Source organism: Cetorhinus maximus, chromosome 2 (genome assembly GCF_964194155.1).
Source record: "Cetorhinus maximus chromosome 2, sCetMax3.hap1.1, whole genome shotgun sequence".
Classification (NCBI taxonomy): domain Eukaryota; kingdom Metazoa; phylum Chordata; class Chondrichthyes; order Lamniformes; family Cetorhinidae; genus Cetorhinus; species Cetorhinus maximus.
This window is the reverse complement of record NC_135880.1, coordinates 172,509,962-172,582,050: the sequence shown is the minus strand read 5'-3', so window position 1 is coordinate 172,582,050 and position 72,089 is coordinate 172,509,962.

The window sequence follows — 72,089 nt, the reverse complement described above, 5'->3', positions numbered from 1 at the left end:
AACAGATACCACTTAGAGATATTAGAACAGGTAAATGAAAGCATGGGCAAAGAGGTAGGTTTTAAGGAGAGTCTTGAAAGAAGAAAGGGATGGATAGGTTTAGGGAGAGAATTCCAGAGCTTAGAGCCCAAGTTGCTGAAGGCATGGCTACCCATGAGCGATTTAAAATTGAGGATGTGGGTAAGGCCAAAATTGGAGGAGCAGAGATATCGCATAGGGCTGTAGGGGTCAAGGAGGTTACAGAGATAGCGGTGGAATGAGGGATTTGAAAATAGAAGTGTTGCCAAACCAACCAATGTAGATCAGTGAGCACAGGGATGATAGGTGACTTGGTGTGATTTAGGACATGGACAGCAGAGATTCGGATGAGTTGACGTTTACAGTAGGTGCAAGGTGGGAAGCCAGCAAGGAGAGCATTGGAATAGTTACATCTGGAGTGCACAAAGGCATGGGTGAGGGATTCAGCAGCAAAAGAACTTATACAGGGGCTGAGATGAGTTTTGTTCTGGAGTTGAAAGTAGACAGCCTTGGTGATGGAGAGGATATGGGGGTCAAGATCGCTCAGGATCGAACAGAAGATATAACTCTGAAGCAATGGCCGAGAAATTCCCCATAACTGCTACCAGTCCATCGGCATTACTTTGCAGTGTGGTTAAAAGCCTGGTTTGGTGTGTGAATGGAGGTGGTATTGGACTGGAGGTGGGGTGGGAGAGAAATAGGCTTCTGGCTAAGTAACCAGCAGTAGAAGAGCATAAGTCGCTCTGAGGAACTTTCCAGCAATTTAAAAAAAAACTAATGTTCTGTTTAAAATCCATATTTAGACGTTATCAAAAGTTTGCGAAAGTTACAGAAAAATTGTAAGGTGTGAACTTGGTCTCTGCTAAATTGCTTTTATACTGGTCTTGGAAGTCAGTACACCAGTGTCATAGCCACAGTGTCCACAGCACAGGGCCACACACTGCTGGTGGCAACTCCAGTATAAATTTACCAATTGTTTGAAATGCAGCTGCTGATTTCCCTCCAAGTGACCCCGGAATACAATAACAACCATTTTACACTGAGTTGCACTGAATATAAAACACAGAGGGCCCACAGGTACATGCAAGCAGGCATTTATGCTCCACACCAGCCTCCTCTTATCCAACTTCATGTAACCCAATCAATATATCCTTCTCTTCCTTTTCTGTATGTGTTCATCCAGCTTTCCTTCAACTACACCTTGTGATTGCAAGTTCTACATTCCAACCACCCTCTGCGTAAAGAAGTTGCTTGTAAATTTTTCTTTGAAATTATTAGTGTTTCCTGTGATCTTTTATGCTGGCTCAAGATTCAATTTGCCCGTATCAGGTCTCACTCTTAAAAAAAAATGACCATTCCCTCTGGGGCAAATTTCCTGGGGCAGAATTTTGCCCTTGCCTGGTGGGCTCGGTGGGGGCGGGTGGGGGCGGTCAGGAAGCTGACCCAAATGCACATAACATAGCGTAAGAAGACGCTGGGCGCTCATCCTGTGTCATCACTCACACATGCAATATTGAGGTCTGTGGGCGCGCGTAGGAGTTGGAGCAGCTACAATTAAAGGGCCATTTAATGTCATTAAAAAGCCTATTGACCGCGATTTTATATTGCCCGTGCGATTTTTAGCTCATCGCACGGGCAAAACAGATGGGTGGAATTGAAGTTTTAATCACTTCCTCATCCAAGGGTGGTATGAAATCTCCATTAGGGTATAAAATAAAAATAAATATCTGGGTACAGCATTTTTATGAGGTATGCTTTCAGGTGCTTGATTGTGCTGCATGGGCATTTTTTTGCAGCTTTTTTGGGCTTTCTTTTATTATTTGGAGGTCTGCAGCTCCCTGAAGCAGCTGTCCGGGAGCTCATTGGAAATGTTCGCCAGCACCCGTGTTGAGGTCGTTGCCTGCCCTCTTCTCGCTCCCCCCCCACCGGCAGTGCTGAGCCTTTCTCAGGGTGTTTCTCATGCTGGCTGGCCTTTAATTGGCCAACCAGTGTGAAATTACGGTCGGGGGTCGATTGTGATTTGGAGCCCGTTTCCCTTCCACTCCCGGGCCCCCGACAAGCAAAAAATTCAGTCCTGTGGGTTATTTTATTGAGAAGAGGAACTTGAGAACATTTATACAAAGACATCAGAGCTGCAAAGCTGTGCGTGTCCAAAAGCAAAAACAAAACTAAAACGGGATCACTTGACACACTTCCTTTCTAGTGATGTCATGCTCCTATCCCTTAAAGGAATATTACAATGCTTAATTGCATATTTAGTTGTGGGTGCATTTTAATAGGTTTTTATATTTAAAAATGTGCTAAGCTAATGACTAATATATATATATATATCTGTTATAACTCTTTCTGTGATTTTTAAATTGGGTCACTCACAGGCAGGGGACTGGACACTCCAATGAAAAATGTTTTTTTGGTGATAAACTCACCTTCAGCTGTATTAATAAAACTGGACCAGATTACCATTCTTAAATATATCAAGGAATATTTATTAATGGAAAGAAAAGAACCTTTTACATTCCATTGCATTTCCTGTCTGCTCTGGTTCATGGAAGATTTTACATTTGTGATTAGACAAATGAATTTTAGTGAAAATTGAAACTGTAAGCTAAATAGCGCGAACTCAAGTGCATGTTGGGCTCAATTTTTCGATGGTGTCCAAAATGGAAACTCTGCCCCAAGATAATAGGTTCCTCAATACTTGTGGGAAAACATTAACTTTTAACCAAAGCAGTGTTGTCCCAGATTATCTCAATTTAGCCAGTGGAGCAAATACTATGGACCTGAAAAACTGATTTGCATATGCCATGTCAATGGTGTTGTGTGACAAGTGATAGTGTTTACTTTAAAACAAGTAACATAGTTTAAAGAAAACAAAGAAAGCTATAGCATTCCTAATAGACAGATAATGGTAATGCAAATATCCAGGCACTCTGAGAAAGTGCCATGGGATATAAAACAAAATTGATCATTTCACATATCATTTCACGTGTACTCTCTTACTCGATTTCCCCACTCCCAAGACGTGTTTAACCACCTGAATAGTTTCACTCCATTTGGAAGACCATTCTGCTGAATTATTAACAAATCAGCCAATGACCTGTTTCACCACTACATTACCCATGAAAATCATGAGAACACATCTTTAGAGGGCAATTGTCTCACTTCTACTCCGTTCTCATCAGCCCCCACCCCACACTTTTTGTAATTTACATTTGCAATCTATTGTTGGCTCCCGTGCTCCTGTAAATTAACCTCAATCCAACTGCCTCTCGCTTGTTAGAAAAGCTATGCCAGATGAAGTTTTGTTCGAGATTCATTTTGTGGGTAAAAGAGTTTCACCAGAAATTTGCTGAAGTAATTACACACTAAATTAAAACCATAATTCCTACAGAAGAGATATAGGGAATGCTCTCCTGGCTAGTTTCTCACCTTGCATCTGCGGTGAATGTAGCTCACCTGAAACGCTGTTGTCTGCATCCTAACACACGCCATTCACTCATCACCCCTGTGTTTGCTGGTCTACCTTGGCTCCCAGTCTGGCAACACCTCAATTTTAAATTCTCATCCTTAGGCAGGATGTACATATTGCCAGGATTCCTGCCCCCTGCCCCCACTAGGCGAAGGTGGGCCTGGCCCTGCTCTGGTGGGTTGCCCCACAGCCATTTATCACTTAGAAGGGTGTTAATTGGCCCAGGGGAAGACTTCTGCCTTCAGCAGATAGCTGGCAGTAATTTGGTTCCAGCAGTGCTACTAGGAGCGGTGGCCACTGCTGGGACTGCACCTAGTCCCTGATGAAAATCGCTGCTGGAGACAGAAAGAGGGGGGGGGATATTTGATGGGGGGCATTTGGCGGGGCCAGCCTACGAGGCCTGGGTGTAGAGTGGGGGCTGGGTTGCACACGACGGGTAGCAGGGTCGTGGTGGAAGGGAAACCAAGGCGTTGGGACGGAATCTCCCAATGGGCCTAGGGGACTTGTAATACAGAAAGCACCACACCCACCCCCCCCATCTTTTCTGCCAATACCCTGAGGACTGAGACCTGGGGACTTCAAACTAGACTCCCTCCTCTGCCCGCCACATGGAAAATTGCAACGGGGCAGGAAAAAACCCTTCAGTGGCCGTTAATTGGCTGTTTAAATGCTTCAGTTGGTCCAAGGGTGGGTGGGCTGCCCAACATTTCCTGTCACGTATAAAATTGCAATGGGTTTGAGTGTGGGCGTTTAGGTGCCAGGAAATGCGCCCATGGCATTCTGCCCAATTTTATGCTTCATGCACACCTGTTAACCTGCCCCCAGGGGAGTGTAAAATTCTGCCACTTGTGTTCAAATCCCTCCAAGGCCTTTCCCCTCCCCTATCTCTGTCACCTCCTCCAAACTTACAATCCTTTGAGATCTCTTCAATGCTCAAATTCTGGCTTCTTGCATACCCCCAATTATCTTTTTGCTCCATCGTTGGCAGCCATGTCTTCTGCTATTGAGGCCCAAATCGCTGGACTTTACACCATAAACTTCTCTGTCCCTTTGCACCTCTCTCACCTCCTTTTTAATTTGTTTCTTAAAACCAATCTCTTTGATCAAGCTTTTCTTCACCTGGCCTAATATCTCCTTATGTGCCTCAGTATCAAAATGTTCCCCTGTGAAGCAACTCGGGCGGTTTTAGTACGTATAAGGAGCTATATAAGTGCAAGTTGATGCTGTATCTTTTACAGAGCATATAATTGCGGACGATTATCACGAGTCAGGTAGAAATTGAGTATTCGCTGCCTGGCGGCTTAATTTAGCAACTGTAACACCAGATCTCCCACAATTGCTGTGTGCATTGTCTATTAGCATCAGTTTCCTATAAGTGGAGACTGTACACCTAGACTTGCCATTCCCTAGAGTGAAGACGATAGCTTCCAGTTTACCTCCAGTGTACCTCTCTCACACAAGCACTGCATTCCAGTTCAATGTTAGTTTAATCCCTTCCCTGTCGCTGACAGTTGAAGGTGTTTTGACTTCCAATGCAAAGCTAGGTTAATATTTTCCAGGCTGCCCACTGATCTACAGGGAGTTCTATTGCAATTCTATTTGCAGGTTTGATAATGGTCATAAGATTAGCATCACTGATTTAGTCACTTAGTTGCGTTAAAGTCCAATAATTATACAAATTACAGGCATCATAAAATGCCATTCTAATCATACATTTACCTGTAACCAAGCTATCAAGGCAGAGCTTGCTAATTACCAGTGATAATCATTTTTTAAAAAATTCTTATAATAATCCACAAAGGGAAAATGATTTTAATATAATGGTTAATTTATGAAATAATCTGAAAAGCTAATTATTTGAGCGTGGGAATCATTTGGTTCCTTGTATAATTCAAAAATTCAGTTCCTTGGCACATTCCTGGAGAAAGTAGTCTAAGCCAATTGTCAGACCTTTCAAGAGCAGCCAAAGGAATGTATATTGTCTTGCCTTACCCTTTACAGGGAAACAATTTGAGCGTGCTTGAGAGGGAAAAAACGGTCCAGGTGTTATGGTGCACAGGTCACTGAAGCTGGTCCACAGCCAATGTAGAGAAGCCATAAGCAAACAGGGTAGTGAGTTGTATTAATAGTATAACTTCTTCTTCGGCAGCCCCTCAGGATGTCTTGCTTCCACTCTGGTTCGATGGGTTCTCAGATAGCTGATAAGTCCAATGTGCAATTTGCATACTCTGCCACATGCAGTTCAGATGGTGCCTGAAGGGTTGGGTTGCTGAGTTATTTGGAGGTTTGTGTAGTCCCTCCAACACCTCAACTTCACCTCGCAAGTTCCCAATGAAATCTCTTGATGTGTTCTCGGTGCCTTTGCGAATAAACCTTTTCCATTTTGAAGCCAGGGACTCCCAAAAGTCGGTGGGGATGTTTGACCTCTTCAGAGATGCTTTGATGACATTCTTAAAGCATTTCCACTGTCCCCTTGTGAGTCTTCTGCCGTGACAGAGTTCTGGAGTGGAAGAATTGCTTCAGGAGTCTGGTGTCAGGCACATGAATGACATGTCCCGCCCAATGGAGCTGGTTTTAAGTGATTAGTGCCTCGATGCTGGGCAAGTTGGCTTGGAAGAGGACACTGCTATTGAACTGCCATTCTTGCCACTGGATTTTGAGGATTTTAGTATAAAGTCATTCTGTTATTATACAGATCCTTCATTTCACTACATCTGGAGTGCTGCGCTCAATTTTACTCACCTTATGCAGTAAAGTGACACAGTGCAATAAGCTCAGAGGAGAGCTACCAAAAAATCCCTAGTTTAAAGAAGCTTAGCTACTTGGATGAGATCTCAGCCTGTGGAGCCAGGTAGACTTCGAGGTGACTTGATAGAGGTCTAAAAGAATCAAAAATGTTGAATTGTGTGTCTGATGTTACAGATCACTTAGAAGTCCAAGTTTCTTTGGTAACCTTCAATTTTTACATGTGTGTTGTAGTGATAATAGAGGCTTCAAGATTCTTTCCATCACATGGCAACCATGAATCTCTTCCACTCTTACGCCAATGGCAGCTGGTGTGTTGGAAGGGTTTGTAGGTTGATACTCAACCTGTTTGGCCGTGTTATGAAAGCACCTAGAAACATAAGCCAGAATTTTGCGTTCCGAAGTCCAGCGTGTACCCGACCTGAACAGGCGTAAGAACTTGCGAGATGACATCAGGCAAACCTCCTAACGTCATCGCGCACTCACAAGATACTTTGCTTGGCGGGCATGCGCAAAAGTCAAAAGTGCACCCGCCAACAATAGGCAATTGAGCCTATTAATGACCCAATTGTCTGCAACTTTTTGTGGCCCGTCCACTTTATGGTTGGCACACGGGCCAATCGGCCAGCCAGGCTTTACATTTTTGATGAAGCCTCATCCAAGGGTGGAACAAAATCTCCGTTCGGATATAAAATAAAAAGAAACATCTGGGGGCAGTGTTTTTATGAGGTATGCTCTCAGTTTGTGCTGTTGGACATTTTTGCAGCAGTTTTGTGCTTTCTTTTAATAATTGGAGGTCTGCAGCTCCCTGAGGCAGCTGTCTGCCTTCAGGGAGCTCAGTGGAAGCGCTCACCCACATCTTGTAGATGACACACACTGCTGCCATGATGTGTCAGTGGTGCTGGGAGTGGATGTCGAAGGTGCTGAGGGGGGTGGCAATCAAGTGGGCTGCTTTGTCCTCGATGGTGCCGAGCTTCTTGAGTGTTGTGGGAGCTGCACTCATCCAGGCAAGTGGAGATTGTTCCATCACACACCTGACTAATGCCTTGTAGATGGTGGACAGGCTTCAGGGAGTCAGGAGGTGAGTTATGCTCTGCAAAATTCTCAGTCCCTGACCTGCTCTTGTAGCCACAGTATTTATATAGCTGGCCCAGTTCAGTTTCTGGTCAATGGTAACCCCCAGGATGTTGATAATGAGGGAATCATCGATGGTAATACCATTGAATGTCAAGGGGAGGTGGTTGGATTCTCTCTTGTTGGAGATGGTCATTGCCTGGCATTTGTGTGGCACAAATGCTACTTGTCACTTATCAGCCCAAGCCTGAATATTGTCCACATATTCTTGACGCCATTCCTACCTCAGCTCACCAGCTACTGAAACCGTCATTCACACATATTTTTTTACCTCTAGACTTCACTATTTCAACACTCGCCTGGTCAGCATCCCCTATCCTACTCCCCACAACTGAGCTCACGCAAAATCCCTGCTGCCTGTATCCTAATTTGCACCAAGTCTCATTCATCCTTTATCCCCTGTGCCCTCTGATCTACATTGGCTCCCAGTTCAGCAAAGCTGAATTTAAATATTCCTGCATTTATTTTCAAATCCCTTTTATCTCCTCACCCCTTCTACCTCTAACTTTCTCAAGCCCTGCAATTCTTTGATATCTCTGCGCTTCTCCAATTCTGACCTCTTGCACATTCCCAATTTAATCACTCCACTATTGGCAGCCTTGCTTTCAGCTGCCTGGGCCCCTATTCTGGAATTTCCTCCCTGTGTCTCCCTCTCTCTCTCCTCCTTGAAGGCAACTTCATTTAACCCATCTCTCTGACCAAGCTTTTAATCATCAGTCCTGTAGTAATTGAAGATGTAGCCTCTCTTGTTGTCTTTCAGGGGTCACGTGATGTTCTTGGGGGCTCCGAGCAATGAGTCCTAAGCATAGGTAATCCAGGGGGCGGGGCTTCCTGATAAGAGTTCTGTTCAACCATGTAGCATCTAATAAACTCTCTGTAATAAAGTTTATCTGTTTCTTGTGGAATCCTGTCTGGCCCATTACAAGCCCTCTTCTTTAGATTGTTCAGTGTCAAAATTGGTTTGATAATTCTCCTGTAAATTACTTTGGGATGTTTTAGTTTGTTAAAGGCAATATATAAATGCAAGTTGTTGCTGTTGATATTAAGTATAACAACAGGACAGACCCTATGCTCCCTAAATATCTCAAAGGTGTTATACTTCAATTTTTCAAGGGTTGGGGGGATTTCTGCAAGAGGAATGAGTAAAATGCCAGAGAAAATAGTGCACCTGAATTGAAGATGGCCATTTATGCCATTTTTCTGGGAGCTCTGCTAACCTTCCATTAACGTCATGGCAGGAAAATGGAAGATTCCTGTGGAAACTACAGGACCAGATGTTCTTTTAAATAAGATATTGTAATTTCAGGAGCAAAACAGGCACATGCAGTAATTAGGGAAGGATTTTGTGTTTTGTGTTGGGACCCTGATGTCAGGATCAAATGAAATCTTATGAAACTCTCTCTGTGTTGGGAACTGCCACTCAACAGTGATTTTGCCATAATTGGGCAATTGGTGGCCAGAGGGTTGGCTCACTGTCCAATTAATGATAATGGGCAGGTTCTTAAAGCTGCTGGGCCAATAGGAGACCCTCCAGCACTGGAGGAACTGCAGCCTGCCATTGCAGGTAAAGGACAGAGAGAGCACCTCCATCTTGAGGCATCCCCCCTCAGCAACTTAAAAATCCTTTAAAAATGGTCAGAATAGTAGGTCCACCGCCCCACAGGGCAGCCTGTCACTGAAGCTGTGGCCAGATTAGGGGGGTGGGGGGAAGGGCGGCAGTAGCGGGGGTGAAATTAAAGTCTGCTCCCCTCTCCACCCCCAGTCTACTGCCAGGAGGGTGCCTCCAAGCAGTTGCCATGCTGCCAACTACACAGGGGACTTGCAGACCGACTGGAAAATTACCTTTCTGCCTTTGATCAATGGCCTTTTATTTAGTTTAATAAGCAACCCGTTGCTTGTAGGCAGGTTGCCATCCTACCACCACTCACACTACGGCAAAATGGTTCAGGGCGGCTGGTATTGTAAAGTGACACGCCAGCTGGCAACGCAAAAGCACATGCCCTCTCACCTCCATTCTCACTCCCATTTCAGAGCAAAAATCCTGCCCAAAGAACGTAGGTGTTTAAAGATTATTTCTGCCATGGCAAATGGAAGGATTATACCGTATTAATAAAAGCTTTTCACCAAAAAGGGATTGATTTAACGGGCCATTGAAGCTACATTTCACGCTTTCATTTGTCTAACTAATTCATTTGAACCTGCTTTAAAAATGCTATTTTGCTACTGTGCCCTTGTTCCTCACTGCTGAACTTCCAAAGCTGAACAAACAATAATAATTGCATTTTAAATAATGAAGTTCATCTGCTAATATTACCACCAATAGGGGCTAGGTTGGAGAGAGAATTCCTCGCACACGTATGCTGATCCCCAATACCCTTGGAGGCTGGTAAGTCAACCCACACCAATGGTCACAAAAGCGTGAAATAAGTTTTCATGGTAAAAAAATGAAAATTACAAAATCTGCAATAGAATTCAGTTTAATAAAACTGGAACACGGAAAGAAAAAAAATCTAGAGGTACAGAATTGAAAAGCAATGAAGATAAGTTAAACTTGTATTGAATATTGGTTAGACTATATTTGGAGCACTGAGAGCAATTCTCGTCTCCATATTATAAAAAGGATATAGAGGCATTAGATGCAAGTGGGATTTACCAGAATGATACCAAAACTGAGAGGTTATACCCCTCAGGAGAGACTAGGGAAGATCCCTATTCTCTAGAAAAGTGAAGACCAAGGTGTGACCTGATTGATGTCTTCAAGGTTATCAAAGCGTTTGATTGGGAAGAAGTAGAGATGTTTTTACTTAAGGGTGAAACCAGAATTGGGGATCATAACTATAAGAGTCGCTAATAAATCCAATAGGGAGTTCAGGAAAATCTTCTTGACATGTAGAGCAGTCAGAATATGGAGCTCACTACCACAAGGAGTGGCTGAGGCGAATAGTATTAAAGGGAAGCTACATAAGTGCATGAGGGAGAAAGGAATAGAAGGATTTGCTGAAGGGTATGCTGGTGGAGGCACTGGACTAGTAGTCCTGAGACCCAGGCTAATACTCTGGGAACCTGGATTCGAATCCCACCACGGCAGATGGTGGGATTTGAATTCAATAATAACCTGTACGTTAGTATAACGGTGACCATGAAACGATTATTGGGAAAAATCCATCTGGTTCACTAATATGTAGCCTACATGTGACAGCAATGTGGTTGACTCTTAAATGCCTTCTGAAATGGCCGAGCAAGCCACTCAGTTGTATCAAACTGCTTAAAAAAGCCTGAAAAGAATGAAACTGGACAGATCATTTGGCATCGCCCTAGGCACCAAAAATGACAACAGCAAACTTCAACCTGTCCCCTTACTAACGTCTGGGGGAAAGAGCTGACATAGTGATCCTCACGGAATCATACCTTACAGATAATGAGCCAGACACCACCACCACCATCCCTGGGTATGTCCTGTCCCACCGGCAGGACAGACACGGCAGAGGTGGCAGCACGATGGTATACAGTTGGGAGGGGGTTGTCCTGGGAGTCCTCAACATCGACTCTGGACCCCATGAAGTCTCATGGCATCAGCTCAAACATGGGCAAGGAAACATCCTGTTGATTACCACGTACCTCCCTCCCTCAGCTGATAAATCTGTGCTCCTCCATGTATCAACACCACTTGGAGGAAGCACTGAGGGTGGCAAAGGTGCAGAATGTACTCTGGGTGGAGGACTTCAATGGAGTGGCTCAGTAGCACAAGCACAGAGCGAGCTGGCTGAATCATAAAGGGGCATAGCTGCTAGACAGGGTCTGCTGCAGGAGGGAACCAATAAGAGGGAAAAACACACTTGACTTCATTCTCACCAACACGCTTGGTGCAGGTGCATCTGTCTATGATGGGATTGGCAGGAGTGAACACTGCACAAGTCCTTGTGGAGATGAAGTCCCATCTTCACTTTGAGGATACCCTCCAACGTATTGTGTGGCTCTACCATGGTGCGAAACGGGATAGATTTCAAACAGATTGAGCAACTCAGGACTGGGCAACCATGAGGCGCTGTGGGCCATCAGCAGCAGCAGAATTGTATTCAACACAACCTGTAATCTCATATCCCCCGCTCTACCACTACCAACAAGCCAGGGGATCAATCCTGATTCAATGAAGAGTGCAGGAGAGCATGCCAGAAGCAGTACCAGGCAAACCTAAAATAGGGTATCAACTTGAGTGCAATTGATATGGCTGAAGTATTTGTAACAATCTTTGGCCAGAAGTGCTGAGTGGATAACCCATTTCAACCTCCGCTGGAGGTTCCCAGCATCACGGATGCCAGTCTTCAGCCAATTCAATTCACTCTACGTGATATCACGAAATGGCTGAAGGCACTGGATACTGCAAAGGCTATGGGCTGTGACAATATTCTGGCAATAGTATTGAAAACTTGTGCTCCAGAGCTTGCCGTGCCCCTAGTCAAGCTGTTTCAGTAGAGCTACAACACTGGCATCTATACAGCAATGTGGAAAATTGCCCTGGTACACAAAAAACAGGACAAATCCGACATGGCCAGTTACCGCCCCATCACTCTACTCTTAATCATCAGTAAAGTGATGGAAGGGGTCATCAACAGTGCTATCAAATGGCAGTTTCTTAGCAATAACCTGCTCACTAACTTTCAGTTTGGGTTCCTCCAGGGGCACTCAGCTCCTGACGACATTATAACCTTGGACAAACGTGAACAAAATAACTGAATTCCAGAGGTGAGGTGAGAGTGACCCCTTGACATAAAGGCCGCATTTGACCAAGTGTGGCATCAAGGAGCCCTAGCAAAACTGGAGCCTATGGAAACCAAGGGGAAAACGCTCTGCTGGTTGGATTCATACCTAGCACAAAGGAAGATGGTTGTGATTGTTGGAGGTCAGTCATTTCAGCTCCAGGATATCACTGCAGGAGCTCCTCAGGATAGTGTCCTAGGCTCAAACATCTTCAACTACTTCATCAATGGCCTTCCTTCCATCATTGGGTCAGAAATGTGGATGCTCCTTGATGAATGCACAATGTTCAGCACCATTCGCAACTCCTCAGTTACTGAAGCAGTTCATGTCCAAATGCAGCAAGGCCTGGACAATATCCAGGCTTGGGCTGACAAGTGGCAAGTAACATTTGTATCACACAAGTGCCAGGCAATGATCAACAAGAGAGAATGTAACTATCTCCCCTTGACATTCAATGGCTAAATCCCCCACTATTAACATCCTGGGGGTTAGCATAGACCAGGAAATGAACTGGGCCTGCCATATAAATACTGTGGCTCCAAGAGCAGGTCAGAGACTGGGAATTTTGCACAGCATAACTCACCTCCTGACTCCCCAAAACATGACCACCATCTACAAGGCACAAGTCAGGAGTGTGATGGAATACTCTCCACTTGCCTGGGTGAATGCAGCTCCAACAACACTCAAGAAACTTGACACTGTCCAGGACAAAGCAGCCCACCTGATTAGCACCACATCCACAATTGTTCACTCCCTCCACCACCGACGCACAGTAGCAGCAGTGTGTACCATCTACAAGATGCACTGCAAGAATTCAGCAAGGCTCTTTAGGCAGCACCTTCCAAACCCATGACCTCCACCATCTAGAAGGTCAAGGGCAGCTGACACATAGGAACACCACCACCTGCAATTTACCCTCCAATCCACTCACCATCTTGACTTGGAAATCTATCAATGTTCATTCACTGTTGTTGGGTCAAAATCCTGGAACTCCCTTCCACAGCACTTTGGGTGTACCTATACCACATGGACCGGAGCGGTTCAAGAAGGTAGCTCGCCATCACCTTCTCAAGGGCAATTAGGGATGGGCAATGAATGCTGGCCTAACCAGCGAGGCCCACATCCCATGAATGAATTTTTAAAAAAGATTCAACAAAGAGGGTTGGGAGGAAGCACATGTATAGCACTAACACAGCCTGAATGACTTGCTTCTGCAATGTAAATACTTTGTAAGAAACAAAACATTCTAGCCATACCCCACCTGCTCATTTCTAATCTCTATTCTCCAATTTAGGTATGTCGAAAGACCAAACACTACATGGTCTTTTGAGTGTAGAGCAGGGATGTCAAGCTTCCAACCCACTCAAAAGTATTTTTGGGCCACTTTATATCACGTTTCTGAAGCCTCTGCCAGATGCCTTGGTGCAAGGGTCATGCACACAGCAAGTGATGGTCTCATTGCTGCCATTACACAATGGAAGAAGGTGATTCAGTAGTTCAGTGAATTTGGAACTGAGCAGCCCCAAGCACTTTGCACAGCCGGTGAGCGAGGGCAGTGGCCGTGGCTGGCCAGGAGGTGGGAAGCTGGGTGCCGAGAAGTCGGGTTCTGTTTGTCAAGGTGGCCCATTGACACAATGGTGGCAAGGTGGGAGAGCCACGTGTCTCGAGAGTTTGCTGGTATTGATTCATATAAGCTATGTGACTGCCCTTGAAACGGTTGCAACATCAAAACCAGCTCCTGAGGGAGAGTTTTAGAAGAACTGCATGCTCAAAGCTTGCAGTAAGAGTGTATCCTTCACACTGAATGTGGCCCATGCCAAGTGCCAAGATAGCAGATCACCATATAAAATGGCCTTGAAACCCTTCATGCACTTGACCCCACATTAATAAAATGTTTCACCTAGTTGCGTATTTCAAGAATAGCAAAATTCTGGTGTCATGGCAGCTGTTTTCTTTGCCAGGAGTTGAAGTTCACATGAAGCCTATTTTGTTACTTTTACCGAATTACTCTACCATACTTTATCATTATTATTTGACACCCCCCCATTTATTTCAGTGCATTTCCCGCCTAAATGAGATTGAAGGATTGGTATGCAAATGTGACAGGAGCTGCTAAAGTACATTTGGATATGAATGCCATCATCACAGATGTCAAAGGTTTCAAATGCCAGGTCATCAAAGGAAAACCCTCCAATGAAATCAGTTTTGCCTTGGCCCTACTGACAAGTAACTATAGCAACACTGCCTTCAAATCTTAAACTTTAATGCCTAGTTCACAACCCTCGAGATTTATGTTAAGAATAAAATTTACCCATCAATTATGAGAGAGCAGAATATAACCCTTTTCATCATAAAGCAATCAAACTGATATCCTTGACATACCCAATGACCAGCAGAGGAATTCAAATTTCTGCTCAGACATATTCATTAGGGCCAATGAATCATTCATGCTCTTCTAAAGTGATTGGCACCTCATAATTGTTACCATCATTCTCTATACTCCAGCTCAAATTGGTTTTCAGCACAGGTACTTACACCTTAACTGTTAAGAAGTGTTTTGGGAAAGTATCATTGGTTTAATACTTGAGGATATATTCAACAAACTTGACAGAATCCAAAATTAGGGGGCACTGTGGGACCAATATCAATATGGTTGATTCACATCAAACATTAGTTTATTACAGATTTGAGATGAGAGGTACCTCATGCCCAAGCAGTCATTGGTAATGGATTTCTCTAAGGTTATCATTACAACAAAGGGCTGTTGGTCCAGTGGCAATAGCTCTGTTCGTGATTCCATTTTGAGTGGTTTTTATAACAAGGTTTCATTACATTGATTTAATAACAGTACTGGGTTTTATATAACTAGTCTAAACTGTTACAGCAAATGACAAGGTGACATGCAAATATTACAGTCTGGTCCCCAGGCTCAGAGTGATCACTTTCAGCTCTCTAGGCTGATGTGTGGCTTTGAGATTCCAGCTGAATCTGAGAGTGCTCTGATCCCCAAGAGAGCAACACAGCTCCATTTCTAGTCCTGGAATGACCAGCTCCAGCCTTTCAGGCTGTGCACACGGCTGTGTGTATCTTGTGCATCCTGAAAACAACTACTCTTGAAGTGGAACAGGTTCTATTCTTATGCTGCAATACAACTTTGTCTGTGTCCATGTCCAACATTATATATAAGTATACGTTTACTGAGGCTACATATTTAGGTGTTTACCCAATCTCTTCAACCTTGTTAGGAAATAGAGACAGTTTGAGTAAGTTATATTGGTACTTGTGGGTGTTAGAAATGAGTTTTAGTTTTAAAGTTTAAGTTTGATTTGTATTTCTGTATCTGTGTTAAGAAAGGTCAAATGGAGTTTTAGTTTCACTTTAAAAAGTTGCTTGCATTTCTAATGAGAGTTTACAACTTAAGAAGTTAAGCAAACAAGAGTAGAATAATTGTGCTCTGGGGACCAGAGAGGCAGGTTCCTCCCACAGGCACAGAAAAACTAAAGAAACAGCAGTTTTATGTTCAGTTTGAAGCCAAGACCCCAAAGAGACTGGACACTGGGAGAAGGAGCTGCAGATTTCCCAAAATAACCAAAAGATCTCAAGGCCAAAGGAGTGAGACAGAAACAGGGTACAGTCCCAAGAAGACCTTCCAGCCAAAGGAACCTTTAAGAGGTCCTGTTAAATTAAGTTAAGAATTAGGGGCAGAGAGAAAGGCCCCAAGCTTCAGATGTAAAGAGACAAAAACTGCAGAAAGCAGATTTAAAACGAGAACAGCTTACAAGAGGCAAGAATGTCCAAAGAGACGGCTGAGGGTGTATAACTCTTTGATGTGGGCATGTGAAGCAGTGATACTGTTGACAGCTGAGTTGGTGAGAGAGAGTGCATGGAAGACAGCTTGAATGCATATGGTGACCCAAGGAAGAGAAACATCGGAAGGAGAGTTTGAAACCCTGGAGGTGAACCCTTGTGGAATGTATCTGAGAGAAAGCATCAGTTTGAGAGAAGATTACAAGGTGAGGTCTTGGAGAGTGGAGATTGGAAATCCTCGTGTGAAAGACAGAGTTCAGTGAGACCAATTGGCACATGGTGTGACAAGTGATTGAGGAGAGTTAAGGAGAGATCCATGGCATCTGGTTGAGGTGGCATCTGTCAGTTGGTTTCAGGGTGTGGCGTGTCTGAACACGGGTGCCTATTGGTACATGGACTACCCATTTATTGTGAACATTAGAGTGTAAGGTAGCTTTTGTAACTTATGTTATCCTTACTCATCTGTATATATCTGTAAAGGTATAGTTGTGGGTGAAGGAGTATTGTAATATAGTTCATCTTTTCTTGTTTAATAAATGTTTTATGCTTTTGTTAAAAGTTCATCAGCTGACTCCTGTGACTCTGTTCAGTAACTATTCTCCACATAACTTTTATTTGTTTGTTTAGATATGATCTATCAAGCTGGGTTCCACCCTGGATCAGGCTTGTCTAAGAGTCGTAACAAGCCTCCAACTCTGACAAGCTTCATTTATTATACTGTAATTGTGCAGGCTACTCTTTTTCTTCCATTGTGGTTCATGGTATCTTGGCAACTTGTCTCTCATCAGGGTATGTAAGCCAACAAATTTTTTTCCCTTTTAAATGTATAGTCACTTTTTAACTATAACTGTTTCTTTATTTCTTTTATATTAATGGATGTAGGCTATCTGTGGTTTGGTCCTGTGCATGGAATTTGTCAGGTGGTGGAAGATGAAGCATCAAGGTCAAAGACGAACCCGAGACTAAGGACGGTGTAGTATTGGCATGGAGACGGGACTGATGGTTAATTCAGTCAAGTCAGAACCTTGATAGAATTAGCAAGTTCTGCAAAATGAATTAAACTGCAGAAGTGCTTGCATCAAGGAAAGGATGAAGATTTAAGGCTAAGAAACATATTTCTTTCTCCCATATATTTGGAGATTGATAACAGTGTTAGAGATAACAAAGCAGAGTCAAACTGGCTTTGTTACTTCAAGCGGGTCCTTTAATTCCTGGGAGGGGCCCAGCCAGGTGACATTTGGAGAAGGAACTGTGAACCTACTGATTTGTATTGGAAAGGATAGCGAGGTAACTACAGACCAATTAATGGAGTTAATGACAGTTTTTATCTTATATGGCACAAGGCCAGAGCCAAAAACAGTATAGAGAAAAAGCATGTAAAACACATGATTGCAGCAGTGCTTTGCTGCATTGGTGACTTGGTCAGTCAACACAAGTTGGGCATGGAGGGCTCATCAGCAGATTGACCACTGAGATGGACTCCAACAACCTGTGTTATCTTGAGTATGTACTATTGATAAGTGGTTTAATAAAGGTGTAATGCATTTAGTGGAACAATATCCAAGTTTTTATGTGCCATGGATATTCAGAGTCAAGGCTTTTAGACCAAGCAGAGGGTCTTACAGGTATGAATCAGCCTTTTCTTGATCTGGGTGTTTTTCTTTTTGACCTTTGTTTCCAAATCCCCCCTCATTCATACAAGGGGGCAAGTTTCAAGTTTCCATTTCTTCCACATTTGTTCTAATACAACAAATGTTAAGGGAAAGATTGCTGGGATACCTTGACCACTTATATCATATGAAAATACTCTAGAAAATACCCCTACCAAAGCACTCAGCTTATTATAACTCAGGCTGTAGCTCAAAGTTTGGGTCATTCCCGTTGTACAACCCAAGCGCTTAAGCGGTGTCTCAGACACTCATTGCTGATTTGCCACGGATGCCTCAGAGAAGTTAGAATCATGGAATGATACAACTCAGAAGGAGGCCATTGGGTCCAGCATGCCTGTGCCAGCAAGTAAGTGCAGCAGTAACAAAATGGCTTTGCCATGTCGTTCACCTATATCTGCTCAAACTTCCTTGCCCTCCTGTTGACTGGCTTTCAAAGACCAACCTGGTAATGGGATCATTTTGGCCCATGAAATTTTACTAGCCCATAAGCTGCCTCCATTTTCAGAAAAGAAAACAGCCCTTCATCATTGCTCCCAACCTCAGCACGTTATTTACAAAGCACTGAGAAAGCCACAAGCATATGTAAAGACCTGACTGCTCATTGTGCCTCAGGAATAGTGGTCCCAGATTGCATCATCTGGCCCTGTGAATCTGTCAGAAGCATTTTAAAAATGCTAGGTTTTTGAAACTTCAAATACCACAAACTTCAAATAGAAAGAAGAAGGAACTTGCATTTATATAGTACATTTTGTGACCTTAGCATATCCCAAAGTACATTATAGCCAACAAAGTACTCTTTCAAGTGTAGTCTCTGTTGTAGTATAATGAAACTCAGCAGCCAATTTCACACAAACAACCCCTATTATAAAAATGACCAGATAGCCTGTTTTTCTGATGTTATTGGAGGGCTAAATATTAACCAGGATACCAGGGGTAACTCTCCTGTTCTTCTTTGAAAACATGCTTTGGGGTGGAATCTTGTAAAGGTGACTGGGGTCTCAGCCGGCAGCTGGAGAGCTGGCGAGACTCCCGTGTTTGCCTATTTTCAGGAAGGTTTGCCATATCTTGTGCCAGTCAGGTACCTAGCAAGCCACTGGCATGTCTTCCCCCAGGATCAAGTACCTCCCGGGGACAGAAGGCACATGCATCGAGAGCTGCTGGCCAATCAGAGGCCAGCAACCCTTCTGTACTCAGCAACGCCACCAGGGAGGTGGTGGCTGCTGGTTGTGTGACAGCCACCTGAGGCCTTGGATCGAGGAGGGACCCAGGGGCAGATGAGTGATGGAGGGAAAGGGGTTGCAGGGTGGGGGTCACAGGGGAAGAGGGTGAGGGATTTGGCAGCAAGGGCAAGGGGTGGCTTTAAGCGGACCCCGTTTCCGCCTGTGGAGTCCGTCCATTGGGCAGGGAGTGCCCTTGAACAAGGCACCCTCCCTGAAAGCCTGCAAGCAGACACACAGGTTTGGATTAATACCAGCAGCAGCCAGATGAGGCCCTTAAATGGGCATTAATTGTCCACTTAAGGGCCTCAATTGGCAGCAAAGTCAGGAGTATAGTGTGTGCAGAGCCTGCTCTGAACATGTTGACTTTAAAGCTAGCATACAATGCCATGGAAACATAGGCAGGTGAAATTTCCAGGCCAACATGTTCATCTATATTAATGTCAACAGTTTTAATATCATTACATGCTAACAAAGTGATAATTTAATATTTACACTATACCCAGTGGAATCCTTTGCAGCCTGTCTTTGAGCATCCTACAATGTTCTGGTGCAATCTTTGACAGTTCTCTAACTCTTCACAAAAGCTTTTCCCATGACTTTCACAATTATCCACAATGTTTCATTGACAAGTCCCATTCATTCACAATAATAAATTCAATTGCCAAGCTTCTGGTCCTTTTCGAACAGTGGAGGTTTATCTTTTCCTTGACCATTCTGCCTGGAGCTTAGGAATGTTTGCTGACTTCCTTCCAGATCCACATGGTAGGGTGTGCCATTGTTTATTTTCCTCCGCGATCACCTGCCAAGCTTCTTATTTTTAAAAACAAAAACTACTGTGGATGCTGGAAATCCAAAACAAAAACAGAATTACCTGGAAAAACTCAGCAGGTCTGGCAGCATCGGCGGAGAAGAAAAGAGTTGACGTTTCGAGTCCTCATGACCCTTCAGCAGAAGGTTCTGTTCTGTTTTTCCAGGTAATTCTGTTTAGGTTCTTATTTTTAAGTTCTTTCTTGATTTATTGCACAGACTCCCATCCCAAAGTGATAATCCGGTAATCCTGCAGCTCCTGAGCAATACCGCACGCTTCCCAATATCTGGGCTGTTGCCTGCTCTTTGCCCAGATTTTCCTCCCAACACAGCTGGGCTAATAAAGCCTTTTGTTTGCAAAGCATTTAATGGGAAAGTGTGAAAAGCAATGCTAACAAAGAAGACCGCAAGAAGTCAATGGATTAAAATCAACAAAAATTGTTTGTTAACTCAGTGGGGGTAGACTGTGACATTGAAACATAGCAACTCAGAAATTGGCTTCCCATCACCACCTTATTTTGCATAAATGTCACCAAGGAAAATTGGGAAAATATAAAACTTGTTGTTGATTTGCCATAACTCATTATACGTTTTTGTAGAGGTGTTAGCTGTGGGTAGCACATCTGCCTCTGAGTCAGAAGGTTGTGGGTTCAAGAACCACTCCAGGCTTCAAGTACAGAAATCAAGGCTGACACTTCAATGTAGGACTGAGGGAGTACTTCAATGTAGGACTGAGGGAGTGCTTCAATGCCAGTGGTGGCAACTTTCAGATATGATGATAAGAGGACATTGTAGTGTAGAGCTCTCTCTGTTGCCCTCTTAGTTAAAGAGATGTAATTAAAGTTAGTTCAATACCTGCAGAGCATGTAGTCTTACTTGGTGCTATACATAACAGGGATAAGGTACTGTGGCATTATTTCAAAGAACAGCAGGAGAGTTATCCCCGGTGCCTTGCCCAATGTTTTATCCCTTGATTAATATCACAAACATGATCTGATTGCTATCACATTGCTGATTGTGGGAGCTTGCTATGTACAAGAATTACTGCACTTCAAAAAATACTTCATTGGCTTCAAAACGATTTTGGACGTGCAGTGCTCATGAAAAACACTACATAAATGGATAAAAGCAAAATACTGCGGATGCTGAAAATCCAAAACAAACACAAAAATACCTGGAAAAACTCAGCCGGTCTGACAGCATAAATGGAAGTTTTTTTTTCCCCCTATGCCAAAATCTACCCTTAATGGCTTGCAAACTGAAGAAAATTCACCCAATGTTTTCTAAAGGGATGATGTACAAAACAGTGGACAACAGTTTCCTCTCCATTAATTTTAGTTAAAATAGTGTAAATGTGAATTAAATAGTGGAGACACTTCAGTAGAAAGTGCTAATTAATCACTCGGTGTCTGTTTAGTTCTGCTCTAGTGGTTCCTACTCTAAAATTTAATTCAGAAAATTACAGAGGGAAGTGATGGAGAAAAAAACTGATTTTTTTTTTCTCTTGATAAGACCTGTCAGGTCATTGATGATGAATTGGCTTGGAACTCAACAGCTGCACAATTGAATTGAAAAGTGACTATTTTACTCTCAGTCAAACATGACGTTGAAAGTTTAATAAAGAGAAAGATATCAAACATTATCGATACTGAGGAAAAAAGTGAACAGAAGGAGGCCATTTTCTCCCCAAATGCATTTTGAGTAGTTACTATTGGTGTGTATATCACAGTTAAACAAGGTGAGAACCCATCATAGAATGACACAAATAGGTACAAATGACAGAGAAAGATGTTGTTCGGCAAGTGCCTGGTAGAGATATCCAATTAATCCCTGTCCCCTGCTCTCTGTAATAGCCTGAAATCTTTCCCTTCAAGGGCAGTACCATTCAGAAGCTAGGGAGCATGCCCTATGGTAAAGTCTACCCCAGGCAGCTGCTGTACTGCAATAGTGTCAACTAGCCAGAGATGGCAAAGGAGGAGTGCATGGGGAGCCTCATGTTACAGGAAGGATATGATTAAAGTGTAATAGTTGCGCCAGCCAGATTCACTCATTGGGGTCAGCTGTGTACACCACTTTTACTAATAGCAATGAAGGTCGCTGCCGTCCTCAATTCTTCTGCCACAGGGACCTGCTTGCTATCCATAGGGAACATCACAGATGTCAGCCACCCATTTAGTTGGCTTTTGAACTTCAGACACCTTCTTCCCTGCTCAATGAAAGGATGGCAGACTGCACGATACATTAAAAATGGATGAATTTTAGTTTCATTTTTAATGTAATATTGCAGGGCTACAGGGAAAGAGCAGCGGAACGGGACTAATTGGTTAGCCCTTTCAAAGAGCTGGCACAGGCACAGTGGATCAAATGGGCTTTTACCTGTGCTGTAGTATTCTGTGATTCTTAAGAAAATATGAAGGAATTACATTTATATAGTGCCTTTCATGACCTCGGGACATCCAAGAGCCCTTTACAGCCAATGACGCACTCTAGATGTGTGGTCGCTGCAGTAATGAAGCATTGTGACAGCCAGTTTGCACATAGCAAGATTTCACAAACATTAAACGTGGTAAATGAACACTTCACATGTTTTAAGGTGTGGGGTGAGGAATAAAAATTGGTGAAGATAACAGGGGAGAACTCTCCTGCTCCCACATACAAGACAGCTCTTACTACACAAGATAAGAGTACATGGTGTAGGGGTAACCTATTAGCATGGATAAAGGATTGGTTGGCTAACAGGAAGCAGGGGATACAGGGAAAAATGCGTCTTTTACGGTTTGGCAAGTGACCAGTGGAGAGCCAGAGGGATCAATGCTGGGTCCTCAACTAAGTACAATCTATATCAATGACTTGGATAGCTAAGTTTGCCGATGACCCCAAGATAAGTAGAAAAATAAGTTGTCGGGGGAGCTAGAGAGTCTGCAAAGGGATGTGGATAAGTTAAGTGAATGAACAAAAAATTTGTCAGATGGAACCATAACGTGGGTAAATGTGAACTTGTTCACTTTGGCAGGAAGAATAGAAAAGCAGTATATTACTTAAATGGAAAAAGATTGCAGAACTCGGTGGTACAGGGAAATCTAGACGTCCTGGTACATGAATTACATAAAGTTAGTAAAGCAGGTACAGCAAGTGAATAGGAAGGCAAATGGAATGTTGGCACTTATTGCAGGAGGGATAGAATATAAAGAGTAGGGAAGTTTTACTACAGCTGTACAGGGCCTTGGTGAGACCACATCTGGAGTACTGTGTGCAGTTTTGGTCTCCCTATTTAAAAAAAAGACATAATTGCTTTAGAAGTAGTTCAGAGAAGGTTCACTGGACTCATTCCTGAGATGAAGGTGTTGTCTTATGAAGAAGGTTGAACAGGTTAGGCCTATACCCATTGGGTTTTAGAAGAATGAGAGGCGATCTTACTGAAAGGGGTCAAAATTCTGGAGCTCCCTCCCTAACAGCACTGTGAAAGCACCTACATCACATGGATTTCAGCGGTTCAAGAAGGCAGCTTACCACCACCTTCTCAAGGGCAATTAGGGATGGGCAATAAATGCTGGCCTAGCCAGTGATGCTCACATCAGATGAATGAATAAAACAAAAGAAACATAAGATCCTGAGGAGACCTGATAGGGTGGATAACCAGAGGATATGTCTTCATTTGGAGCAGACTAAAACTAGGGGACATTGTCTAAAATGGGAGACCTCTTATTTTTAAACCAAGATGAGGAGAAATTTTTTCCCCTAAAATCATTAGTGTGTAGAATTCTCTTCGTCCAGTAAGTAGTGAAGGCTGGGTCTTTGAATTTATTCAAGGCAGAGTTAGACAAATGTTTGTTCAGCCAGGGAATCAAGGGTTATGGGGGGCAGGGAGGAAAGTGGAGCTGAGACAACAACCAGATCAACCATGATCTTATTGAATGGTGAAGCAGGCTTGAAAGGCCAAATGATCTACTCCTGCTTCTATGTTCCTAGCTCAAAAATGACCCATTTATGCATACTCTTTGTTTCGTGTTAATTAACCAATCTTCTATGCATGCTAATATGTTACCCCCTATACCTTGAGCTCTTATTTTGTGTAGTGACCTTTTGATGTGGCACCTTGTCAAATGCCTTCTGGAAATCTAAGTACAGTACATCCGCAGGTTCCCCTATATCCACATTGCTTGTTACTTACTCAAATGACTCCAGTAAATAAGTCAAACATGATTTCCCTTTCACAAAACCATGTTGACTCTGCCTGATTCCATTGAGATTTTCTAAGTGCCCCGCTATAACCTCCTTAAGAATAGATTCCAGCAATTTCAATATGACAAATGTTAAGTTAACTAGCCTGTAGTTGCCTGCTTTCTGTCTCCATTCTTTCTCAAATAGAGGAGTCATATTTTCTATTTTCCAACTGGTGGGACTTTTCTGGGTGGTAGAGGTTGTTGGTTGAGAAGGTACTGTTGGAGGGGTCTTGGTGAGCTGCTGCAGTGCATCTTGCAGATGGTACAAACTGTTGCCACTGTGCGTCAGTAGTGGAGGGAATGAATGTTTGTTTAAAGTGGTGGATGGGGGGCCAATTAAGCGGCTGCATTGCTCAGGAAGGTGTCGAACTTCTTGAGTATTGGTGTAGCTGCACTCATCCAGGCAAATGGAGAGTATTTAATCACACTCCTGACTTGTGCCTTGCAGTTGGTGAACAGGCTTTGGGGAGCAGGGAAGTGAGTTGGCCCAGTTCAGTTTCTGGTCAATAGTAACCCCAAGAATGTTGGTGGTGGGTGATTCAGCAATTGTAATGTGATAGAATGTCAAGGGGAGATGGTTAGATTCTTTCTTGTTGGAGCTGGTCATTGTCTGGCACTTGTGTGGAGCAGATGTTACTTGCCACTTATCAACCCAAGCCTAAATGTTGTCCAGGTCTTGTTGTATGTGGTGCAGCAAAGTGAAATGTAGATTTCGACTTTGGCTTGGGTTCAATGCATTTAACTTGTGGCTGAAGGGTCAGTCAAAGATTTGGCTTTGAGTCCCAGCAAGACAATGTCCATCGAAAGCAAAATCAAATTGAACAGAGTATCTTTTACTGGTCCAGTTGTTGAAAACACACTGGTAATGTCCTCCTGCTAATCCTAATGAAACATGTCTTATTACTTGAGGCTAATAAAACCACTCTGAACAACAAATGGAATATGCTGGAAATGCAGAGCAGGTTGCTCAGCCTCTCAAAGAGAAAAGATTGGATGTAATCCTTTGTCATAACTGCAGAGGGGCCTTTTTGACAGTATTGGCGCTGACAGCTCCTTCCAAAGCTTAGGGCAAATTGAAGATTGTTTCTAGATGTCTGGAAGACAGGTTCAGTAATCTTACAATTCCAAAATTGACATTCATGCTGCTCCTTGCAAACTACAGTGCCCTGGATATTTAAATCTTTCCTGTCATGTTCTCTAGGATTGATCCACAAAACTTTACTTGCAAGAAGTTTCCCTCGGGGAGGATTTTTCCCTCGTTGGTTGGGCTTAGCGGGGGCGGGTGGCGATCAGGAAGCTGACCATCGCCCGTGATCAGGGCCGGACCACAATTTCATGCTGGCGCGTCACCTAAGGCCCGCCCAGCGTGAAAAGCGGCTCATCACCGGCCAGGAAGGGCCGAGCGGGGGTGGGGCCCTGTCGGGGGCCTGTCGGCTGCCGGGTCCAAAAACGACCCAGGCAGCCCCAGAAAGGCTGCCAGGGAAGGAAGGAAGGTCTATCTGTCATTGTAAGGATGGAGTCCAGTGTGTCAGCAAACGGCAGGCGGGAGGGCAGGTTGGTGGGGGGGGGTGGGGGCACTCGGCCCCTGTTTTTCTGACGAGTACTTCGCTGCCCTCCTGGAGGAGGTGGCTGCCAGAAGGGACACCCTTATTCCCAAAGATGGGAGGAGAAGGAGGCTATCGCACCTCACAAAGAGGGCATGGGAGGAGGTGGCAGCCCCGATGAGCAGCCATGACGTGGTGAGGCGCTCCTGGGTGTAGTGCCGGAAGCTCTTCAATGATCTGCTGCGCTCAGGAAGGTTAAGTACCATGTTGGCATGGGTCAGTGTGTTGAAGTGTTTTAGGCTGGCCGTCCATCCATGGAGCTCAGGGGTGTTAGAGTCTGAGTGCCAATTGTCAATCACACCGGAGCTGGAGAAGTGTGTGAGCCCCGGCTGCTTGGGCTGAGTGCCTTGTGGCTCGAGGGCCATGACTCGTATGTGCCTTACAAGGTGCCCCTCAGCTGGGGTTGGCCAGGCTGCAATGGCGCTGCATGTCTTCTCCTTTCAGGAAGACATCCCATAACAATATTGAGAGGTCGCGGACTGGCGGAGGGTCCCCACACCTCATCCCCTCCCACTATGAGCAGGAGGCCATGGAGCTCAAGAGGCACCATGCACCTCGGTTAACCAGCCGCGGTGAGGCTGGGTTGATAGACAAAGGTAAGAGAGCAGTGCACTGAGGTGAGATTTCATATTCAAACTATTATCAACCAAATACAAGAAAATGTATTTTAAAAAATAACAGGAACATGTGAAACACTGGGGCAAACCATTGATAAAAACTGCATACGGGAAAATAATATAATGATATGTTTGGGGATGAAAAACATTGAAGTGAAATGGCAGGGTGGCAAAGCAGGACAAGGGAGAATACGAAGAACGACAACAAATATAATTACGGTGATAATAAACACTAATAAATGAAATGATCGTGGATCGTTAACAAAAATAGTGCAATGCTCTTCAGCCTCAAAATAAGGCAATATAATGGAACTGCTCTACCAAGTGAGGATACAGCAGTGCAACATCCATCAGATAACCATGCTGTGAGTGATGTGTCTTGTTTCACAGGCTCCTGCCATGCACTAATTATCTCCCCTTGCTTTCATAGGCACATCTGCCAAACAGCCAACAGAGTCCATAACTCAGGGCCTCCAAACAAGCTCCAAAGAAACTTCCAAAGAGGAACCTGAAGGCACCCTCCCTGAAGTGATTCAGGATAGATATATTCCTACCATAAAGAAAAATTCTAAGAGTGGTGGGAGGGGATGGGGTCCCACCATCCACGGCTAACAAAAGAAGTTAAGGAAAGCATCAAACTTAAGGAAAAGGCATACAACTGCATAAAAATGAGTGGCAGGTCAGATGATTGGTCAGAATATAAAGAATGGCAGAGAATGACTAAAAGGTTAATCAGAAGAAAGAAATTAGAGTATGAGAGGAAGCTAGCTAGAAATGTAAAAACGGATGGCAAGAGTTTCTACAGGTATTTAAAAAGGAAAAGAGTAAGCAAAGTGAGTCTTGATTTTTTAGGGAGTGACAGTGGGGAGTTAATAGTAGATAATAAGAAAATGGTGGATAAAATGAACAAATATTTTGCTTCTGTCTTCACTGTAAAGGATAGATGCGTTAATGTTAATTTTCCAAAATACGCAAGATTCTGGAAAGGTTCCATGAGACTGGTAAGTAGCAAATATAACCCCTCTATTCAAGAAGGGAGGGAGGCAAAAAACAAGAGATTATAGGCCAGTTGCTCTGTTGTGGGCAAGGTGTTCAAGGAGATCACTGAGGTTATAGCTGGGCACTTAGAGAAACTTGAGGTTATTAGGAAGATTCAGCATGGTATTGTGAAAGGAAAATCATGTTTAACCAGTTTATTGGGGTTCTTTGAAAAAGTAACATACACTATGGATAAAGGGGAGCCTGTAGACGTACTGTACTTGGATTTCCAGAAGGCATTTGATATGATGCCACATTGAAGGTTACTGCAGAAAATAAAAGCTCATGGTATAGGGGATAACATATTAGCATGAAGAGAAGATTGGTTGGCTGGCAGAAAACAGAAAGCATGCATAAATGGGTCTTTTTCTGATTGGCAGGATGTGACGATTGGAGTCCTGCAGTGCCCTGTGCAGGGGCCTCAACTTTTTACAATTTATATCAAGGACTTAGATGAGGGGAGTGAAGGCGTTGTAGCTAAATTTTCAACTGACACAAAGGTAGGTAGGAAAGCATGTTATGAAGAGGACATAAGAAGGTTTCAGACGGATATAGATAGTTTGAGTGAGTGGCAGTCTATCAACTGGCCACAGTGAGTTTGGGGTGTCAGATGAAGGTAAGAGAGCAATGCACGGAGGTGAGATTTTCGGCTTGTACAACCATTCTATTGCAGTCTCTTCATTGATGTGAGCCTTGAACCTGGAGTCCCCATTGATCATTGAAAGACGAGAGCACCATGATGCAGATATTTGTTGTCTCACCAGGGTGCCTGGCATGCACAGTGACAGTGTGATAACTTTAACTAATGAGATATCCTTCTCTTTTTTAGGTTCACCAGCAGGTGTTCGCTCCCCGGACCCTGAAGGTGCCACTCCTGACACCGGAGGACTGCGATGTTCCTCAAGTACATGTCACATCTGCTCTCTTTAACAGGCACCAGCATAGATATCAGCAGTTCGGTGGGCATTAGTTCGGTGGATAGTAACTCGGCGCACATTGGTGAGGGCACTTCATACTCGCTTGAGGTGCAGGCGGAGGCAGAGTGCATCCAGGGCGGCAGCAGTCAGAGGATTGCTGAAGACCAGGACGATGCTCAGTTGAAGGCTGATGATGAGCCTCTGGAGTCATCCATTAGGCATCAGATGCTGGATGTCCAGCGGGAGGATCTAGTGGAGATCCAGGAGGGTATATGTGCCATGTTCTCCTTTGTGGAGGAGTCCTGCAGAGTGTGAGCACTGTGATGACCTTCATGGCCGAGCGCAATGCCTTCTCCATGGAGAGAGTGGCGACTCTCATAGAGATGCTGCTCCATCAGGGCTTCCTGGAGTTGCACTTGGACCTGCAAGCCCTGACACAGGCACTGACCTCAGCTGGTCAGTGTCCGTGTGTGAGATGAATGGGGTACCCAGTATTCCAGCTAGGTGCCCGTCCATCTATGGTGAGCAGGTTGGTCTAGAGCGACCTTACTTTGGCACATAAGCTGCTTGTCACCTTTGCTGGCTTCTCTCAGGGAGCTCCGGATGACGGCAGCGCTTCCTCTGCCCCTCTGCCAGTGACCGTGGCATCTGATGAGGCTGCAGCGACTGGGGAGATGCCTGCCATAGCACAGGCCACTCCCTCCCAGGCGGGGCCAGCACAGGCTCCACGGGCCACAGGATAACCGCCAAGGTCATCAAGGCCAACAGGACAACAGAGTCTTAAAGCAAAATACTGCGAATGCTGGAAATCCAAAACAAAAACAAAACTCAGCAGGTCTGACAGCATCTGCTGAGAGGAATACAGTTAATGTTTCGAGTCCATATGACTCTTCAACAGAACTAAGTAAAAATAGAAAAGAGTTGAAATATAAGCCGGTTTAAGGGGGGGGAGGGTGGGACAGGTAGAGCTGGATAGGTGGAGATAACCAAAAGATGTCATAGACAAAGAGGTGTTGACGGTGATGATATTATCTAAGCCAGCAGGCTGTCTCCAATGCCGGTGCCTGTGAGGGCGGAACACCTAGATCTAGCACCTGTAAATGTAAGTTTAAAGCACCTTAAGCACAAGAGGGACTGGTCATGGTGATCTTTTGTTCGCCCATTTTGTTCTTTTTAATGGTGTGGCAACCAACACCAATTTCTTTCTGTTCAAGCCTATGTGAGTTCCAACATAAAATTAAATTTGCTTTTGTGTTATTAGCCTGAGTATGCTTCATTTATTTTGTTGGAGCAGGGTAGGCCTGTATGTAATGCTGGACTTGGGTAGCTCGAACCTTTATTGCACAGGCACTGATTGTATATTGGGGGCCAAGGAAAGGGTGACTTGTGCAATCCACAATGTATGTATAGCCCTGAAATGAGGTGGTAGCTCTTATTTGGCAGCCGAGCTGAAGGAGCGTTGGATCAAGGCGTCCCTGGTGTCTCTGCCTCCCTGGAGGTTACTGAGGTCTGCCTCCATGCCCTCAGCGTTCTCCTCACCGTGCTCATCTTCTGACTCACTACTGGATTCATCCTCTGTGGCCTATGCAGCTGTGTCAACATCCTGTTCCTCCAGTGGGTCCCCCCTTGCCAGTGCCAGATTGTGGAGAGCGCAGCATGCAACCACTATCAGTGACATCCGCTCTGGGGGGTATTGTTATGCACCCCCTGAACGGTCCAGGCATCGGAAGCATATCTTGAGAAGACCTATGATTCTCTCTACCACCGCACTTGTGGAGCCGTGACTCCTGTTGTACCACTGCTCCATCTCTGTTCTTGGGTAGCGGAGGGATATCATGAGCTACCTTTTCAAGGTATAGTCCTTGTCACCCAGCAGCTATCCATCCAGTCGGGCTGGAGCACTGAAGAATCTCAGCATCTGGGAGTGTCTGAGGATGTAGGCGTCATGGGAGCTGCCAGGGTACCTTGAACAGACTTGCAGAATCTGCATCCTGTGGTCACACACTATCTGCACGTTTATGGAGAGGAAGCCCTTCCTGTTGACAAAGGCACCTTGATGGCCACATGTGTGCAGTCGATGGCACCCTGGACTTGGGGGAACCCAGCAATCACTGCAAAGCCTCTGGCTCGCTCAGCCTGGCTGGCCTGGTCCATACAGAAATGAATGAATGTCAATACCTGCCTGAACAGAGTTTCTGTCACCAGCTTGACGCAACTGTGGACAGCTAATTGGGACACTCCACAAAGATCCCCCACTGAGCCCTGGAAACAGTTGGAGGCATAGAGGTTGAGGCCCGCTGTGACCTTCAGAGCCACTGGCATGGGGTGTCCACCCACACAGTCGGAGCTGATCTCAGGCCCAAACATCTGACAAATAGAGGTCACTGTCTCCCTTGAGAGGTGCAGCCTCCTTCGGGATTGCGCCTCAGACATATTGAGGTAGCTGCATCGCCATCTGTAAACCCTGGCTGCAGCATAATGGCATCTTCTGCAGCCCCTTCCACCTTGCAATACCTGCTGGCCCTGCGCCCCTTGTGCCTGCACCTCTCCTCCCACAGGCCCCTCCCCTGGAAGCTGCACTTTGACACCTGCCGTCCTCTCCCTTCTGCCCCTCTCTTCCTCGGAGGAGGAGGTGCCTCCAGGGGAGACCACAATCCCCATTACCAGGATAAGGGAAGGCTCTCTGATACATGTAAGGGTCCATGCAGTCCAAATCCTCTTGGGGCCTGGAAGTCACCAATGAGTCCAGAAATGAAGCCTGGAAACACTAAGAATGAAGCCCTGAACAGAGATTAAGCTGACAAGTACCAATAAACCACCAGCAGCAACTCAACTGCAAAACTCCTCACTATTCATATTGACAATGCTTATTATTGACCCTTGTTATCCCGCCTGTGGATGAGGTTTTGCAAACTGTGGCCTGCCCATTTTGCCCGTGCGACGAGCGAAAACTTGCACAGGCAACGTTAAATCACCATCAATTGGGTTGTCAAGGGCCTTAACTGGCCTGTTAATTAATGGCGGGCGTAGCTCCAACCCCCGCGCACACCCGCCGAGCGAACTATCGCCGTGGCGTGTCATTTTACCCTCCAGCGGATCGGGCGTGTGCCCGCCCGCCCACTCAGTTAAAAATTCTGCCCAGGATAATTAGAGTTTCGTTTCATTTAATTAAAAGCCCCCGAGTTGAAGTGGGTATACTTCATGTCATACAAAGGCAAAATAGTGTGGATGCTGGAAATCTGAAATACTCAGTCAACTAGAGAGGGAAACAGTTAAAATTTCAGTTCTGATGAAAGACCATTGACTTGAAACGTTACCTCTGTTTCTCCCTGCAGTTGCTCCCTCTCCTGCTCAGCATTTTCAGCATGTTGCTTTTTATTTCATGTAATACTGACTTTGGTTATGTCTTCTCCTCAATTCAAATGTTTCTTTTTTATTTGAGTGACACTTGATGAACTTATAAACTGTCAATTTTCATTTCTATTTAGAGATTTATGGACACCAGTTTGATTAAAAAAAGGAAAGTTAGATTTAGTCTTTAACAAATCCTTATTACCACCTCTCAGCATAACCATCTGCCACTCTATGAAATTTATTTCACAGTAACAATCAATAATAAAGTTTGTTGATTGACAGCATATTTCCCCAACGTTACATATAATATAATCACTTCTTGTTATTTTACAGTTGAGCACAATTAAGACGACCTTGATGATGCTTAGCAATGTCATTCTTTATTCAAACTAAGGCAGGCAGCGATGGCTGTGTAGATGTCTAGGAACACAAAGAAAGCAACAAGTATTGGCTATTCAGCCTCTCAAGTGTGTTCCCCTGTTACCTAGTGAATCATTGAGCACTAGAAGGAATGAGGACCTAGAAGTTTAAGAGAGGAAGTCTGCCCTTCCTCCAAGGAGGAAGGAAAATACTACACAACACAAAAACAAAAATACCTGGAAAAACTCAGCAGGTCTGACAGCATCTGTGGAGAGGAACACAGTTAATGTTTCGAGTTCGTATGACTCTTCAACAGAACTAAGGAAAAATAGAAAAGAGGTGAAATATAAGCTGGTTTAAGGGGGTGGGGGGGTGGGACAAGTAGAGCTGGATAGAGGGCCAGTGATAGGTGGAGATAACCAAAAGATGTCATTGACAAAATACTACTCTCAGTTCAGAGGCTACGGGAGCCCTGTCTTCATAAAAGCAATGATTCAAAAGCACTTACATCTAGTGCAGTGACATTTTATATGCATATAGTTAAGTTGTGAAGAGTCTGCTACCTGTATCGGCAACACATAATGTTTTGGTTATTAGTGAACAGCAGTGCTTTGCCTCAGTTTTACAGAGGAAGAAGAAAAATAGTGTTACAGGAATACATGAAGATAGTGTGAAAGAACCACTGTTGGTTGAGGGTTAAATATCGGTATGATCCTAGGTAGAATGCCTCTGCTAATATACATGGTGCCATGGAATCTTTTACGTTGACATGAGGGGGTAGACAGGGGCCTCAATTTAACATCTCCCAAAAGAAAATGGCACCTCCAACAGTGCAGTGCTCCCTCAGTACTGCACTGGAACTTGATGTTGTACTCAAGACTAGACCCTGATTTGAACCTATAACCTTCTGAGTTAGAGGCAGGTGTAGCACCAACTGATGCATTGGCTGACACAGACTTTGTTCTATAGATACTTTGCTAAGTGAATTATTTTTGTTTCGGGAAGAAATAATTTTGGTGATTCCCAGCAATAAGAGCCTCCAAATTGGACCATCCCACATGTCTATCCTCCTTCTTAGAACTTCAAAGGAAAGGTGGTTCCACTAAGAAATCCATGGAAAAGTGCAAAGCAAAACTTTGGAATTGAATAATTAGCTCGGCAAAATTTCCAACAATGTGAAAGGTGCTAAAAGGATTGCTATGCAGCTAAAGAAATAGCTATCTTCAGTGGCAGCACAATAAATGGTCTTCCTAGTACGGTGTTTAATGCATTGCAGCTGCTCGTAGTGCCACTGATGTAATGATGGTAGCTATTTGGGGTGAAAGTGATGGCAAATTGAACTGAAAGGTTAGCCCTCTTGACTCCCCATTTAAGTATGGCAGAACAGGCAAGTGGCAAACTGTAAAGGAAATTAGCATCCTTTTCAACAACTGCAGCAATTTTATGCGTAAAGCCTTTAACCTGTGTAATGATTTGTCGGAGCGGACAAGGGTTCAACAAGAAACAGATCAACTTTATGACAGAGAGCTTTTCAGGTGCTACATGCTCGATCAGGACTCTTGTCAGGGACGCACAATAGCAGCAGTGTGTACCATCTACAAGATGCACTGCAGGAACTCACCAAGGCTCCTTCAATTGCACCTTCCAAACCCATGACCACTTCCAGCTAGAAGGACAAGGGCAGCAGATAGATGGGAACATCACCACCTGGAAGTTTCTCTCCAAGTCACTCGCCATCCTGACTTGGAAATAAATCACCATTCCTTCACTGTCGCTGGGTTAAAATCCTGGAACTCCCTCCCTAACAGCACCTTGGGTGTACCTACACCACATGGACTGCAGCGGTTCAAGAAGGCAGCTCACCACCACCTTCTCAAGGGCAAGTAGGGATGGGCACTAAATGCTGGGCCAGCCAGCGAAGCCCACATCCTGTGAATGAATAAAAAAAAAATTCAAACAAGTTGTCAGAAACAAGTTCAGACTTCAGCAAGGTGCTAGATTTGGCGTTCACAATGGAGAGTGCAGTGAGGGATTCTAGCTGCTTACGGATATACTTTTATCTACCGGCCGGGTAACCAGATTGCAAATGTCGACGCACTGAGTCGATAACCGCTAAAAGACAGCAACGTGAACGTCCCAATTCCTCAGGAACTTGTCTTGTTATTAAACTTTCTGGATTCGTCACCAGTACATGCCAAACAAATAAGAGTATGGACAGACCGCAATCCACTTTTGTCTCACGTAAGGGAACAAGTCTTACAGGGATGGTCTAACGAGCCAAAGTCTGACAAAATGAAGCCCTATTTTAATAGGAGATACGAGCTGACCTGCCAGGATGATATCTTGCTGTGGGGAGCGAGGGCCATTGTGTCTCCGAGAGGAAGAAAGCCATTATTAACTGAACTGCATAGCGCTCACCCCGGCATCTCTAGAATGAAAATGTTGGGGCACAGCTATGTATGATTGCCAGGAATGGACAGAGAAATCGAAAACTTAGTCAAGAGCTGCACACAGTGCCAACAGATACAGAAATTGCACAATTCGGTTCCATTGCATCCCTGGGAATGGCCCGGAAGGCCACGGGTCTGCCTCCATGTTAACTATGCCGGACTTTTTTGGGCACAATGTCCTACTTGAACATAGATGCTCATTCGAAGTGGATGGATGACAGATTGCGTCAGAGTTTTGCAATATACAAGTTACCGGAGATAATCGTGTCTGATAATGGAACGGCATTCACCAGCGGGGAATTCCAAGGATTTACAAGCCTCAATGGCATAGCACATGTTAAGACCCCACCATACCACCTTGTGTCCAATGGTTTCCTTCAAGTCCGGAATTTAAAAATTGGATGGCGACTCTATTGCAACTAGATTGTCACGCTCCTTATTCAACTATCAGAATATGCCACAGGTGACACCGGTATTGACCCCACAGAGTTATTGATGAAAAGGTGTCTCCAGACACATTTGAGTCTCATAAGACCAAATTTAGAGGGGAGGGTAGAGGGAAGTCTGGAGACCCAGAAAAATGGACACGATTACCACAGTCAAGAAAGAAACTTCATTGTTGGAGACACAGTTTTTACAATTAACTTTGGAGATGGGCCCAAATGGCTATTAGGTGAAGTTAGCACAGCAACAGGACCTCTTTTCTATCACATATCGATCGAGGGTTGGATAATTGGGAGACATATAGATTACCTTAGGAAAAGGGAAACAGATCTACAAGAGAGGATGTGCCAAACATTCCTGTTTGAGTCTACACCACATGTGGAAGGAATTCCTTTTGGTTTGGAAGTACCTGTAGGATTTGTTGAGCCTGAGAAGGTCGATGAAACAAACTTACAGTTTCCTATTGGAGAGCCTAATGGACAGATGGCTCCTGAGAGGGGGGCCTTGGACAAACCATCCAAAGTTATAGAACTATGATGTTCAGCACGTTTGAAGAAGCCTCCAGGGAGACTGAATTTGTAAATAGTTTATTTATGTAAATAGTTAATATATTGTAAAGATTGTAATTTGTACCTTCGAATAAAGGGGGAGGGATGTGGTAATCTGAGGTGCAATACACATTTAAGGGAATGTGAGCAGATTGATCGCGTGATTGCATTACCCAATTGCTGTGTAGCGTGAGCTACATTGTTAATCAGTAGTTTAAAATGGATTCTGGTTTGACAAGCACATATGTGTTTGTGCTCTGTTGCTTATATGAATAAGCAGCATGTGTTTCATTTCACAACGGCCTCTTCGCCAACATTATTTAGTTTACCAACCAAACACTCGGTAGATAGGCATGCAACCGTGTTTGCTGAGCAGAGCAAACCCATAATAACAACATAATAATGCCCAAAGTTATTACAACCTGGTAAAATGTCCCAAAGTGATTATCAAACAAAATTTGGCACCAATAAGATATATACGGAGATATTGGGACAGAGAGCTTTGTCAAAGAGAGAGGTTTTAAAGTACATTTTAAAGGAAGGGAGACAGAGGAGGAGGGAACTTGAGAGACTATGGCCCTGGCAACTGATGCCACAGCCACCCATGATGACGAGGACAATCTTGTTATAAATATTTTGTGCTGAATTAGATGTCGTAGCCTTTAAAAATATGTTTTCCGCTGTTTACTTCCCCAATTCCACCCTAGACTGGGCCATAATGCAGTGAACGCAAGTCAATAAGGTTCAGTGTAAAAATAATTAAACATTAAAAGGGATAAGACCACTTATCTATTCAGTGATCCCTGAAGTAATTCTTCTCAACCACGTTTAATAACATGCCCTGCCACACTACACACCAATCCAAACAAAGCTGCAATTACAAATTTATAAAATATAATGGTTTCAGATTGCAAAACTCTCAAGTTAATTCAAGAATGCAAGTCAGGTGCCATTGTGCCCATGAACATGAGATAGCTCTGCGTTAGGAGTAACAAAAAAATGAAAACTAAAAACATACTTAACTTTTTCACCATAAAAGGCAAGCCTCTCCCTGATGAGAGTGGCTTGGTCTTTCTGCTAAACTGATCCTCTGCACGTGATGTGACCCAAGCAACTCAAGAGACATTTGTCTAGCAAGTGATAATTGGAAACGTTTTGCTTCTGAAAGAGTGCAGAATGAACTGCCAATAAATGGGAGAATAATAATTAGAATGTGACAGCTATTTTATGGTTCGTTTGAGGTAATTGCATCATTAGTGCAACAGACCTGGTGGAAAAAATGTAAACATTTAGATCAGGCAGAAACTGCAAAATGCAATAAAACATATCATTTGGGATTGTACGAGTTAACAAATGGACAACAAAAATAAATTTTTGGAAACCTCTTTTATTTTGACATGAATGTTTTATTTGGAACTGAAAATGCTTGTGTAGAAGAAAGAACTTACATCTTGCCCTTTCACACTTTTTTTTTCTTTCATGGGATGTGGGTGTCACTCCATTGCTCATCCCTAATTGCCCTTGAACTGAGTGGCATGCTAGGCCATTTCAGAGTCAGACATCGCATGTAGGACAGACTGGGTAAAGATGGCATATTTCCTTCCCTCATTAGTAAGCCAGATGGGTTTTTAAAATGAAATATGATAGTTGTCAACATCACTGGGCAGGATTTTCCAGCCTCACAGTGGCAGGACCCACCGCAAGTCTTTCAGAAGATCCTTGCAGCAGGCAGGGCTGGAAAAATCTCAGCCATTACTGAGACTAGTCATTAATTCTAGATTTTATTAATTGAATTTAAATTCCACCAGCTGCTATGGTGGGATTTGAACCCATGCCCCTAGAGCAATATTCTGAGTCTGTATTACTAGTCTAGTATCATTACCACTACACCACCATCTTCCCCAGGCTTTTGCAGCTATTTAAGCTCTTTTGAGATGTTATAGGGAAACTCAGCAGCCAATTTGAGCACAGCAATGAGATGAGTGAGCAGCTGATCTATATTGCTGGTTAATCTTTATGCGTTTGCATTCATTTTAATTGACTTTTGTTTAACTAGTGAATCCTCGTGCAACTCTTAGATGGGGTACAGAAATTTCATGGAAAGCCCAGCTCTTTTAAGATCAACATTTAAGGGCTGGATTTTCCCTCCATGGAAGGGATACAGAAATCAGGACTGCTTCTGGGTCCTGAACCCACACCCAGGGACAAACGGTAACTCACTGATATTTTCATTGAAGGCGCCCCCTTAATTGGCATGGGAACGGGTTCAGTGTTGAAGGGCAGTGAGCAGGGCCTCGAAGCTGGACAGTGAGAGAAACAGGCTGTAATGGTAGGTAAGTGACAGAGAGGGGGCTTCAAGATGGTGGCTTCCTCTCAACATTTTTTGTTGGGGAGTGGGGTGGTGAATTCCTCTGCAAAGCAGTGTGTGGCTGCACTCACACCCAGGTAAGCAGGGAGGGCATCTAGGCCTGCTTGGAGTGCTAACCTCCCAGCTTGTTGCCAGGTACCCGCCTCCAGGCACCGTTTTTAAAATGTTTTCATGGGATGTAGGCATCGCTGGCAAGGTGAGCATTTGTTGCCCATCTCTATTTGCCCTTGATAAGGTGATGTTGAGCCACCTCCTTGAACATCTGCAGCCCCTGTGGTGTAGGTAAACCCACAGTGCTGTTAGGGAGGAAGTTCTAGGATCTTGACCCAGCGACAGTGAAGGAATGACGAGGTAGTGTCAAGTCAGGGTGGTGAGTGGCTTGGAGGGGAACTTCCAAGTGGTGGGCGTCTGCTGCTCTTGTCCTTCCATGTGGTAGAGGTTGCAGGTTTGCAAGGTGCTAGCAAAGGAGTCTTGGCAGCTGCTACAGTGCATACAGTAAATACCGCTGCCACTGTGTGTCAGTGGCTGGAGGGAGCAAATGTTGCAGCTGGTGGATGGGGTGCCAATCCAGTGGGTTGTTTTGTCCAGGACAATGTTGAGCTTTTTGAGCTGGAGTTTCACCCATCCAGGCAAGTGGAGAGTATTCCATCACACGTTTGGCATGTGCCTTGTAGCTGGCGGATAGGATTTGAGGAGTCAGGATGTGAGTTACTTGCCTCAGAATTCTCAGCCTCTGACCTGCCCTTGTGGCATTTATATGGCTGGTCCAGTACAGTTCCTGGTCAATGGTAACACCCATGTTGGTAGTGGGGGATTCAGTGATGGCAATGCCATTGAACGTCAAAGGTGGGGATGGTTAGATTCTCTCTTGTTGGAGATGGTCATTGCTCGCCACTTGTGTGGCACAAATGTAACAACTAAACTGGCCACGGCCTGTGTGCGGAAACTGGAGGCCAATGGAAAGTCGCGGTCAACTTCCTTTAATTGGCCTTAATTTGACCTATAATGAGCCTAAACAGCTAGCTGTCAGGTCTGATCCTGCCTCTGCAAAAATTGCCAGTACCAGTGCCAGTGTTGGGATACCAGCACGCTGTCCGTTGTTGGTATTTTCAGGCCCCGTCCGCCTCCATCCACACCCCCGCCAGAGCCCAAAAACTCAGCCCTATGTGTCAGTCATTGTTCAGTGTTAGTGCCCTATTATCCAAATCATAAAGCTGTGGGTTCAAGTCCCACTCCAGAGACATGAGCACAAATCTAGGCTGACATTCCCAATGCAGTACTAAGAGAGTGCTGCCCTGTCAACAGCATTGTCTTTCAGATAAGAAAGGCAGGGCCCTCTCTGCTCCTCAGGTGGACTTAAAAGGTCCAGTGGAACTATTAGAAGAAGTGCTGGGGAGTTCTCCCTGGTGTGCTGACCCATGTTTATTCAACAAGCATAAAAAAAGTGATGACCTGGTCATTATCCCATTATTGTTTGTGGAAAGTTATTGTGCACACAAATTGGATACCATGTTTCCGGTATTACAACAGTAACTACATTTCAATAGTATTGGACTGTAAAGCTTTTTGGGATGTCTTGAGGTCATGAAAGGCAATGCATAGATGCAAGTTTCCTTTTTCACATATGAAATATTTTACACTACACTTGTAGAGGTCTTAAATGAAAGACAGCAGTGGGCAATTTAAAATCCATGTCCAAAATGGACATAAGGCTGCCAGAACAACTGCACTGCCCCTCAGGCAAGTCTTGTGTCTAAGGCGAGACCATGGGTCCCCTAATTTTCATCATCCTTGCACTCATTGTTCAGGTGAGAAATAGGTGAACAACCATTGAAAACTCTGATTAAGTAGCACCCACTCAGTGCTGAAATGCCAGCTTAGATTTAAGTGCTAGGCCTCAAATCCATGAACTTCAGGTGCAGGAGAATTGAGTTCTTCCACTGTGTCAAGGCTGACACCTCACATGAAATGAATGTGATGACCTGCACTGTCAAGTGGCAGAAATCCTGTTGCAAAATTCTAAACACATGGGTCTGTGATTGTGAAAAATCAGCTATCCGAAGAAAAAACACAATAAAGTCCATGTATTTGAACAATGGAACCTTGTACCTTTGCAGTAGTGTAATTTTAACCATAGCTTGATTTGTCCTATACTTAATTCTTTAAGATATAAACTTGAGCTAAGCCAGTAGTGGAAATAGGCATATTTATTATGTAGTTACCAACAAGGTTTCTCTTTCTTAAGTAATGATTGGCCTGGGGATATGTAGAAATGGAGAACTTTCCAAGTGATGCACAAACAGCAACATGAACAGGAGTAGGTCAGTCAGCCCCTTGAGCCTGCTCAGCCATTCAATTAGATCGCAGCTGATCTGTATCTTAACTTAATTTATGTGCCTTGCTTCCATAAAACCTATTAACTTTGCCCAAGAAAAATCTACCAATTTTTAACAAAAAAATTCCATTCCTCCCCCACCTGCCCCCGACCTCAACAGCTTTTTGGGGAGAGAATTCCAGATTTCCACTATCCTTTGTGTGACAAAGAAATGCTTCTTGATGTTGCCTCTAAATGACCTAGCTTTAATTTAAAGCTATGCCCCTTTGCTCTAGCTTCCCCAACAGGGCAAAATAGTTTCCCTCTTTCTCCCATTGCTATTCCTCGAATCATTTTAATGCACCAGAAGGAGGGGGCAAATCTTTTCCACACAGGAAAGTAGACGTGGAAAATTTGAAATTCTGCCCTTTGGATGGTGGAATTGCAGTGCAATTGTTGGGTGAAGGGGTTGAAAATTGGCTTGAAAACCAAACTGGCTAACTTTCTAGAAGAAAAGCAAAATACTGCAGATGCTGGAGATCTGAAATAAAAACAGAGTGCTGGAAAATGACAGCAGATCTAGCAGCATCTGTGGAGAGAGAAATGGAGTTAACATTTCAAATCCAATATAACTCTTCTTCAGAACTTTCTATCCCTCTGAGGGTTGAAATCTCAGCACAGCAAGCTTGCTTACTGCCTTCTGCTGCTGGTTTAATTGACCTGTGTTTGATTCGGTTAGTCTTTGTAACTGATCTATGCTCACTGTGCTTGATTGGTTAAGCCTGGGTGGTGACTCAGCTTGAATAAACAGAGATGCTGAAAGCAGAGCTGTAAGAATGCATGCAGGCATTTTGTGATTGCAAAGATATTTTAAAGCACTGTAAATAAAACTTGCCGCATATTTAGAAACTAGTTTCAACTCTGCATTGCTCCAAGGCAAATCTTGCAAATATATAACAAATGGGTGAATGCACAATACTGTCAGTTATTTGAAAATGGGGACACGCCTGGAGGTGTTCCCTGGAAGCTTCACCCAGCCAAGCCAAGGAGGAGCTATACCTCCTCACCAGCATAAGCTTTGCTGTAGGCCTTGTGGAAGCTTCAAGGAGGAAAAAAAATACCCAAGGCAATTGAGCCTTCTGGGATCACATACCTTAACAAATCTGCCACCCTGCTCCTTAGGAGGATTTAAAAAATTTAGAGGCCTATTTTCTACAGTTTGAATCCGACCTTTGGTTTTCTTTCCTGGATTGTCACAAGGGAAAAAGACTTAATTGCCCCATCTGCCAATTTGAAATGGGGTCAGTATAGGGGGATTGTCCTACACCACCACACTTCAATACCCTCAAAAAGTTTGCATGAAAGGTCTTGCAACCCTTTTCTGCTTCTTTGCTTGCCAGTTTTCTCTCTGTTGTCTGAGGTTTTACCATTCTGTGGCACATCCGAATAACTATTCTTTACATCTGAACCTAAAACGAGTGATTGTCAGAAGGCCTCTTGGTCTGAGGTTGCATCATTGCTGAGCCCAATCTGGCCATTACAAAACCGGCAGATACACTCCTCTAGAAGGAAAACTGGATAATGAATGGGGCAAACATTTGGATGCTTTCCCCTCTAATCCAGGTCTATTGGCATCAATTGTGGCACACATAAAAACATCCCAAGCAAGACCTGTGCAAGTTGGGGGAGCACTCTGGCATCTTCCTGGTCTATTTAGCTCAGGAGATTTATTTTTACCCATTCATGGCACTGGCTAGGTCAGAATTTATTGCCCATCCCTAATTGCCCTTGAGAACTGAATGGCTTGCAAAGAAATTTTGGAGGGCATTTAAGGGTCAATCACTTTGCTGTGGGTCTGGATTCACATGTTGGCTAGGTCAGACCTGACCAGACCAGGTAAGGACAGCAGATTTCATTCCTTAAAGGACACTAGTGAACCCGAAGGCTTTTTGTGACAATGGTTTCATGGTCATCATTAGACTTTTAATTCCAAATTGAATTTGAATTTCACCATTTGCCATGGTGAGATTCAAACCCAGGTCCCAGAGCATTACCCTGGGCCTCTGTATTCCAGGTCCCAGCGCATTACCCTGGGCCCCTATATTACTAGTCCAGTGACAATACCATCACGTCACTGCCTCCCCTATGTTCAGGGGATGAATTTACAGAGCCATTGGAATAGCCCTTATCATCATTTTTTTTTAAACCCTGCAACATCCTATTGAGTGTGCTAATTAAATGAAGTAGGGAGGTAATGAGAATACCAAAAGGCCAGGTGAACTCTGTGGAAATGTTAAATCACAAAGTCAGTAAACAGGGAAAGATAAAATCAATACACTATAGTTTTAAAAATGGAAACAAAATGAGTCCCGAATGCATTTCACATCAATCTCAACGATGAGAGCTAGAGAGGTGATATCTCCTAGGAACACAGAGAGAGATGAGAAACGTCATCAGATGTTCCAAAAGACATCTGGCCTCATCCCCAGACTCTTTCTTATCAGCAAGAATCTTCCTGTCAGTTGGTGTTCTTTCCTAAGGGAAAACGCAAGCAAACATTAAAAAATAGCTGTCAAGAGGCTCAAAGATTAACTAGAACAAAAATGAAAAAGGAGAGAAACTGCTGATTGTGGACCAGAATTTAAAATAGAAACTTAAGCTGTATATTTACCTCAAAACTAATGTGGAATAAGGATGTGAATGCATTAGGGAGGGTGCAGAAAAGTTTCATGAGAATGGCTCCACAGCTAAGAGACTTCAGTTACATGGATAGATTGGAGACGCTGGGAATGTTCTCCTTGAAAAGCAGAAGATTAAGAAAAGATTTGATAGATGTATTCAAAATCGTGAGGGGTCTAGACAAAACAGATGGACAGAAACTGTTCCTATTGACGGACAAGTTGAGAACCAGAGTACACTGATTTAAGGTGATTGGCAAAAGAAGCAATGGCGACGTGAGGAAAAACATTTTTTAATGCAGCGAGTGGTTAGGATCTGGAATGTGCTCCCTGAGAGTTGATGGAGGCAGATTCAAATAAGAGCTTCAAAAAGACACTGAATAATTATCTGGAGCAAAAACAAATTGCAGGGCTATGGGGAAAAGGCAAGAGGGTTGGGACTAGGCGAGTTGTTCTTTCAGAGAGCCAGCATGGACACAAAAGGGCCGAATGCCAACCTCCTTTGTTTCAACCATTTTATTACAATTATTTCTCTTGTTGCATAATGGTCATTAATATTTGCTTTTACTTTGACATAATCAATTCTATTTATTTGACAGGCAGTTTTGAGGAAACCGAGGTGTCTTCTCAATAAGGATAGGGCCACCTCGTGGTTTTGTTAGACTTCACAACAGAGCAGCCACCAAAGTTGTTAGAGGTGCCTTTTCATGGTGAAAAGCAGGAGGCAGAACATAATCAAGTAAAAGAGGTGACTGATCTCAGCTCTACTGTTCCAGGTACATAAGCTCTCTAAGTAAAGAAGTTTATGATTAGAGATGGACATCCTTTCCTTACTGTTGTCATAACTACAGATCATAACCCTGAATTACTTATGGACATATTGAACTTTTAAGTAAGACATGTTTGTCTTACAAAAAAGAACATAGAAGCAAAAGCTGGCTGAGACTGTAAAGTAACCACTTGCTGGAAAAATTCCTATGTGGATTACACTTGACCAACTAGTCCAGAGAACGAATGTTACACCTAAAAGGGTTTCAAGGCCTACTTCAGACAGAGACACTTCAAAGGAAGAGATGCAATACAAAAACTGAATTGTAATCTCTTGTGATTGCGGAGATAATGGAGATTGATTACCATCTCAGCAGACACCATCTCCTGTTGAATTATATCCCAGGCTGTGGACATGATCTGAATTGAAACAAATCAGCTTCTGGGCGAAAGACATGTTTGCTTTTTCCATTTCAGGAATACACAAGAAAAGGGGTTAACAAACCAACTGCAACCCTGGTCTGTGTGTGCTAGTTTTGAAGTTCCAGGCCTGTGTGCTAGTGTGTGCTGTGAAGGTCACAGCTGAAGAACATCAACTAGGCATCCTTGCATTTGCAGTTAAAAAAAAAAGTCTGTCTCTGATTGCTGGAAGCAAGTCACAAGTCAGCAAAGCCACAGTCAAAAAAGAAGCAGGACAATTCCTTTCAGCTAACCTGCAGAACCAAGAATCTCCAAACCAACTGCTCAACTGCCAAAGTCAGCTGTACCAGCATCATCCAAGTTAACGGCTATAACGTTTCATCCTCTACTCCTCACAGACCAGCCAAAGATTGATGCGTATATCTTTTTAAACTTTTATTTCTGGACTCACTTCTCACTTCTGATCTGCGTTTGTGTTTTGCGTTCTTATTTTTCTCTCTCACGTTTTAGCAACTAATAAACTCACTCTTTCTTTAACTCAAGAAAGCCTGGTTAAATTGGCTCCTTTTAAAACATAAATACATTTGGACTGGGAAAAGGTACACACGGGGGAAGGGATCCTTTTTAAATTAACCTTGTTGCGACTAACTGAGGGACTTGAATAAAGAAAGGGAGCCAGTTCATTCCTCCTCACCCGGGAGCATAACGATTTAGAGTATCTCGTCCGGGATCATAGCAAATTGGGGGAACTCACCAGGGAACTGGTCGTAACACTGTGAAAGCCCTCCAATCATTACAAATATAACAGCTGTGAGCTCAATAGAAAAACATCATGCTGCAGGTTTGCTTCAGTGCAGAAATGTCAGTCTGGAATCATATATATGTTACAGGTGAAGAAGAAAGTATAATGGCCCATAATTTGCTGTCAACATTTCAAACAGTGTCCTTCCATCTGTGAGAGATGACGGGACTGCAGCCTCAGAACTTTGAGGCCAGATGCGATCATCTTCTGGTCTCAACAAGCCGACTCTGAAAAGACAAACGGCGGGATTTTCTGCCCCTGCCTGCCAATGGGATCCAACCGAATGTCAATGGAATGTTGACTGGGCTGCCGAATCTCCCACAGCGTGTCCCACCGGGGCTGGAAAATCTGGTCAAAGTCTGCTATATATGCCACACGTGAAGTTGTTCCTTGCCGTTGCTGCGGGATGATCTCTGCTGACCCCTTGTTTACTGGGTTAGCATCTGAAACCACATGTCATCATGGTGTGAACTCCTGCCCACAGCTGGCGTTGCCATTTGCATCAATCAGCTAGAGTTTCTGACTTGTCGTAACTGATGTTGAGGCTTTCATGGCTCTCTTGTCAACGTCCTTGAATTGGAGCTTGGGGCACCCTGCTGGACTCTTGGCATGGGTTCCCTCCCCTTATAGCATATCCTTGGGGATGTAGCCATCTTCCATCCTGTGCACATGCCCAAGTCAGCGAAGCCTTCTTTGTTTGATTAGTGCTAGCATTGCTTGGCATGTTTGGCCTAGAAAGGGCTGCTTCATTGGTGACTTTGCCTTTCCATGTGATGTTGAGGATGTGTCATAGACACAGGAGAGGGAAGTTATTGGACCTATATGTCAGTGGTTTTGCCATCAGGTGATGTTATGTGTCAAGTGCATTTGAATGATCTACTGTCACTGTCTAGCTTACTATGACGAGGGAGGCGAGTGCACAAGTCTTTCCTGCCAGTACACGGCTTCTGCATCACTAAGATCCCTGTAGTGGCCCCGCGCAGTGACACTCAGCAACTTTGACCCTAGGCTGAAATGCAGGGGATCTCGGAGGAGCATTGGCTCCCAGGCATGCGATATGCAGGTCCGCCGGCATGTAGACACACCATGGTGTCCATCAACCTGGTCCCAGCTGTGGGTCAAATAATACCCACTGCCTTGTGGGTCTATCTCAGGAGAGTCAAAGGCACTGGAGTGGAATCCTATAGGCGGCTGGTGATTCCTTTAAGCAAGTAAGTACCAACAGCTTCCACAACCAAGTGTGCTCAAGGTGTAGGGGCTCTCGCCCTTCCTCTGGATTCAGTCTATAAGGTAAAGAGGGAAATACAACTGCTGGGAAAGCCTGAGTCTATGAATCCTGCCCAGGCAAACAGCCAAAAGGCAAGTGCTGTCAAAATAACATCCATTATCTATGCACAAATACTACAGCAACTTCAGGTGAGGACAAGTGGGGTTAAAAATGAAAACCCAGCAGTTGTTGTCTGGGATGTGATGCTCTCCACTGTTAGCTTTCAGATGAGGCATTAAAGAGAGGTCCTCACTGCCTTCTCAGGTGGATATAAAAGATCCTACAGAAGTATTTCAAAAAAGAGCAGGGGCGATTTCCTTGATATCTCGATCAATACTTATCCCTCAATCAATATCACCACACAGATTGTCTGGTCATTACCATATTTCTGTTTGTGGGATCTTGCTGTGCAGAAATTGACTGCCACATTTCTTACATTACAACATTGACAGCACTTCAGAAGCACGTAATTTGCTGTAAAGCACTTTGGGATGTGCTGAGATCATGAAAGGTTCTATATAAATACAAGTTCTTTCTTTCATAAGCTTATATAGGAGTAGTAGTTGACAACTGAGCCAAAATCCTCTTCCTGTGTAGCTGCTACTAAATTGTCTTAGACTTCTAACTGTATCTTCACTTGTATTTTAGTTCCCTCACAGTCAGCTAAGTAAATCCTTTAGACCTACTCTTTAGATGACAGCACTCACACCTGCGAAAAATGAACAGAAAATGTATTAATGCCAATCATCGTTCTTTGATTTTGAAAGAAGCCTTGATGTCAGGACTTCCTCTTTGAATGATTTACTTTGAAGTCGTTTCCTGCACAATGACTGAAATGCTGCTGTCCATGATTGTTTCTAGCTCCCTGGCTCTATATTGCAGCATGGCTAGTTTGGCAGTCATGCTATTTGTTGGCAAAATTACCACAAATTATAGCACTTTTATTATCGAGCTAAATACAGCCATAATGGATTATTCCACAACAATTATTGCATAATTTATCAATCCCGATGGACATCATCTCTGAGTGTTCTGGTAAATGGACGGAACAGGCCTTTAACAGCGTGTTCACATAGCTGCTGGCGAAACATTGGCCAAGAAAAACAGAGGACAGCTAATCCAACAGCAATCCAAATAAATTCTAGAAGAATCAGTAGGTGTTACCACAGCTGTTGCTCTTTCTTAACTGAGGTCATTCATAACCACAACTACTGTCAACTTAGATATCCAAACCAGCTCAAACAAGGAATAAACAATGCAACTAATATATAGCATGATTTTATAGAAACATCCTCTGTCTTACTATCGTTTCCCAGTCACTATAAGTCAATTTTCAAACACTCCAAGCAGAAGCTATGCTTTGGCTCGGCTGGTAGCATGCTTAACTTGAAGTTAGAGGGTTATGGATTCAAGACCCAACCTGGGGCTTAGTGGAAAACTCAAGGCTGCTATTTTTGTGCCAAACAGATGGGGGGCTGCACTGCAGGGGATGCTGTTTTTTGGATGAGACATGAAGTTGAGTCCCTGTTTGTCCTCTCAGGTGAATGCAAATATCCTATGGCACTATTTCAATGAAGGGTAGGGAAGTTTAAGCCTGGAATCCTGACCAATATTAATCTTTCAAGTAACATCATAAAGGCATATTGCCTGGTCATTATGAGCTTGTTTTTGGGAGCTTGCTGTGCACAAATTGGCTGCCATGTCTCCTATGTTACAACAGAGATTACTCTTCAAAAAACACTTCTTTGGCTGCAAAGCGCTTTGAGACATTCAGTGATCATGAAAGGTGCTATATAAATGTTAGTCCTTCTTTCTTTCAGTACATCTGCTTATAGTGGTACAAGTAGTTTACATAGTCTTGGATGTTTTACACTATATAGTCAAAATTACAATTACTGATGCTGAGGAACAGTCACAATAGCAGTTCCACTTCAATGATTTTTTTTTCATTTCCTAGTTCTACCAGTTCCTGCCCTATTGCTCTTCCTCTCCTGAAAGTGTTGATTTCTTGCTGGGTTATGCTTCCAATGATGCCCCTCACCTTTCAGTGACCTCATGCCCCCTTCTCACACATCAGGCTGAATTTTACTCTGATTGGACAGGAGCGCACCCAACCGAATTGGGCGTGAAATTGCGCAAGATGAATTGGGCGAGCCTTCCAATGCCATCCCATGCTTGCACGATATTTCGGTTGGAGCGCGCACGCAAAAATAGGAAGCGTGCCCGCTGACAATTTAGAGGGCAATTAAGCCCATAAACAGCGTAATTGTCTGTCATTTTACATAGCCCACCCAACCATACGGTTGGCAGATGGGCGAATTGACCAGGCGACCTTTATATTTTTCATGAAACCTCATCCAAGGGTGGGATGAGGTTTCCTTTATCAAATAAAATAAAAATATAATCTATGGACGGAATGGTTATAATCTAAAACAAAAACAGAATTACCTGGAAAAACTCAGCAGGTCTGGCAGCATCGGCGGAGAAGAAAAGAATTGACGTTTCGAGTCCTCATGACCCTTCAACAGAACTGAGTAATATTAGGAGAGGGGTGAAATATAAGCTGGTTTAAGGTGGGGTGGTGGTGGGGGGAGACAAGTTGGGGGGGTGGTTTTTATCTCTATGTTTATAATCTATATGTTCAGGTGCCTGATTGTGATGCTTGGACATTTTTTTCCTGATTTTAAAAACTTTGTTTCTAGGGTTTCGGGTCTTCAGCTCCCTGAGGCAACTCTGTACCTTTGGGGAGCTTTCTGTCAGCGCTCGCACATGCCCACATTGACTTCATCGCCCGCCATCTTCCCACACCCATCCGTCAGCGCTGAGCCAGCGTGAAATCACGGTCGGGGACCGATCGTGGTCGGCAGTCCATTTCCTGACCGCTCCAGGGCCTGCCAATTGCACCCACCCACCGAGCTGAAAATTCAGGTTATAAGCTGGGAAAGTTTTTAACTTGGAGCCTGAAGGTGATTTTGGTGCCTGGTTGGAGGGTGGGGTAGATGGTGGCGGAGGGGAGAGCTGCTGTGAAGTCGTAAAACACAAAGGAATGATTGCCCGAATGTCCTGTAGAGTTCTACTGCAAGGCTGCAGGCTTTAAGTAAGGTTCTGCCCCTTGATTGACAGACTGGAGGTGTTTTGGTTGGGAAGGCATGCTTTATAGGGCCAAAGACCAAGAGAGCAAATGGGTATATTAGGGAAAGGAAAGAGATCATATGGGGGGGTGAGGTTTGGGTGGGGAGGTGGGATGGGGCTGAATCTCTAGGGGCAGGATCCCATGACTGTTGGGGGTTTTCAGGGGGACAGGGGAGTGAGGGGTGGGGAGTATATAGATCACAGCAGGGATTTATTGGGTAGCTTATTGTGCTTGGAAGAAACACATAAACACTTTTGTGAAGTCACTAGCTTGATGGATACAGCCATTTTAACCTCACCTGTCAAGTTTTATGCTAGAAAATCCTGCCTCCTGTGCTTAAAAATAGTGACTGTAGTAATTGTAGCTTCAAGGAATGTAGTGACTGTAGCTTTAAGACTTATTATGTTGTATAGTATCACGTGATAGGGCGAATGAATCACCTCTAAACATGCGGAACCTTGGAGTGGAAGTTCTTTTTCTAGTTGCGGAGCTTGATTGAAGCATGTAACTGCTGCTGCAGCCTGTAAATGAAGTTCGATGTTTCTAATGAGATACCTCTCTGGAGAATCAAATCCACAACTGTGACCATTAAAATGAGGGCACATAGCCCATTATAATATTTTAATACCCAGCCGCTTCCCACAAGTGGATTGGTCGCCTGTCCTTCCTTTCCCGTTCCATTAACTAGAAACTGGTGGGCTCTGTTCTTGTTTCTGATCATTTTAACCCCTGACATGATCCCAACCCACCCATATTTGGGAGTTGACATTGAGCATCAATATCAGTTCAAGTAGAGGGACGTCAAAGCTCAGCCCAATGCTGTCATTCATCAACAGTTCTAGGCACCTTGTAGGGTCCCTAGATAGCAATTAAGAGCAAACCTCCCAGGCAATTTTCCTTTCTCTAAACATGGATAATATGTAAAGAAATCCAGTCAGCCTGTGCCTCCATTTCAAAAAAAAATCATACATCCCAGATACATCCAACTGCTTATGAATAGGAAGTTGCCAAAGTATATTTAAAGTTTTCTCACATAGTCAGATATGATTGTAACATCTAATGGAAATTGACTGATTAAGCAACAACCAATGACCAAACTGGCAGCTTTATATGGCGGGTCATTTACTGCTGAACCAGCTGAGTTAACTGAGGAAGTCTTAAATTATTTTTAAGAATGACTTAAAGTATGGAGGTGCCATTCAGGTCATTTAAAAAAAAGAGAAACTTGCATTTATATAGCATCTTTCACAACCTCAGGATGCCCCAAAATGCATTACAGCCAATGAAGTATTTTTATTGAGGTGCTGTCATTGCTGTAATGTAGGATATGTGACAAACAATTAAGCGCACAACTGCAATGCAATAATGACCAATTAATCTGCTTTACTGATGTTGTCAAAGGGCAAATATTGGTTCACAAACAGTGACATTGGATTTTTTATGTCACCTGAGAGAGCATTGGTTTAATGTCTCATCTGGAAGGTAGCACTTGTTACAGTGCATCCCTCATTTAGTACTGCACTTTAGCATCAGCCTAGATTTTCAAGACTCTGCAGTGAGTCAACCTTCTAATTCAGAAGCAACAATGCTACCACTGAGCCCCAGCTGACACCTGAGTCAGGGTCCCTGTTCCTTCAGCACACATTTTAAACCAGTCATTGCTATGATTTTGCTTATTTGAGTTTTCAAGTTCAGATATCTTATTAATGGCCCACAACTGGTATTCGATTAAGAATGAGGCTGCTTACACTCAGCTTTATATACGTTCAAATGCCACAGCAATTGCAGGTGAGGGTAGATGTGCAATTAAGTACAGAACTCAACACGTTGCCTCTCTGCTACGAGCTTCAGAGAAATGGAGTCTTGCTGTCTGCATTCCCATTCAAATCTATTGAGTTATGTGGAAGATCCATGGTCTCAGTGGGGTTCAGTGTGAGCATTGTTACTTCTGAATTAGAAGGTTGTGATTTGAAGTCCCACTGCAGAGTAGTTGACTCTATGGTAGATACAAAATAAACTCACCAGTGAAAGTTGCAGTGTATGCACTTTAAATCTAAGTACCCTTTTAACGGAATGTGATAGATGTTAATTACTGCCAACCAACCACTTTGGCACTGAAAATTAACTATCACAAGTGTGAAGTCTCACTCCTTCACATTTTAATTGCTGGAGATTTAAAGGATAATTAAAAAAGAAACAATTTCCCTTGTCTTGTCCTGTCTTCTCTCTCTCCCGCTCTGTCTCTCCAAACTTTTCCCCTCTTTATTTCCATCTATATCTGAATTGACATTGAATTTGTCCAGTAACTTACATTTCCTTGTTCAATCCTTTTGCCATTGATTTCACAACCTTTCAGTCTGATTGGATAAGGAGAGAGCCAGTTGTATGCCCCTGACCCCTTGCTCACACATTCAACAACTTGTCACACAAAAATCAGAAAAACATAAACTTTCATGGACTTGTCTAACAGCAAATGCCGTTTAAGCAGTGTTTGCAGGATTTGTTGGACCAATTGATTTATTAGTCCAGGGGTTTTTTTTTGCTATAATTTCCAGCTGGCTGCTTTGCTTTCTAGTAATTTGCCAAAGATAAAACCAATTTAGCTACTCACATTATTAAAATTGGCAAGAATTACATCGAAAATGACAGCAGCCACCTCTAATTGTTACGTGTAAGGAAATCCAATCAGCCCATGTTTTCATTAAAAGAGAATTTAGCCTGGATTATCCACCTGCCTTCTAATAAGAAATTGCCAAAGTATATTGAAGGGTTTCTCATGCAATCAAATCAATCCAAAACTGGCAACAAAACTGTACCATGAAACTTCCAATGGGAGTTATTATGAGATGCCATCTGTCTTTTGAAAAAGGGAGTATTCTTGTTATTTCTGAACTTCCAAAGTTCATGGGTTCATGGCTTACTGTGCATAATCAATACCAAATAAATTGTTTATCTCACCATGTATTTTCTCTATCTGTTCACCAATGATATTTTGGATGGGTTCTTGGCTTGTGACGCTACAAATAACCCCTGCAAACACTAGAGGCTTTTGGAGAATAAATTTGACTGGAAGCTTGTGATTCTCCCTTGATCATTCCCATTGGGAGTTATGTTTTCCAGGGCCGTGAGGAGAAAGTTAAAATGCAGATTAAAATCCCAAATTGTTACAACGAAACAAAACACTTTCTTCCATATTCCCAGAGAATTAGCAGATGGGCAGGATTTGAGACGCAGAAGTCACTGGTGATAAATTTTAATATCTTCTTCCTGTAACAATGATTCTCATATGAAACATTTTCCCCTCATCTAAGTTGTGTGTACCCTTTACTATATCCTCCTCTAGTGGGAGAAACATTTTTTCAAATTGCTTTATCTTCCGTGGCATCAATATGGAAATTCAGTCACAGCAGTTGTGATAATGACACTTTGCTCTCTCGCCTCCTGCACTATATAATATTTATATAGCCCCTGTGACACAGTTGAACACCCCAAAGTGCTTCACAGGAGTGTTAACAGACACAATCCGAAATTGAGCCATGTATTAGGATTGATTCTGAAAGTAAATTGGCAAGAAATATAAAAACAAACAAGGGTTTCTACAGGTATATAAAAAGAAATAGAGTGGCTAAAGTGTGCGTGGGACCCTTGGAGGATGCGACTGGAGAGTTGATAACGGGGAACAGGGAAATGGCAGATAATTTAAACCAATATTTTGCATCGGTCTTCACAGTGGAGACATTATAAACACCCCAAAGATATCAGATAAGCAAGGCGCTAATGGGAGGAAGGATCTTGTAACAGTCTCTATCATGAGGGGCAAAGTATTTGACAAACTAATGGGACTAAAGGCAGGCAAGTTGCCAGGACCTGATGGCCTGCATCCAAGGGTTTTAAAGGAAATGGCTGCAGATATAGTGGAGGCATTTGTTGAAATATTCCAGAACTCACTGGATTCCGGGAGGGTCCCAGCAGATTGGAAAACCACTAGTGTGACGTCCCTGTTCAAGAAGGGAGGGAGACAAAAAGCAGGAAACTATAGGCCAGTCAGGCTAACACCTGTCATTGGGAAAATGCTAGAATCCATTATTAAGGAAGAAATAACAGGATATTTAGGAAAGCTTAACGTAATCAAACAGAGTGATAGGAGACTAAAACTTTGGTCCAAGTGATAGGTTTTAATGAATGTGGGGGTAGGATTAGTAAGTTTGTGGGTGACACAAAGATTGGCCGAATGGTTAACAGTGAGGTTGAGTGTCTTGGGCCACAGGAAGATATAGATGGGATGGTCAAATGGACAGATAAGTGACAGATGGAATTTAACCCTGAAAAGTGTGAGGTGATACACTTTGGAAGGAGTAATTTGACAAGGAAGTATTCAATGAATGGCATAACACTAGAAAGCTCTGAGGAACAAAGGGACCTTGGCGTGTGTGTCCATAGATCTCTGAAGGCGGAAGGGCATGTTAGTGGGGTGGTGAAAAAGGCATATGGGACACTTGCCTTTATCAATCGAGGCATAGATTACAAAAGTAGGGAGGTCATGTTGGAGTTGCATAGAACCTTTGTGAGGCCACAGCTGGAGTACTGTGTGCAGTTCTGGTCGCCACATTATAGGAAGGATGTGATTGCACTGGAGAGGGTGCGGAGGAGATTCATCAGGATGTTGCCTGGGATGAAACATTTAAGTTATGAAGAGAGATTGGATAGACTTGGGTTGTTTTCTTTGGAGCAGAGAAGACAGAGGGGCGACCTGATCGAGGTGTACAAGATTATGTGGGGCATGGACAGGGTGGATAGGGAGCAGCTGTTCCCCTTAGTTGAAGGGTCAGTTACAAGGGGACATAAGTTCAAGGTGAGGGGCAGGAGGTTTAGGGGGGATGTGAGGAAAAACTTTTTTACCCAGAGGGTGGTGACGGTCTGGAATGCGCTGCCTGGGAGGGTAGTGGAGGCAGGTTGCCTCACATCCTTTAAAAAGTACCTGGATGAACACTTGGCACATCATAACATTCAAGGCTATGGGCCAAGTGCTGGTAAATGGGATTAGGTAGGTAGGTCAGGTGTTTCTCATGTGTCGGTGCAGACCCGATGGGCCGAAGGGCCTCTTCTGCACTGTGTGATTCTGTGACTCTGTGAATGCCTTAAAGGAGGAGAGAGAGAGCAAGACAGCTGTGGAGGTTGAAAAGTTTAAGGATTAAATTCCAGAGCTTACAGCCTAGGTAGCACAGCCGACATAGTGGCCAAAGAAAATCAGGGATGTGTAAGAGGGTGGAACTGGAAGAGCACAGAGATCTCAGGCTCCTGGAGCTGGAGGAGTTTACAGAGATAGTAATGGGTGAGGCCACGCGGGGATTAAAAATAAGGAAGAGAATTTTAAAACTGAGATGTTGGAGGTCAGCATGATACATGAGCATACCTCTCATGTGAATGTCCCTTTGAAATTCAATCAGTTTTAGATGTTAATCATTAAATATCTGCAATTAATAACCAGTATAATAAACTTTTATGCTCCAAAAATGGTTTACTTAAATTGATATTTAATTTATGTTTGTTAACATAACTCACAATTATGGTCAGGATAATAATTGTTTCAGCGTTGAAGGATTGTTCAACTTCCTTTAGTCCTATACATTTTCTTCCTCGTTCCATCGCGCGCCTCAACAATGTCCGCCTGTGAGTCTTCCAATTGAGAAGTGGCAAGTTATTTTATCATTGGGGTGAGGGGAGAGGTGGACAGGAATGGAGGGCAGGGGGCGCGGTGGTGGGTTGGACAGCCCAGTCTATCCTTAGATGATTCCCACCTGTGATCTGAAAAACTGGCAACAAAAATGGATGTAATACTGAAACCCGAATCAAATCAGCCGACAATGTTCTGTTAGCTCCACTATTGTAACAATCACTCTTGGCTCCCAGTGTCAACAAGGAAATTTCTTCCCTATTGCCAATGTTATGAAAATATTCAAAATGGTCCAAACCCAAATTTTCACTGCTTCATTCATTCACCTCAATTATGAGAAATTAAACCAGTGCTGTGCACATGTCTTTGGAGGTGGCAAGGCAGGTTAACAAAGCAGGGAATAGGACAATGAGATCCTAAGATTTATAAATAGAGGCAAAGGGCCTGAAATTCATTTTGCATAACATTGCTTCTAGCAGTAAAGGTCTACCTGGGTCTTCTGGGGGCAGGCTGCATTTCTGACCGCTACCTGTGCGTACTTCGATGACATGGGTGCTCAGGGGATGTCCCCTGCTTGCACTGAAATGCGTTGCCCGGGATTTTCCGGCCCCGATACCGGCGGGCATTGTCGCGGACGGCACAGGAAAATTTGGAGAGCTGTAGGCTTTTAATGGCTCTCCAAATTTTCCCGTCCCATCCACGATGATACCTGCCATTGCTGGAGCCAGAAAATCCCACCCATTATTTCAGCACAACCCAACCAACTGATGAGACACCTGGAGAAAAATTGAACCACACAGTCTCTCGCAAAACATGCATTGTTTAGTAATGAAGAAAGAAGTGTGAAGCAGCAAGCTGGGTCCTTGGTTATTTACATACGAACATGTGAATTAGGAGCAGGAGTAGGCCACTCGGCCCGTCGAGTCTGCTCTGCCATTTAATATGATCATGGCTGGTCTGAGTGTAAGCTCAACCCCAAATTCCTACCTACCCCCTTTACATTCCTATCTTCCCCCGATAACCTTTCACCTCTCCCTTGCTTATCAATAATCTATCTAGCTCTGCCTTGAAAACATCCAAAGACTCTGCTTCCACTGCCTTTTGAGGAAGAGAGTTCCAAAGACAACCCTCAGAGAAAAGAATTTCTCCTCATTTCTGTCTTAAATGGGCGACCCCTTATTTTTAAACATTGACCCTAGTTCTAGATTCTCCCACAAGAGGAAACACCTTCTCCACATCCACCTTGTCAAGACCTTTCAGGATCTTATATGTTTTAATCAAGTCACCTCTTACTCAGCTAAACTCCAGCAGGTACAAGCCTAGCCTGTCTAACCTTTCCTCATAAGACAACTCACCCATTCCAGGTATTAGCCTAGTAAACCTTCTTTGAACTGCTTCCAAATCACAACCTTCCTCAAATAAGGAGACCAAATTGTACACAGTATTCCAGATGTGGTCATGCCAATGCCCTGTATAAATGAAGCATAGCCTCCCTACTCTTGTATTCAATTCCCATTGCAATAAATGATAACATTCTATTAGCTTTGCTAATTACTTGCTGCACCTGCATACTAACCTTTTGTGATTCATGTACTAGGACAGCTAGATCCCTCTGCATCTCACAGCTCTGAAATTTCTCACCATTTAGATGATATGCTTTTTTTTAATTCTTCCTGCCAAAATGGACAATTTACCATTTTCCCACTTTATATCCCATTTGCCAGATCTTTGCCCACACACTGAACCTATCTATATCCCATTGTAGCCTCCTTATGTCCGCTTCACATCTTACTTTCCTACCTTTTTATCATCAGAACATTTAGCAACTATACCTTCAGTCCCTTCATCCAAGTCATTTATATAAATTGTAAAAAAGTTGAGGCCCCAGCATTGATCCCTGTGGCACTCCACTCGTTATAGCTGCCAACCAAAAAATGACCCATTTATGCCAACTGTGTTTCCTGTTAGCTAGCCACTCTTCTATCCATGCCAATATGCTACCCCCTACACCATATCCTTTTATTTTCTGCAAAAACCTTTTGATGTGGCACCTTACCAAATGTCTTCTAGAAATCAAAGTACAGTACCTCCACCGGTTCACGTTTATCCACAGCATATATTACTTCTTCAAAGAACTCCAATAAATTGGTTAAACATGATTCCCCTTTCACAAAGCCATGTTGACTCTGCCTGATTACTTTCAATTTTTCTCAGTGTGCTGCTATAACTTCTTTAACAACAGCTTCTAACATTTTCCTTATGACAGATGTTAAGCTAACTGGCCTGTAGTTTCCTGCTTTCTATTTCCCCTTTTTTTTGAATAAAGGAATTACATTCACTATTTTCCAATCTAATGGAAACTTCCCCAAATCAAGGGAATTTTGGAACATTAAAACTAACGGATCTACTATCTCACTAGCCACTTCCTTGAAAACCCTAGGATGAAGTCATCAGGACCTGGGGACTTGTCAATCTGCAGCTCCAACAATTTGCTCAGTATCCTTTCCTTGGTGATTGTAATTTTTTTTGAGTTCTTCCCTCCCTTCCATTTCCTAATTTACAGCTATTTCTGGGATGTTACTTGTATCCTCTACAGTGAACACTGATGCAAAATACCTGTTGAATTCATCTGCTATCTTTTTATTTTCCATTAGTAATTTCCTAGACTCACTTTCTATAGGACCATCACTTATTTTATTCACTCAGTTATTTTTTTAAATATCGAGAGGAACTCTTGTTTAAAGGGTCGGACACCTTAATTAGAAGTAAGTTACATTTTTGGAACATTTTTTCCATTGTAAACTGTCTGGAAGTACTCTGGCGTGGTTTTGCATGTGTTTTGGTGAGTTTCTGCAGAAGTGTTGCAAAGTCACAGGGATGTTAGTAGGGTGTATGACCTGCCCACAGAAAGGCTGTAAAGAGTCTGGGGGCAGCGGTTATATCTCTGGGTTTGCAGCACGACAGGGAGGTGGAACAGAGACTGTGGAGAGGGCAAGTTCTGCACCATTCCCTCTGCCAAGTTGGACTTCAATTCCTCTATGCCCCTTGACAGTGACAGGCGGCTGTCTGGCAAGCCAGCCAATGCACCCAGCAACTTATGTCCATTCAGCGTTTTCCTGTATGCCACCCGATCAATGTCCTCATCTAAGTCTTCTGCAGCAGGATACACCTGGGACCTTACCCTCCTGTAGGTAAGCTTAGATGGTGATTTTTAACATAAGTCAATCATTCTCAGACTAAACTTGCTGAATAAGCAACTAACAGGGCTAATGGAAGTCACCTTAGAAGTAACATGTGATTCCTTGACAGTAATCACTTTATATAGTTATACTGACAATGAATTAGACAAGCCAGCAACAGATGATTTTAAGATAATAAACCTCAATTTCAAAGAACATTAGAATGAGTCAATAGTTATTTTAGAAGGCTTGACTCTAATGACTCCTTTCTTATATTATAAAAGTCTTTTAACAAAATGCATGACACTACAATATTGAAAACTTTTGTCAAAAGTCAGAATAATTGCAGCATGTAGCCTACAATGATACAATGTACAGAAACATGTGCCAGTGATTTCAAAATTGCAAGCAGTTTGTCTTTTAATAGCAATCAAAGATTTAACCATGGGTCATTAAGAGCATTGGCATTATTAGTTTACATTTTATAGGTATATAACTTTAGCTATGTTACGTTACTTTCTTTAGCCTTTACATTTTTAATTAAGATTAACTTGCTGGAATTACTTTTGTAGTTTTAAAACAAACAAGACAGATCTGCACTTTTGGAATGTATGTAGCTATGGAAACAAGAGATACCTTGATGCATCAACTCATATGAATGATTGGATCCCAGCCCAGAAACTAAGATTGAATCTGAGTTATAAGCAAATAACTTCAAATCAATTAAAAGTTTTATCACAAGATTGGTCTTTAAACTTACACAGGTTAATGCAGGTATGTTCCTAAAGAGATTTTATGCCTTCTTATGAGCCCTAAATTAAAATGTAGACACAAAATGGCTACAAAAAAATGTATTTAAATCAGATTAGAAGAAAGCTTAGAAGCCAAAGTTCTATAGAATAGAAATCAAAGTTATACAAAATATAAAGTGGCATGTCTGAAATAAGATTAAGAGAACAAACATTGCTCTATTATCAAGATTAATTATGCGCAAAGGCTAAGACCAATTAAGTTAAATTAAATAATATGGTTAGCCAGTCAATAATGACAGGATCCCATTGACACGTGGAGAGGGAGGGTCTTCAACTTTTCTCTTAAGGGTTAAAAATCTCCAGAAACGCTTGTTAGCTAACTGTATTTGGACTGAAGATAGTTATCTAAAAGAAGGAAGAAGATGCATGCTTTCATGGAACTGATCACCCATTGAAAGTTGTAGGGATCTTTTGGATAAGAGGAGTATGAGTTCTTTTCTGTGTAGTTTAGTGTAGAGAGAAGATAAAGAATGATACTTATGAGAAGGTTTAATTGTATGTATGCATGATTCTTATATATTTTGGTTTAATTAATTCTGTATTAGAATTCTATATTACAGCTACTTTTTCCTTTTTCTTTAAATAAAACTTCTTTGAATTTACTATCTGCAGGGTCTCTCCTTGTCTTGTGGGTTTAGAGCCTTGTTCGGAATCTGAGAGTTAAAATGAATTACCGGTGAATTGGGTTGATTCCAATTGGAATCCATCCAAAAATCCAACACTCCACTGAGTTGGCACACAAAGCATCCTTTCTCCCAGGCCTGGTTGTAGACCGCACAGGCCCCATGAATCAGAATGTATAGATCCCAACCCTGTACGAGCTTCCAAGGTAAGTGTAGTGCCATTGGCTGAGCTGGTGCCTGTGAGTTGTCATATCAAGTGATGGTACAATTCATCAGCTGCGCTGTTGCTGTCTTTCCCTCCCCTGTGTTTGGGCAAATGACGGTTCTTGGTTGTCTGAACTTTAGAACTTGGGAAGAAGGTTGGTGTGAGGGGAAGTGGCATCGAGTAGGGAACAGGAGGTCCACGGCCACACCATCAGCAGCTTGCTCATCATGCCAGATGGCAGGATGAGGAAGAGCTTGGAATTGAGAAGGGGAATAAGGCAGGAACATACCATCACCCCCAATGTTCTCAGTAATGTCAGGTTCTGTGGTCTCCCTCACAGCCGGCCCCAGGATGCAGACAACCATTTCCTCCATAGTGCTCAGACGATGTCCTTGAACCCTGTTGACTCGGCTCTTTTTTATTGTGTCTCTCCTTGTCCTGCTAGAGAGAGGAAAGAATGTCGGTGGTTGTTTTTTAGATGATGTGGCTGCAATAGTTAAGTAGCTGAAGGTATGTGGAGGCTGTTAAGGTGGGTGTGAGTCTAGTAGCATTCAGTGCTAGTAGCATTGGTAGGATTGTGAGGGTGAGGTGGAGTATGTGGCTGTCAGGTGTGAATCCTGATTGTCTGAGGATGTTGCTGAGTGGTTTATGGTGCACTGAAAAGCATGAGAGGCTTGTGGTGTGGCAAGTAGGAGATGTCACATGAAGATACATTCACAGGTGTTGAGCAACCATATGAAGTTAGGAATGTTAATGCCACCAGCACGCATCCATCACAATAGCCTTTTGCCTGCTTTGGTGTTCAGCTTCCAAGAATTTCTATTGCAGCAATCATTTGTCTAGCTTCCCTTTTAAGAGGCAGCCTGCCTTTAAGAAAGGCTATGCTTCCTGTATCACCTGTTTGGTAAACAACACTGTTGGGGCCTCCTGCTGTGCACAGAGCTTACCAGCAGTATTGGGTATTAACAAACTAGCACCACAATCATTCAGATGAGGTGGACACTCAAATTCCACATGTTGCTTAGGTCAATATGAATGGATGCAGGTATGTCACGAATTGTGACCCTCCTCGCCCTAAAATCGAGCAAACAAACTTTTAGCTCATGGAGTACAAAAGCCAGGAAGTTTTGTTAACTCCACATAAAACACTAACTTGACCCCAGCTGGAATATTGTGCCCAATTCTTGCCACCGCAGCTTAAGAAAGACTGAAGGCTCTTTACGCCATGAGTGTTTAGGATTTGGAATGCATTGCCTGAGCAGATGGTGAATACAGATTCAATAGTCGCCTTCAAAAGGGACTTGGGTAAGTACCTGAAGAAGAAAAATTTACAAGGATATGGGTAAAGAGTAGGCGAGTAGGACTAACTGGATTGCTTTTCAAAAGAACAGGCACAGACTCGATGGAACGGATGGGCCCTTTTCATGCCGCGCTATTCTATGAGTTTTATGATTCTATAAGGAAGGCATGAGTGTCTTTTGACACAGTGGAAGTATCCCTACCTCTGAGCCAGAAGCTCTGGGTTTGAGTCCCACCTCAGGACTTGACGACCTCAGAAGGTGTATTCATAATATGACCAAACATTTTGATTATCAAGCTGCAAATCTTTCCAATACCCCTATGGCAGGTGGTAAGAGTGGGAGAGTCTCTTAGCAGCCAGAACCTGCAGAAGACAATGGCAGACCATTGCAGTACCTTGCATAGCATAACCATGGACCAACGCATGGAAGTCCATGGTCACCAACACCCTCTCAGGACCTGGTAACTGAAGAGAGAGAGAGATAATGATGGCAAGACAAATAATGGTTATGTGACTTTTGGAATATATACTTTTAATAATTAATAAACAGTGAGGGGATAGTAACAGACATCAGGAGGACATAGGCATTCCAGTGAAATAGAAAAAAAGATAAAGATTTGGATTTACTGAGCACCTCATGTCTATCAGGAATCTCAAAGCACTTTAGTACCAATGAAGTACTTTTGAAGTGTAGTCGCTGTTGTGATGTACAAACTGCAGCAGCCAATTTGTGCACAGGAAGGTCTCATAAAGATCAGTATGATCATGATCAGATAACCTATTATTTTTATGATGCTGAATGAGAAATAAATATTGGCCAGGACACTGGGGATAACTCCCTAGCTCTTCTTCAAAATCGTGCCATGGGACCTTTTACATCCATTCAAGCAGGCCAATGGGGTCTCCATTCAATCTCAACTGAAAGACTACCTTTGGCTGTACTGCACTCCCTCCATACTGTACAGGTGTTTCAGCATAGATTTTTGAGTTCAGACTCCAGAGTAGGACTTGAACACAGAACCTTGTGAGTCAAAGCTGAGAGTGCTACTGCCTGACACATAGCAGGCAAAATCTAACACAGAGAATCATGAAATTTTGGCAGGAAGACTAAGGAGAGGCAATATAAACCAAATGGCAATAGGGTAATTCAGGAGCAGGGAAACCTGGGAGTGTGTGTCTTTGAAGATAGCAGGACAACTTCAGAAGCCTAGCTGTTTTAAATAAAAAATACAGGATCTTTGGCTTTACAAATGAAGGCTTGGTGTGTGAAAGTTAAGGAGTTATGCTAAACCTTTGTAAAACACTAGTTGGGCCCAGCTGGAGTATTAGGCCAATTCTGGGAACCACACTTTAGAAAGGATGTCAAGGTCTTGGAGAGGGTTCAAATGAGATTTACTAGAATTGTACTGGGGACCAATTACATGAAAAGACTAGAGAAGCTGGATTTTTTTTCTCTCTCTCCTTGCAGTAGAGAAGATTAAGGGGTGATAGAGATGTTCAAAGTCATGAAGTGTTTTGATCAAGTACAAAAGGAGAAGCCGATTCCAGTGTTAGAAGGGTCTGTGTGACCAGAGGAGACACAGTTAAAGATGCACCTTTTGTACTCTTCAATGCTTCTGGACATTATTTCACCAGGTTGATGTTCACAGCATTGGTGTACTTCATGTTGATGTCTCATTAGTGAATACCAGTACTGTTGTCATGTTTTCTGTGTTAATATTAAACATCACTCATGGCCATTCTTGCCAGTGGAGCCTGTTTTCCCATAACTCCTTCCTGTGGAGTTCGCTATGGAACATCAAACTCAGGTTCATACAGATCAGGTCAAAGGATCAGTTTCTGCTCCTACCTGCCTATACCTGAGAATTTCCTTCCTAACTATCATCAGCTTCACAGCTTAACAAGTGGCCTGATTCAAAAATACCTTTTCCACATCAGTCATTCAAACTATCGCTGAGAAATGTATGTAGTATCAGCTAATAATTGTTTAACATGTTCATATAATCTCTCATCCCCATTACTTTAACACCAGGGTAATCCTATTTATTTTGATGGATCGATGCTTCCCACAAAAAAAGCAGACAGCGGATTATCAGGAGAGTTTATTAATTGCTGATATCACCAGTAATAAATACCAGGCTTCCTAAAGAAAGAACTTGGAGTTATACACAGAAAGAAAGTCTTGCATTTGTGTAGCGCCTTTCATGTCCTCGGGGCACCACAAAGCACTTTACAGCCATCTAAATACTTTTGAAGTACAGCCACTATTATAATGTAGGAAGTGCGGCAGCCAAGTTGTGCACAACAAGATCTCACAAACAGCAATGAGGTAATGTCAGGTAAACTGTTTTTGGGTGTTAGCTGAGTAACAAATATAGCATTTTATCATTTTGAAAAGGTTATTACAAAATGCAACACAGCTGATGACATGCTTGTGAAGCATCCTCACTGCTGTTATGTAGGAAAATATGGAGGACAACTGCTTGGGTCCCATCTGAACATTGCTGAGAGACTTCTTGCATTTGGAGCAGCTTGTCAATTGGAGGAGGTGTGGGGAATCCAGGGATATGGGATGCTCCCCATCTTGCACAAACCCAGCCCCATCCTCGCCATCTCTTCAAACTTGCACGCTCAACCTGATCTTACTCCCAATGCATGATCTCTCCTCTGATCCACAAACTCTTCAAAATGCCACCTCCAACCTCCCCCACCACCGCCCCTCACACCCACACCCACCCCCAGCAACCTTTAATCTTTTCTCTGATCCACAATTTCTCTTCTGACCCATAATCTGCCCTCTGACCTAAGATCTCTAAAAGCACAATCTTTCCCCCCTTCCTTCTTTCCCCTCTGCTGCCTGTTGAACTGATCTGATTTCCTGGCCTATCCTTGTTTTACAGCATTCTGCTGATGGGGTGATTAATTCTTCAATAAAGTTCCCATTGGAGCTGGATATGGAACAAAGCACCCATTCCTTGTAAGATAGATTTAACTTCCACAAATAGATCAAAGTGAGTTTTTTCTTTGGATGACTGTGAACTGCTTCATCTGAAAGGGTACAATCATTCACTCTTTTCAGAATCTGACTGCTTTTGAGAAATGATGTATGTAGAGTGTAGAATCCACAGGAAGTACCATGAGAAGGGGGCACACTGACAAGACAAACATTTCCATTTTTCCCAATTGCCCTCAGGCCTTGTTCTCTGACTTGCATCCATGTGGAAATATGCTTTTGCATTCTAGCTCATTCTGTCATTGTGACCTAAATAAAGCCCAGAAGTGTTTACCCAACACTTTCATAAAGATGAGGCCCTTTAACTGGATGAGGCAAACCGTGAGATCGCAGAGGAAGTCTTACCCTCACACTGTACATCGCAGTGAGATCAAACATCACAATAGGTTTGTAAACTGGGTAAATTCGAGGCGGGAGGCTGCATAACCAGCCACTTAGGTGAGTTGATGACTTGTCTCTGCCTCCGCAGAATACTGATCAGTGAATTTCTTCACCTCTGAAAAAGGGTCATATGGACTCGAAACATTAACTTTGTTTTTCTTTCTCGACAGATGCTCTCAGACCTACTGAGTTTTTCCAGCATTTTCTGTTTTTGTTTCAGACTTCCAGCCTCCGCAGTATTTTGCTTTTATCTTAATGTCTTCAGCTCTGCCAGGTCTCCTTACAAGGTCTACTGGATCTTTTTGGTCAAATCACGCCCAGTTTTGATTGGTCAGGAAGCACTTGCAAGCCTTGGCCAACAGAATTTGATTGTGGTTGCATCTCTACATCCCAATTACTGACAGTCCTATTCCCTGAATGTAGCTACCTAACATCTTTGGATCTTCCGTGATATTGATCATAAGTAGGCAATCATACCTTGCCTACACAGCTTTGTGGAGAGTAGGATATATCTGACTAATCTAATAAAAGAAATTTGAGGAGGTCACCAACATAGTGGAAAGGGGGTACCTATAGATGTTGTCTATTTGGACTTACAAAAGCTTTTTACAAGGTTCCGCATCAGAGATTATAATAAAATTGAAAGTACATGGAATTGGTGCTAACTGTGATATGGGTTAGTAATTGGCTGGGAGAAAGGAGACAGGGTGTTGGAATAAAAGGAATTTTCTCTGAGTGACAGGGTGTGATAAGTGGTGTTCCCAGGAATCTTTTCATTATATTTTGCAAATGCTTAGCTGAAGGAACCAAGAACCACATATGCAAGTTTGCTGACAGCAGTAAGATAGGTGGCACAGGAAGTAGTGTAGGTGGGAGTGGAAAGTTGTAAAGGAACATTGACGGATCGAGTAGATAAAACTTCAGTAGGTGGAGTTAACTGCAGGGAAATACAAAAGTCATCCACTTCAAACCCAAGAAAGATGGATCGGAATATTTTGTGAGAAGTTGGGAACTGATAGACCAGTTAAAATAGGGCTGGAATACAAATGGTTGGAAGCTATGCTACAGCTTTACAATGCTCTGGTTTAGACTACAACTGGACTAGTGCATTCAATTCTGGGCAGTGCATCTCAGGAAGAATACATTAGTCTTGGAGGAGGTGTAGCGTAGGTTCGCCAGAATTCTACTAGGGATTAGAAGTTAATTTATGAGGACGTGTTGCACAGACTAAACTTGCATTCCTTGAGGAGAGGCTTAAGGGTTGATGTAATTGAAATGTCTAAGATTTAATCATGATATGATATGATAGATTAGATAGGGAGAAATTGTTTCCTTTGATGAGAGACCTCAAAACAACAGGCTTTACCTCTGAACTGTCACTGTAATTTTAGGGTTATGTCAGGAAGTATTTCATCATACAAAGGGTAATGGAAATCAGGAACTCTCTCCTCAGAAAGCAGTTGAACCGACGTTAATAGAAAACTTTAATAATTAAAGTAAGAATTATGTTGGTTAGGTTATTGTGGGATATGACAGGGTAGGTTGTTAAGATACAGATCACCAACTAACTAGCTGATCAGTGGAACAGGCTCAGGAACTGAATGGACTACTTCTGTTGCTATGTTCCTAACTTAATGAAGGGATATGGATTAAAGACATGGTAATATATTTGAGTTACATCTCAGCCAAGTTCAAGCTGAATGGTGAAAAACATTTGAGGGACTGAATGGTCTTTTCTTGTTGCTGCAAATGTAAACAACTGCTTGACATCAATGGAGGGAGGTGAAGAATCACATCGCTGCCAATTGTCCTCGCTCCCTGTTCTTTGGGACGTGGTCACACGGAAACCTATTATTGTATTCCAGTGCAGTAAGTCACTACACCCTAAATAAAGCCCAAGGGTTTGCCAAAGACAATTACATCAAAGTGTGGTCCCTCTAGCTGAGAGGTTAAGCCGTGACATCACAGTGCTCACAATGAGATCAGACATCACAATGGGTTTGTGTACTGGATAAATTTGAGACAGAAGGATCATTTCAGGTGAAGGGCATGGGAACTGCACTAACTGTTACTGGCTGCTCTATCTAAGAGTGAATGTAGTCAACTAGAAGATCTAAATAGGTTTACTTTAAGAAGGGAGCGTGAGCAATGTTAACGTCATCAACCCAGTAGATTCAATGGAAAGTTGCGGACAGTGAAAGGTTTGTCTAAACATGGTTATCTTGTATTATAATTTGTGAAGGACATAAACTTAGTAATACTGCTGTACAGTAGAGTACATTAGTTGTATTTGTTGTCACAAGTAAATCTTTCATTTCATTATTCATAGTCAACCCCTGGAGTTTGATTCCTGATGGTTAATCAGCCCCAGTCTCAGGTGCCTCCTTGGAAACTCTGACTGACCATCTCGCTGCTGGTCTGAGAGTTCTGTGCTCATGCGCTGTTCTGTATTCAGCTACTTAACATCATTGGTAGATCTCCCATGGCATTGGTTAGGATATTCTACAGTTTGGCCAAAAATGATCAATGTTTGCTGGAACCATTCTGAAGTACCAGGCAGACATTTACCCCCTGTTACCTGCATGTACAGAATAGAGCTTAAAGGAGGAACTTGTTCATCAACTATATCCTTTCTCCTACTTGTTGTAAAGCCTCAGCTCCAATGATACATAGCCCAACAATAATTTGTTGCAAATTGAAAAGGACTGGAGATGCTGGATATCTGATATCAAAACAGAAACTGCTGGAAACACTCAGCATGTTATTGCAACACCTGTGAAGAGAGAAACAGAGAGGTCACAGACCGGAAAATTTGATTCAGCTCCATCTGGGGCCCCCAACAGTACTGATTGGCTCTCCTATATGGCATCAAGCCTGCATCAGTAGATCCTGAAAATGGTGTCCATCCCCACAGCTGAACTGGAGTGTCCAGCTCTACATTTTTCCAAACCTAAGAAACACTAGCACTTTTTCAAAGGACATTGAGGCACTGAAATCCCCCCTCACCAAGAAAAAGAGGCACAGAGAAGGCAAACAATCCGATCACCATTGCTCACCTGCCATGTTCACTGGGTTTTAAACACTAGGGAACCGTTTTTTTACATTCTAGCTCATTCTGTTGTTGTGACCTAAATGAAACCCATGGGTGTTTTCCCAACACTTATATCAAGTTGAGGCCCTTAGCTGTTTGAGTCAAACTATGGCATCACAGAACAAACCTCACCCTCACACTGAGCATCACCGTGAGATCAGACATCAGAGTAGGTTTGTAAACTGGGTAAATTGTGCAGCCTCCTGTCTCAAATCGGTTTAAGTTAAGGAAAGGGGGCTGCCCTGATTGTTAGTGCCTGACTAATCTATTTGGGCATGAACGTGATCGACTAGAAGATCTGAGTAAGTTTACTTTGTAAAGGGAGCATCAGAAATGGTAACATCATCAACCGGTAGATTCAATGGAAGGTTGTGGGCATTGAAAGGTTTGTCTCAACATGATTATCTTGTATTGTAGTTTGTGAAGTACATAACAAACTCAGTAATACTGTGGCACAGTAGAGTGCATTGGTTGTATTTGTTGTCATGAGTTAATCTTTCATGTCATTGCTCATCGTCAGTCCCTGGAGTCTGATTTTTGATGGTTAACAAGACCCATTCCCAGGTACATTCTTGGTGTCCCTGACTGTCTCACTGCCAGTCTGAGAGTTTGGTGCTCAGGCCTTGTTCTTTATATTTTCAGCTACTTAACATCATTGGTAGATCTCCTATGGCATTGTTTGGGATATTTGGGCAAAAATTATCAATGTTTGCTACACCCACTCTAAGGTTCCAGGTAGAAATTTGCCCCCTGTTACCTGCATGTACAGAATAGAGTTTAATGGAACTGGTTCATCTCCTTTAGTCCAGTTTTTACATTCTAATGCATTCTGGCACTGTGATCTAAATGAAACCCAGGGGTGTTTACCCAACCCTTTCATCAAGGTGAGGCCCTTAGCTGGTTGAGACAAACCATGACATCATAAAGCAAGCCTCACCCTCATATTGAGCATCACAGTGAGATCAGGCATCACAATAGGTTTGTAAACTGGGTAAATTTGAGGCAAGAGGTTACACCATCAGCTTAGATGACGGAAAAAGAACTACACTGACTTGTCGCTAATCCATCTAGGAGTGAATGTGGTCAACTAGAAGATCTGAATAAGTTGGCTTTGTTGAAGGCAGTGTGAGGAATGTAACATTTTCAACTGGTAGGTCCAATGGGAGGTTGTGGACATTGATAGGTTTGTCTCAACATGATTATCTTCTAATTTGTGAAGGACATTACAAACTCAATCATACTGCTGTAGGGTGTATTAGTTGTACTTGTCACAAGTAAATCTTCCATGTCATTGCTCATGGATCAGGTATATGGGCCTGATTTCTGATGGTTAATCAGTCCCACTCTCAGATTCCTCCTCAGAGTCCCTGACAGACCATCTCACTACCAGTCTGAGAGTTTGGTGCTCATGCTCTGTTCTGTAACTATACTCATAGTTAACATCATGTGTAGACCTTCCAGGCAATGCTCGTAGGTAAGCAAATTAAGTCACCACAGCTTTGTGAAGGGCAGCTCAGATCTGAATATTCTAGTAAAAGAAATTTGAGGAGGGGTCACGATCATGGTGGAGAGGGAATGCCTGTAGATATTGTCTATTTGGAATTCCAGAGGCATTTTGAAGGGTTATGCCTGGTTACTGTACATGTTACAGTAAATTGAATTGAAGGTAACCTTGTTACAAGCTTTGGTAATTGGCTGGGAGAAAGAGTATTGTGTTAAAGAGAATTTTCTCCAATTGGCAGGATGTGTCAAGTGCTGTTCCCAGGAAAATGTACTGGGACCTCAGCTTTTCACAATATTACTCAATGACTGAGATGAAAGAATAGAGAGCTGGATATCCAAGTTTGCTGATGACACTAAGACAGGTGGCACAGTATGTAGTGCAGGTGGGAGCGGAAAGTCGAAAAGGAATATTGATAGATGGATGGGCAAAAACTGCAGCAGATGAAGTTCAATGTGAAAAGGTGAAAAGTCATCCACTTTGGACCTAAGACAGACCAATCAACCTATTTTCCAAATGGTGAGAAGCCTTGAGCTGATAATTCAGAAAAAAAAAAACTTTAAAAGCTAAAGCAAGGTTAGTTTGCCTCTCAAAGCAGTGGAAAGACAAATAGTTTGAGCAATGCTACAATTGTACAATGTTCTGGTTTAGGCCACATCTGGAGTTGTGCACCTCAGGAAGGATACATTGGTCCTGGAGGGGGTCGAGTGTCGATACACCCAGAATGATACTGGAAAATTAGATGGTTAAAATATGAAGACTTGTTGCATAGACTAAACTTGTGTTCCCTTGAGTTGATTTAGTTGTGGTGTTTTTGAATTAAGTATGATATGTTATAACATGATTGATTTTCCCTGGTAAGAGAGCCCAGAACAACGGGCATGTTATAAAAATTAGAAATAAAAACAGAAAATGCTGGAAAAACTCAGCAGGTCTGACAGCATCTGTGGGGGAAGAAACAGAGTTAACTTTTCAAGTCTGTATGACTCCTCTTCAGTATGAGTGTTACGTCTAGACAGTGTTAGTAGAATGCTTAAAAACAGGTTGACTTGCATCTCCCTGTGCCAAGGTGACACATTGGGCAGAATTTTATCGGCAATTGGTTGTGGGGATGTGTTTGGGGGTTCAAGCCCTGAAAAGTGGGAATGGGTCAGGAAACTGAAATGAGAGCATCCTCTTCCAGGTTTAACCAGGGCACGTTTGCGGGTGAGCCCTGTGGAGCTGCCGGAAAAGCAACCAAGAATTCCAAATCCCCAAGATTTAAATCATCATTCTGGATTTAGCTTCCCTAAGCTAAGTCGGACTTGCCAGGGACAGAAAGGTGAGGAAACGGTGGTGAGTGCTTGTTCAGTGAAGCAGACAGGCTGGAAAGTCATTAAACAATGAAACTGAAGAGCTGCAGCCATGTCCTGGTAAGAGGTTGCTGCTCACTGCACTTATCCTGTAACTGTGCTTTCACTGCTTGACAGGTGATTTCCAACTTCTTGGACATCGCTGACCTTGATCTGTCCTTCCCTGCTCTCAGCCTTCACCACAGCATGGGAGCAGCTTACGCAGCTCCACTTTGAAGCTCATATGAGGAATAAGGGGAGCAGCAACAACAACACCAACAGCACCAGCTGCAGCAGGAGCAAAACCAGCAGCAGCAGCACCAGCAGCCTTCTCCTCCGCCACATATTGCTTCACATTAGGGCAGAGGTGATGGACACTGAGATTCAGATGGGGTGCTCAGGTCCAACCCTGACTTTGTTGTCAAACCTGCTGACAAGGGTGGTGCTGTTGTTGTCTGGCGTACTGACCTCTACCTCGCGGAGGCTGAGCGCCAGCTCACAGACACTTCGTCCTACCTCTCCCTGGACCATGCTCCCACCACTGAACATCAAGCCATTGTTTCCAGGACTGTCACTGACCTCTAGAGACCTTCCCTCCACAGCTTCCAACCTCATAGTTTCCCAACCCCGGACAGCCCGCTTCTACCTCCTCCCCAAAATCCACAAACAGGACTGTCCTGGTAAACCGATCATGTCAGCCTGTTCCTGCCCCATGGAACTCATTTCTTCCTATCTTGACTCCTTTCTCTCTCCCCTTGTCCAGTCTCTTCCCACCTACATCGGTGATTCCTCTGATGCTCTACGTCATATCAACAATTTCCAGTTCCCAGGCCCTAATCGCCTCCTCTTCAACATGGACGTCCAATCCCTCTACACCTCCATCCCCCACCAGGATGCTCTGAGGGCCCTTAGCTTCTTCCTTGAACAGAAGCCCGAACAATCCCCATCCACCACCACTCTCCTCCGTCTGGCTGAACTTGTTCTCACACTGAACAATTTCTCCTTAAACTTGTCTCACTTCTTCCAAATAAAAGTTGTGGCTATGGGTACTCACATGGGCCCCAGCTATGCCTGTCTCATTATGGGGTATGTGGAACATTCCTTGTTCCAGTCCTGCTCAGGCCCCCCTCCCACAACTCTTTTTTCAGTACATCAGCAATTGTTTCAGTACTGCTTCATGCTCTCATCTGGACCTGGAAAAAATGATCAACTTTGCTTCCAATTTCCATCCCTCCATCACCTTCACATGGTCCATCTCTGACACTTCCCTTCCCTTCCTTGACTTCTCTGTGTCAATTTCTGGTGATAGACTGTCCACCAATGTTCACTACAAACCCACCAACTCCCACAGCTACCTCGACTACAACTCCTCACACCCTGCTTCCTGCAAGGGCTCCATCCCATTCTTTCAGTTCCTTCGCCTCCGTTGCATCTATTCCGATGATGCCACTTTCCAAAACATGCTTCTGATATATCTTCCTTCACCGAGGTTTCCTACCCACGGTGGTTGACAGGGCCCTCAACCGTGTCCGACCCATCTCCTGTGCCTCTGCCCTCACACCTTCCTCCCTCTCCCAGCATAGGGTCCCCCTTGTCCTCACTTTTCATCCCACTAGATTCCGCATTCAGTGGATCATCCCCCGCCATTTCCGCCAACTCCAGCATGATGCTACCACCAAACACATCTTCCCTTCACCCCCCCTGGCGGCATTCCATAGGGACAGCTCCCTCTGGGGCACCCTGGTCCACTCCTCCATCACCCCCAACACCTCATCCCCCTCCCATGGCACCTTCCTATGCAATCGTAGAAGGCGCAACACCTTTACCTCCTCCCTCCTCACCGTCCAAGAGCCCAAACACCCCTTTCAGGTGAAGCAGTGCTTCACTTGCACCTCTTTCAATTTGACCTACTGCATTCTCTGCTCCCAATGCAGTCTCCTCTGCATTGGAGAGACCAAACGCAGACTGGGTGACCGCCTTGCGGAACACCTTCGGTCTGTCCGCAAGCATGACCCAGACCTCCCTGTCGCTTGCCATTTTAACACT